The sequence below is a fragment of the Dermacentor andersoni genome, chromosome 8 (genome assembly GCF_023375885.2).
Source record: "Dermacentor andersoni chromosome 8, qqDerAnde1_hic_scaffold, whole genome shotgun sequence".
Taxonomy (NCBI): Eukaryota; Metazoa; Arthropoda; class Arachnida; order Ixodida; family Ixodidae; genus Dermacentor; species Dermacentor andersoni.
In genome coordinates, this window is record NC_092821.1 from 134,033,322 (window position 1) to 134,104,485 (window position 71,164).

A 71,164-nucleotide genomic window follows, 5' to 3' on the forward strand; every position below is an offset into this window, starting at 1 on the left:
ATATGAATTTAAATGAAACTATATATAACATGCAGTAAAACACCTTTGTGCGCTCGTTGTCACGTCGTCAAAACATATAGACAGCGGCACAAGCGCCTGCATGAAAATACCAGATTAAATCAACGTTATGAGTAAAAAAAAAAAAAGAAAAGAAACAAAACTGAAATTAGGGCCTCCGAGCTTTGGCGGCGTGTGCGACCATCTTGGAGGCTGGTGCGTTTTGCCGATTCCGCTAGGTGCGCTGAGAGCCAAAGTCGGCCGCAGGCGCCTGTGGGAGTGTCCACTCTTCACGTTTACTATGTTATTCTATGGTTTTACTGCCGCGAATAGCAGATGGAAGTAAAATATCGAAACCTAGCCAGAAGTAGACCGGACCAGCAGTTTGCGTACCATCTACTGTTGCGTCTTGTGACGCGCTTCTACACTACGATTCCCAATTACCTTGGCCGGTCATAAGTACAAAGGACTAAGCCTACATTATTTTTTACGTGACAAAACCACGATCTCATGAGGCACGCCGTAGTGACTCACCAGTTTTCAGCCACCTGGTATACTGCGAGGCGGACTTAAACGTAAGTGGACAAGCGTTCTTTTTTTCTTCCTTTCATTTCACCCATGTGAAAGAGCCCGGTAATGGACCACTATTGTCATGCACACGTGCTAACAGTAGGCAGCATAGGTGTCGCCGAGACAATGCGACTTGCGCTGTTCACGAAAGCGAATGACGCGGCTGACTCGATTCGTGGCCCATTAGACGACGTTTGATGTTAGTAGAGGAGTGTGCGAGAGGTATATGTGCCAGGCACGGGGGCGTTGGCAGATGGTCTTACGAGGACGTCTAGGCGTGAACGGTGGCGCTGGGACCGACAACTACTAACGCTTGACGGCGCCACGTGAAGGAGGACGACGACGATGACGGTACGATGAGAGCACGATGAGAGCACGATGGCCACGGCGACAGCCTTTTATCGTCGCACTTCAGCGGACGAGTCTTGGTTGGTAACCTTTCGGGGTGACTTCGGCCAACGATGAAACGGAAGCTTCGTTTGCCTTCATAACACAGCAGCAGCTGCACGTTTTCGGCGTAAGCACGTCGTCTGCTTTCTTTGTAATCCTGTGCCTTGTTTCACCAACTAGCCAGCGTTGCAGCATTACCGCGTGGACTCAGCACGAGTGGATCGATTGAAAAAGTCGAGCTGCAGCCCTGCCCGATATGGCGTTGTTTATACGCATGAGGCCAAGACGGTCGGGCGACTCAATCTCCTTGCAGGCGGGCTTGTAGGCCTAATTTCGATGCTCGCTCGACTAAGCAAACCTTACGTGCGCGATTTCGTTCCCGCAGGCTGACTTTAGCCGACTTTATCGGGTTCATGCAAGGGCAGCTATATATTTCCGCCAAGGAGGGGCACTAAAATTGACTGAATTACCCTTAACAATATTATACGAGTTGTGTGAGTTAGTGGGCCTTCAATGAACGAGAGAGACATATCCAAAAGAAAGGAAAGGCAGGGAGGTTAACCAACTGCACTATGACAGCACAGGCTCCGCCTTATGACGTCGTGCTGCTAAGGCCGACAGCCATAGAATCTAGTGGGAATGATGCCCAGTGAGCCAGGGCGATTTTGATGTCCTTGCTTTCGTCCCGCCGAGCCTGGCAATGGAAATTTTGGCCATAGTAGCATGACGTCATAAAGCAGAGCGCGCAGGTCTTTTGATATTTAGATAGCGCTGGTTTAATCCGGTTGCAGCTGGTTTGTTACTACACACTGGCGGAGGGGGAGGCCCGCGGAAAAGGAAGGGTAATGAACCTGTTCATAGTGTACCGGCGCTGCTTGGACGAAATTTTGATGTAATGCCACTGGTTGAAGATGAACGCATTTTGTGCCTCGTTAACACATTAAAAATTTCGAGTGCTCCAGGACCTGACAATATTCCTTCGAAGTTTCTTAAAGGTACTAAGGACGCGTCGAGTTGCATCTTGCGGATAATTTTTGCGCAGTCCCTTTCAGAAGGTGCAATTCTGCATGACTGGAAGGCTGCGAAAGTAACCCTGGTTGTCAAAAAAAGATAACCGCTCAGACTTGTCAAATTATTGGCATACTTCACTGATATACATTGCATGCAAACTAATGGGACACAAACACAATTATTCGAGTTCCCTGCCGACTTTAACTATACTTGGTTTGTTCAGTCATCTACATCGATTTTTTAAAGGAATTCGATCACGTAGCTCATCATCGTCTCATGGCTAAACTCAGTTGTTTTAACCTTGACCCGCTTACCTTATCACGGATAAAAAGCTTCTTAACAGCACGATCGCGATTCACAATCATCTGCGGTAAGCTTTCAACAGCAACACAAGTAATATACGGTGTCCCTCAGTGATGATGATGATGAAGCCTGAATTAATGGCACAAACCCACTATGGGGGATAGGCAACGAATCGGGTAGTAATATGATGGCCCGCTTCTCTTCCTTTTCTTCATAAACTACTCACCATCGGCAATAACGTCATCTATTCGCCTTTTTGCGGGCGATTTCATTGTCTACCGTCGAATCTCTGACAGGAGTGATCAATCATTACACCATGACTGTTCACCAAACGCACGCTTGAGAGCAGCACGACACCACTGCGCAAGCGCTCCGTCACGTGGCTTTTTTTCATATTTCGCGGACTTTCTGCCCGGAAAAAAGGACTACGTGAGACGTATCTTAAAGAAACAACTCGATCGGGCGTTTCTGAAGGTGCTCCACAAATCTGCGTATCATACTTTGGGTCCTCAGTCAATAATTGAAAAGTTGAGTAACGAAACTTAGTGAATTATGGGCAAAACAACAAATTAGACAATTTTTTGTTTTCCCCTTAACTGAGTTACTATAGGCTATTGCGAATAGTATGCGTTCGGTTCAATTCGCTTCCAACGTAGCTTTCATTTTTAAATTCTTGGCTCAAGTTATGTGGGACACCCTCTATAGTAGTAACGCACAGCACCCAAGATGCTAACGTCACTCTCTCACGCACATTTAGTAACAATTATTTGCGGTGCAAAACAACAACAACAAAAAAGGAATAAGGTAAGGTAAAAATCACGCGCTTTAATTGCACAAAACGCGTCTTATGAAATAGCCGCTTGAATGAGCGAGAACAAGATAGACGGCGTTCAGTGGCCCTCAGTCGTGGCCTCCGTGGGAGGTTTCTCGGGCGCCTCCGTCTTGGAAGAGTCTTGAGGCGCCTCGGGAGGCTTAGCGGGCTCGGTCGCTGACGCAGCAGCCTGCGGCGGGCTTTGGATTGGGTTGGATGGCGGTGACTCTGCCATCGACGAGTGCTCCCTGGAGAAGATGTCCAGGGGCGGCGGAACCTGCCGAGAAAGAGAAGGGGGTGAACAATGAGCGTATCTTTAGGAAGCCGTGGCTGCCATTCCGGACATTGTTGAATTCAGCCATATTTATTTATTTATTTATTTATTTATTTATTTAAGCATACCGCGGTCCAACATTCTGGTCCAAGCAGGAGGGGCGAAAGAAACATCAAGTAAATCGTAACAGCAAGAACAAGAAAACATGCATTCGTTGCTTCAAACACTCATCAATGCGCTAAAAGGAACAGTCTGTTTGTGAAACAACAATAAGAGAACAATACGTTTGAACAGTAAACACCAAACACATAATTTTCCAGTGTCGTAGCAAAATTCTCAGCTGCGAAAATCTCCTGAGGCAGGGAGTTCCAGTTTTGCCCAATATTGTCAAATGTAAAACCCGGTCGGTTCTGATTGGCCCAAAAGACTGCTACGGCCTCTCTGATTGGAATAAATTGCCGCATAACAGAGTTTGATTAACATGGCCGAGTTTGACGAATGTCAGGAATAGCACACAGTGCCAGAATTGTTGCCCTGTGACCGCGGTCTGTAATCGATAGGGTGTTTATTATGTTTCTGCAGTATATGCAAGACATGTAGTATATATCAATATATTTCTTGTGGTCGACTCGTAATCTATAAGCTGTTTGCAGACCGAAGTCAGCAAAGGTGGCGAAGTCCTCAGTCAATGGATTCCATAAGCCAGTACATGTGCATGCCTATAAACAATCTCTTAAAATTTTAGACGAATGACTAGACTAGCTATGCTGCACTGTCTAAAGAGACTTTCGTGAGAGTTATGTGCAAGCTATGCACTGAAACATCGTTCAGTAAAGCAGACGCTTAGGCTACTTGCGAATATTCATCATTAATTGGCAACAGACGACGCTAGAGCAAGAACAGGTAAAAAAGGACGGGAACAGACAAGCGCTGCACCTCTTTTTCATAGAGAAGTAATTTTTCTCACGGCCAAGTCAGCACATTAGAATCCAAATCAATCAAATAACAATCCAATTAAGCAGTAAATGAAAAGAGACCAATGAATCAATCAACCATTATGTTAATGAATTACTCTATCCATTTTCTTGTAGAGAAGCGACTTTTTTCCTCGCCAAGAGAGGTACCATAAGGCTCAGCCAATCAATGATCAATGAATAGATGAATCAATTCATCTACCAGTCTTGTTTTTCCTCATAAAACACGCACTTTTGTCGTAGCCGAAATAGCACATCTTGAGCATAGCCGATGATTCGATGAACGAAGTGAATGAATGATTCAATCAATCAATCAATCAATCAATCAATCAATCAATCAATCAATCAATCAATCAATCAATCAATCAATCAATCAATAGGTCGATCAATCAACCAATCAGTCGGCCGATCAACCATCCAATCAATTGGTCGATCAACCAACCAATCAGCTGGTCGATCGCTCGCTCGCTCACTCACTCACTCACTCACTCACTCACTCACTCACTCACTCACTCACTCACTCACTCACTCACTCACTCACTCACTCACTCACTCACTCACTCACTCACTCACTCACTCACTCACTCAATCAATCAATCAATCAATCAATCAATCAATCAATCAATCAATCAATCAATCAATCACCTTGGGCGTTTCGCGCACGTAGCGCGTCGAGCGGTTCGAGCGTTGCGAGCTCTTGGAGCTGGAGGACGGCCGCCGGATCAAGAGCGCAGCAATCGCGGGCACCGACGCGCTCTTGTCCACCGCGCCCGCTTTGCCGCTGGCCGACGTTTGCGAACGCTGCACCGAGCCACGCCTCGACGACGGCTTCGAGCCGGCTTTCGAGCCGGTCTTTGAAGCGGCGCTGCTCCTCCCTCCCTTGCCTTCCTCTTTCTCAGCCTTGCCGCTCTCCGGCGACTTTTTCGACTCGGAGTGGCGGTGCTTCTTGGACTTGCCCGTGAGAACGCTCGTCTGCCTGCGTGCAAACGAACCGCTTCTGTTCTAACTTCGTTGAAAGGAAGAAGTTCCTGGCAGAAATGGCACAAGACAAGACACGTAAGAGTCGACGACGACGCAGACACCGGTGTTGTGGCCCACTTTTGTGAGCCATCGTGTTGTGTACCGTTACCAAGATTAACAAGAACTGCCATATTCATGAAGAATTCTGCTTTTGTTTTGCGGCACCGCATGAAAGATTCTCAAGCGTTCGAATTGTCGTGGTGGCGCATACTTAATGGGGCACATATGTACTGTATATTAGCAGAAAAAAATTCCGTGGCAGCGAAGGGAAAGCTACGGAGGGCAAGGCTTGCAACGCTAGTGAATATAGTCCCTAATTCACATTCGCGTTTAACCTGGGCAATATGAAGCTAACACCTTACTTGCTACACCAGTTACAGACGTAACTCCTTCTCCCTCCCGCCTCTCTTCGCTAGGTGTTCAATTTATACGTGACTATCGGTTTCTTCTCCGGCGTTCTGGCTAAAGTGAAGCAGTCGCGCGTAGCAACCTACCCTGCGACACGAATGCGAAGGAAAACTGTTTCCTACAAAAAATTTACTACAGCAAATACTGGCTCTGGCCATCGTTCCGGTGCCATACAGATGATGGTTTGTGCATGGATGCACGTGATCTTCGCGCTTGTGGCTTTAAACGTTCCCGTGACGTTAAGTGTTGGGCTTTATCGTTGTGAATTTTTCAAGCATTCGTTGCTTCACAAATACAGAAGGTCAACTAGCTCCCGGCCACATGCGTAGTCACTGCGTGCTGGGGCACTTATAGAGCAATATGTAGTTTTGAAAATGAGTAATTTGCAACGCCACAAAGTTGTATGATGACCAAAAGACTGATTTTAGGCAAATCCATGCAGTGCAAATTATTGCCATGGTGATTGAAACATAAAACTTGGTGCTTCCGTAGAGACTAGAGCCGTAGTTAGCAATTCTAGGGACATACGAGGCACCGCTGGCGCGGCAGCGCCGTTCCGGTATTGGCGATGCAAGCACAGCTCGGCCACACCATCCTTACGCTCGACAATGTACACGCACACCCTGAAAAGGCCAAACTACAGCCACGCTTGTCGGCGCGCGTGAAGCTCACACCGGCGTGACTACGCATGCGCAGTAGAGGCGGCACAGATGATACGCATCCAAGCGCGGCGCAAGAACGGCTATATCTAATCTAGATAGATATCGGTGCGTGGCTTCCTCGCATTTCCACGCACCTGGTTACGCAGCTACGGCGTGGCACAATCAACACTCAGTCCGGCAGATTTATGTCATGCAATAATGTTTTTTTTTCACGTGTCGCGCTGATTTGACGTCTCTAAAAATAAAGCAACCTTTTTTATCAATGTTTCAGCATTTCACAGCACTGCCAATAACAAAGTGAAACGTAAGTCAACTTCCTGAGTTACGTAACTACTATTATCCAGTCATGTTCCCACTAATGGATGATACATGTGGTGTTGCTAAACTTATTAATAAACTCGACTACAATTCTTCACCTGGCTTCAACTGAATTATCGCTAGGTTCTTAAAAAAACACTTCTGCGTACAGTTCCATTATACTAACCAAAATTTTTCAACAGTCACTCAACATAAACGCTTTAGCGCATCAGTGGAAGGTTAGGAAGATAGTTCCGCTCCGCAAATCTGGTAACAAAAGCTTGGCAACTATCACCTCATCTCACTTACCAGCACTTGCTGCAAACTGCTGGAACACATTGTATTAAAAAACTCGTTGACTTTCTTGAAAATAATGCATCTTTTCGCCTGCACAAAATGGCTTTAAGAAATTATACTCGTGTGAGACTCAACTCGTATCTTTCACTGATCGATTGCATCGAATTATTGATCATTCACCATACGCCGACTGCATTTTTTTAGACTTCTCAAAAGCATTCAATGAAGTCGGTCAGAAACTTTTAATCCACAAGTTAACCTACTTGATTATTGCATGATGCTAATCTTTTAAAATTGATCGAATGTTTTCTTGTTAATCGCTCACAGCACGCTACTGTTAACGGCTACACTTCACCGATGTGCTCTGTTGCCTCCGGGGTGCCCTAAGAATCGGTTCTCGGTCCTTTGTTGTTCTTAATATATATTAACGACTTTCCTTCTGAAGCAACTTCTAACATTCAGCTCTCCACTGACGATTGTGTTATATTTAGAGTAAGTACTACAGGTTGCGATACTAATCGTCCTCAATCTGACCTAGACATAATATCTAACGGGCGCAGTATATGGCTAATGGAATTAAATGATAACAAGTGTAATATCTAACTGGTGCAGTATATGGCTAATGGAATTAAATGTTAACAAGTGTAAGGTTATGCATGTATCTAGGACATCTAACTCCTCTCAGGTATTCGATTTCAATAACCTTCCTTTTGAACAGCTAAACTCGTAAAAGTACTTAGGAATTCATATCACATTGAACCTTACTTGGGCAACCCACATTAATAATATAGTGAACAATGCTAACCGCGCTCTCCGTTATTTAAGGCGAAACTTTTTTTATGGCTCCATACTCTTTGAAATCGTCGCTTCATAAAATAATAATTCGCCTGAAGTTAGAATATGCTACATCAGTCTGGAACCCAATTAACATAACCTTAACACATTATAATTAGTTCAGAATAACGTTGCTCGTTTAATTTCTTCGGATATAAATAGAACTGCCAGCTAACAGCCAAGAAATCTAGGCTTTCTCTTCCATCTCTTGCAGCTTGATGTAAAAGTTCCCGTTTATCATTATTTCCCAAGATTTTGCACCAAAGAACGCTGCATGAAGCATTCATTCGTACTCCACAATAGGCATCCCGTAGCATCGATCGTTCTTACAAGGTTCAACACCCTTCTTGAAGCACAAATAGATTTGCCCATTCATTTGTATCTCGGACGTCACTAGAGTGGAACCACCTGCCCGCAAACATTGTATCCATCAGCGATAATTCCTTGCTTCGTGATGCCTTCGACAACATTACTTTCTAGAATGCGGTTTCATGTACTTGAATATCTTTTATTTTTTTGTAATAGCTTAACTTTTTCCCCTACTCATTGTATTCCTTGCGAATTATTTGTCAAATTGTACATTTTCTGTTGTATTTTGTTCTCATGTAGTACTGCTGATATTATCTGTAACCCACTTCCCTCTTTGAAGACTTGACAGACCTTCTGGGTAGAATAAATGAAATGAAAACAATGCCTGTCAAAATGAGTAGGACGAGCCAGATGAGTGCGCGCTGGCGCGCGTCTCTTCTACGTTCCAACCGCCACACCTCAGCAGGCACGGCTAACGCAAGGGGCACTGGCGCGACTTTTCGCGCGCCGGCAAGCGTGCGTGTAGTTTGACCATAATAGCTTCCAAGGCGCTTGCTTCCGCTGCACAGAAAAAGTTGATCCGCAAGCTGTGTCGTGCCAACATTTCGCCCCGACGTAGTCAACACCGTCTGAAGAGGTTCAAGGCAGCGCCCGACCTTGCTATTGCTTTCAATGCTTGGCAGTTGGCGTGAAATCGCCCCATTTGTTTTGTAGGAATCTACGAAACAATAAACGGCTGTCAAACAGTGCCGGGCTACATGGCATGGCGCAGTACGGCATGCAGAGAATCTTCCCTTGCAGAGTCACCTTCGCTGACACAGAAACAGTCGTGAAGACGGGATTTCGGGTTAGTTGACTTTGATAATTTTGAACATTTTGCAGCGCGAAGAAACGGCAGACGAACCAAGAAGGTGGCGCACACTGCTGCTGAACTAAGGTTGCTCATGCGTCTTCTGCGTGATTGTTTATTTTTCTATATCCGTTATATACTGGCTGTTTTTTTGGGACTACACCGAATCTTTAAAAAATCACCTGTGGCAGATGCGCAATGCTAGTCCCTGAGCTGGATTAAACAAGAGGCCGAAATTACTTGCACCAGAAATTTAAATGCATAAACCTTTTTAACTAATTAGATTACGGCATATACGGCCATTTACGAATTGTAGCCGTCGAGTTCGCAAGGCGTATCCGCTTGAAACACGTTGCGAGGTATTCATTCCCCAAAGTCTGCGATGAGATGCATTGGAAGTCCAGTTACATTTGAGCTTCAGGGCATCAACGGTGTTTTGTTTAAAAAAGTAAGCGGGACAACATTGCATTTTTACAGATAGTTTCAGGATGCACATCTTGAAAGCGGTGCCAATCTCAAAATTAGTTGCAAGTGAATATGCCTTGGAAACACAACGGCTACAGTTCGTAAATTTTGATGTGTGCCTTAAAGAAGTGCTGAAAACTTTGATTCGGGATTTTTCCTAATTTATTTATGCATTTCGATTTATTGTGCAAGTAATGTCTTCTTTTTGTAGCAATCCTGTTCAAGGATAAGTATTGTACTGTCTGCCAAAGGCAGCTTCCTATAATTCTGTGTATTTACCAAAAAAAGAATCTAGTATATCGTGTACTTGCAAAAAAAAAAGAAATTGGAGGGCCCTTAAGCTTTCCCTTTCAGTGTGGAACGCGATAACATTCAGAGATCCCTGGCTGCTCCTCACGCTTTCCGGCAAATGCAGCTTATGTAACCCTAAGGTTTACCGGAAAACGCTCGCGGCGAAAGCTATGCACGAAGGCGTGCTTTCTGGCAGAAACGCGGCCTCTTGCGCGGGCCGATCCCGGAGGTTGTACACAGGCGTGCCAAAAACACAACATTGTTTTCTGGTTTTTGTTAGTTTCGCACTTTTAAGTCTGAAAAGATTTACATAAAAGCATGCGCTGTCGATGTTTTCTTTTACGACATTTGCTTGTGAGCTGTCACTCTCAAAGTTTCGAGGAATAACTTTGATAAGAATGAACGAAACGAGAACGAGGTAAAAGCTGGAGCGAACATTTCGACAAGTGGACTCGTCTTCTTCAAGGCCACGTATGCTCTCCTCGGCACAGTATATGCAGTTGCGGTTCTATCTCAAGGAGACATGGTAAAGTCGCGTGGATGAGGCAACGACCGAGTGTTTGTTAGCAGCGAGGGTGTAGAATTGAAAAGAAAGGTGTGCTGCTCAACATCGGTGGAGGAATGTAAGACAAGAGCAACTTTAGTGATGGAATGGTGTGGAAATATAACCTGAATATATCGCGTGTTCTGTAGCAAGGCTCGGCATATACATATACCTAAATATATACGTAAATTTTCTCTAATAGACAACGCCGCCGACGCGACAGCGGATTTTCTGCGACACGGCGCCCTTAACACTATCGCACCAAAACCTAGTTGAAAGTTCAGTGCGAGGGTGTGCCGCCTTCTTGTCTTGTCCGTGATTGTTTGGCGCTGCAAGAAGTTCAAAATAGAACAGAAAGTAGTCTGAGATTATAGTGCCGTGCGGAGATACGGCATCGTGTGCCACAACGCGAAATGTGCAGGGCCATACAAGAATTTACCTGGAATCGCCGGGTGAAGATGCACAGGGTGCGGCCGACTGCTCCTTTGATTCGGATTTGGCTTCGGGGTTTCGTTCCGCCCCGCCTGGTGGTGAGGACAGGGTGGTTTCTGCGGCAGCCTTCGAGAAACACAAATTCGGTAGCACGACAACGGTTAGAATCCCGTTGAATGGAATTTTAACACTGCTCGCGATTTCTCTCGTTGAGCTCTTGAAGAGCTCGGCACACAGGGCACGGGAATTCGACGTCAGCTTTTCTCCACTTGTGGGCCTTCTAACTGTGCAGGCTCCTTTGCACGAAAGCGGGTTTAGAATGAACAACGCTTTTCTGAGGTATATATACACTGTCAAAACCTGATGCGCCAAATTCGACGGGTCAGAGCTGCATAAAGTATGCTGTGCTTGTAGATCTGACACCCACACCCTTGTCTTGAAAAGGCTGATTGTAAGTCAACGGCATGACAATTTCTAACCTAAACGCTTTGTTTTCAAGAGTGATTTAACAATACCTGCGAAGACGTGCCGTATACAAGACATTAAGCCTTAACGTGACAAAAAGAAAGGCAAACTCAACAAAGTGCACAAGCAGTAACAAGGACAAGCCGTAAAGTTCAGCAACTGTGCACTACGTGGTATTCTTCAAACTATGCATATGCGATGACGTTGGTCGTAGTTGTGCGGTGAGTACCTTGAAGAAAGAAATATGCCTGTCTTTATTTGAGAGCAGAGTACTATAGAAACATATTGAAATATTTTCAGCAAAGATTCGTGCATATTTGGGTGGCAGGAAACGCTTTCGATCTACGCGATTGCCACAACAGACAACTAGTCGCGACTGCTGATTCACAAATGGCACTCATGTCAGTTTCTTTGGGAGTTCAAGATGTTACCGAATATTATGCCGTGTTACGTTAGTCGCGCGCGTCAAATTAACGCGTCATTGTTGCATTTAATTGCACATGGTAGCATTAACTAAGGCAGTATATGTGCTTGAGTAAAGTGTATCGACATGTTGTGGAAGAAATTGCAAGACCGGGTCAGCTTGGCTTTACACCGATTCCTTTAGAGTGCGGCATGCAATACGCGATGCAGATCTTCAAGACAAAGCATGTGCTACAATTTTGGCCAGCACAGAATGAAATATTATTTGATAGCTATAAGAAGACAACTTCGAGCCCATGTAATGGATGACATTGTGAAAACGTCTCTGCGACTTGATGCCTCCTCGCTTCGAGAAGAAAAAAAGCTAAGAAAAGCGCATATCATTGTGTCTTAGTACTTCTCATGCGAAAAAAATTATGAAAAAAAGCAATGTACCTGGCATTAAACACTTAAGTAATCCTGGCTACGTTTTCCTGTGCGCAGACGACTTTCTTTACGAGTGTCCAAGCATTATGCTCAGTCGCCATCTACGTCACATTGTAATTCAATGCTGTTCTCATGAAGCGGGAGATTTAGGTGCACGTTAAAGAACCCCAGGTGGTCAAAATTTCCGGAGTCCTCCACTACGGCGTGCCTCATAATCAGAAAGTGGTTTTGGCACGTAAAACCCCATAATTATACATGAAGCGGGCTCTTTTGCCGGCTTCATCATAACTGCAACCAAAATTAACATAGCTGATATGCGCTGAGCTGTCTGTTTAGCCATCTGCGGCAAGTATTGGAACACATACAATGCGTTCAACGCAGTTGAAGTGATCAGCAGTGAGCGAACTAGCGAAGCTACAGCTTGCAGCCAATGGCTTGGCAAGGGGACTTGCATTCGCCAAGCCATGAGGTACCGAAGTCCTCTTGTGGCAATTGTACCTGCAGGCTGTGGCTTCCTTGTTCGCCAACTGTTTATCAAGGCGCAGATGTATTCTACGTCTCGCATGTTTATTGGGAACTAAAATGATCGAAAGGGCAATGATACTCGGATGCGCAGAAGCTAAACGTTTTCGCTTAACAGTGCACTGAGATTGCATCGCCTGATTGGTTTTATTTTTCGTATTGAACGTAAGCGCTGCTTTAGCTGAAAAGGCTCTGCTGAAACGTTTTTACAACGAATGCCTATCTATTTCACGATTACTCATGTTTTGAGGAGTATGGCTGCGTGTATTGAATCATACTCAAAGGAAAAAAAAAAGCTCGCGTTTACCAGCATTGTAACGCTAGCTTGAATACGCTGAAATTGACATTTTACCACAAAGCTAATCCCATAGCTTGCAAAGACCGGCACATATTGGTAAACCTGGCGACGAAATCACCTCTGAGATCGGCGGCGCGGCGTGTTGCCTCAGGTTAGAGATCTCGGACACCCATTATGCGTATTGAGTCTTACTGCTCTCACTGGGCGCCATTGCAACGTTACACGCTAGTTAGCCGAGCAGGAAGGTGTTCATCCCACAGCCTGCCGTAGTCGCAGTCACATTAAAGAATTCGCAACAAAGCGTGATCGAGCAAAGGAAAGAAGGTCGGGCAACTTTTGAAATACTTATATGACTTATCGACTGACGTTTTCGGGTTTTCAACCTTGTACTACAGTCTAAGAGCAGAGACAGCGTTGGCAGTTTGTTCGCCGATGTGCACCTGCTCACCCCGTATTTAGGTACCTGTCGTGATTTCGTGTATCCGCACTCTAAAGATAGTAGCATTTAGTGAAGTGCACATTTTGACACCTACATAAACATGTGCAAGCGGTGCGATTCAGCGTAAAAAACAGCAAAGGCTACGTAACTTGAAGGCTCGTATTGGCATTATTTAGAGGAAATTATTATTTATTGGAAAGATTGTACATTACACATGAAATTGGCGCTGTTTCACCAAAACGGCGAGCAAGTGACATCAATAGCAAAGTATTTTCTGACAAAATATTATGTATTGCACTATCGCACTTCAACAGAAAGTCGATTGAAGTCTATAAAACTCAATGGATTCAAGAAAACTTCTATAACGACTTTTCTGAGAGTTGGGATATACAGGAAGCGAGTCTCGTAATCTTATGAGCCGTATAGATTACAGAAAACGTTTCTTCGCTTGCTAACTAAATAAGCGTGGTGTCAACGTTCTAAACAACCCGTGAACAGAGTTCACTCGAGGACTGCGAACACTTGCGGTCATAACGCTGGGAGAGATCAAGGGTTTCGGCACCGGGGAGGCATGCGTGCATGTCGCAACGCGGACGTTACGTATTGCGGCTCCCTTCCCATCCTCAACTATGTCGCGCCTCCAAAACTTTGTAAGATCCCGCAACCTGCAACACTGGGCACGTGGCGACGCAGCCCCCACGAAGCCACCAGCCTTCTCGGCCCGCTCTTGCATGTTCCCACTACGCCCCGGTACCCCACGTTACCGGCTCCAGGTCACGTGATCTGAAAGGCACGGCGGGCAAGGCGCGCAAGCGCCGTCGCACCCGGGACAACATGGCAGCCCTGACTGCAATGGCACTAACGTAGCTCGTGTGTCAGCATAATAGCTCTGAACAAAAGCGTGAGAAGGAACGTTATTAAAAATTATAGTGTTTCTTGGGGCATGCAGAGTGAATGCATCGGAATGCGCAGCACGCGAACTCTAACATAAAGTTAAATATTTAAAATGCCGTTACTTTCAACTTCTTTGTCACAAGAGAACTAGGTGGCACTGTATTTGTCATTAAGGGCTTCACAAACGCGTTCGCACAGTCTGACTTACAGTCGTGGTCGGCGCTTGGGAATCGGCCAGCCGCGGCCCTTCTCCGACGCTCGACCCTTGGTGGCCCTTGATGGGGTCGTGCGCGTCCGTGCCGGGCACCTGCAGCACGCTTTCCTTGCGGCTGGCGCCTGTGCCCGACACCGAGTCGGCCATGCTGCCCGGCTTGGCGCTCGGATCGACCGTCATGGTCTCCTGGTCGCGCATCTGTCGTTCGCGACGCAACCGGCGCAGCAGCACCCACACGAGCACGGCGACGAGCGCGACGCAGAGGGTGAACAGCGCGAAGGAGAGGACGTTGTGGAAAGTGTCGTCGTCCCAGACCGTCATGGTGGCAACCAGGCTCAGTGCGCGTTTCAAACGACCGTCTCGCAGAAGGCCCACGATGCGCAGATGACCCGGCTAACAGTAGTCTTCAACGCTCGGCGGAAGAGCAAGCTTCGCAGTGCCACGCGCACGGCTCGTGCACTTCTTCTTTCGTAGGCCTAAAGGGGTAGGAGCCACACGCATCACAGGCTACAAAAACATACGCACCCGCGCCCCTCCTATGCGGCGCCCTTCGAATGCGGCTGATAACAACGACGACGATTCCTAGACTGTGGCACATACCAGCAACGGGTGATTTAACAACGACCGAACTTTACTTTTAAAATAAAATTTAACGTATTAGGCAGAAATCCATTTCGCGATGACTGTCCACGGTGATGCGATTAGCACTGAAGCTGAATAGCGACACAATGTATTGACCCCGTCGAAGCGCCTCACGTAGAGGCGTCAGCTGCAGCGGGGCTCCTCCTTCCGGCTTCTCTGCGAACACTCTAGCGCCATCTAGCAGTAGCGCCGCAAAGCCTGCGCGGGGACTCCGAAATGCATGGCGCCTCGGCGCATGTGCTGAGAAACTCGTCGTGCGGCAGCTGGGCTCCTCCCTCGCGGCTTTTGGGAACGCTGCGCTAACTAGTGGCGCAGCCGAAAAATCCGCGCGTGGCCTCCGCAAACGATATTCGCGGCGCGTCGGTGCGTACGAGTGCTGACAATTGCTCCCTTTTTGCCCATAAACGCAGCTGCAAATCGTAAGTGACCGAAGTTGGCGAGATGCGCCAATTTAGGTCAAAATCAAAATTAGGCCAAAATAAACATTTATATACATCAAAATAAAATTTTATTTTTATTCGTTCGTTACTAAAATGTTTGCTGCATTCGTGCAACAATATTACTTATAACCGACAATTTAAAGGTGGTATAAGGTTGATGACTGTTGAGTATCCGCTGTATTAAGACTGGGAGAGGCACGAGCCTAAAGAGGTTAAAGAGCGGGCTGATGTCCAAGAAAATTGAAGTTCCACGTCGATGAGCCACCGGTTTAAGACGGGAGGGAATCGCTACAGTACTACCTATAAAGAAACCTGACGCCACCATCCATGGAAGTTTTGCAGCGGACGCTGTGACTTGAATACATCTTGAATAATGGTTTGCTTCTGTATATTAGAAGTAAACGAACATGACGAACATGTGATTCTCACGAAGAATTGTTGCACATACACTAGTCATTTCTCCAAATTTAGTTGCTAACTAGTGACGCTCCTAACATTTTTATGTACTGACACAAAACTCTGTTGAGTCTAATTATGCTTCAATAACAAACCCTTTGAATGCCTTTCAATGACAATTAATGCCCTACAAACTGTTGCATTATACGGAATAGGTAACTGTGACAGGCTGAACAATTTTTCCAGGCGGGTGTTCGGGTTGCTTTGGTTTTCCGGATAAGGTCCCAACCAAAAGCCTCCACTTCCCGGCCTTCCTGCGTACACAGCAGCGTCGCAGCACCATCTACTGAGTGTTTCGCAAATAGCAAAATAGACTGATGCTTCAGAGTGACTCATACAGTCGTCTGGTCGGTATCGAGAAGACCCTATCGGATAAAACGTACAGTTGATGCATCATAGCGTTCTCTGCTCAATCTAACGCAGATTATAGTAGATGGCATATAAAATTTATCCGTCGGAGCATTGTCTGTTCAATCTAGAGCAGAGCGTAGCTGATGACACAGGAGATTGATGGGTCAAAGTGTTGTCGGCTCCATCTCAAGCGGGGCCTAACAGACAGCATATAAAACTGATGCGTCAGTGTTGTCTGCTGAATCTCGAGCAGACTACAGCAGATGACATATAAAATTGATGCGTCCGAGCATTGTCTGCTCAATCTCAAGCGAAGTCTAGCACATGGCGCATAAACTGATGCGCCAGAGCGTCGTTTGCTCACTGCCTAGCTTAACCGCGCAATAGATTGCTTTGAAGGAACACCGAAGGTCTTCCGGATTCATCCCGCAATGCAAAGCCTTGGTGAAAAGCTAATACGAGACTTCAAATATTTTAAATTTTACGCGCACAAATGCTTCGATTTTGCTGAGATCTCACAGCAAGATCGCAGTTTATGGCACTGATCGTTCAATGTAAGAGATTCGCACTGCTATTTGCACGGTTCGGAGAAGAAAAAGTACAAAACTGCCTTCGTTCCCTTGTGCCTCCTGTGGTGTTCACGCCGCATTCCTTGGATCCCCCCCCCCCCCCTCCCCACAATATTTGTGTCGTTTTAAAATCAGTATTAAAGGCATTTTTCTACTTGCATGCGAATCTTGACCGATCCACCACAAAGGGTAGGAACAATCACAAGAGACAAAACTGTTAAACAAAGAAGCATCGCCGCTGGGGTAGAAGCTCGATGACGAGGGACTGCATTGGGGCCGATGGTGCTCAATGTTTAGTTTTACTTCGTCGGTTTGTTATGGCGAAGCTGATGATGGAGAAGTGGTCTGGTGACTGCAACGGGTATAAATTAAAGTATGGAGGGACCCGGCAAGCCAATTAGCTAGCAGTATTGCTCTCTCGCACTGCATTTGTATGTGGTGATGTGAGAGGAGATTATGCAAAAAAAAACAAAAACAAATAAAGCTGCCGAAAAAGGCTGCAGCCTTTTCGCGCAATTGCGCAGTAGCGTTCATACAGTGGGCTTCAGTTTCTGGCCGATCGGTTACCAGCCGTCGTCGAAACAAAGAATCGTTGTACGTCGGTTGCAAGAGCACCTGCAACAATGCGCAAGGAACGGCGTCTCGCAAGTATTTAAAAATGACAACGTAATAATAATGAAAAAAGAAAACGCATACCTATAATTCAGCAGGCTACTGCTTAGGGACAGGTTTCGAAACTATCGTTTTCTCATAATATATTTAAAGTCGGGCCCGCGTTGTGATAGCTTAAATGATACTGCATATTAAAAGCGTAGCTTTAAAGGCACCTGTTGTCTGGTTCGAGTTGACCCTGGATTTTATTTTTTCTCGAAATAGGTGTGGTAGGACGTTTTTCTTTTCATTTTATTTGCGTAGCAACGAATGCACATGTTCAGAAACTAGAAACAATGGAAAAAATCATATCAAAAATTTTGTGCGAAATGCCTCGAATCACAAGAAACTGTGGTGCGTATCATGTTACGAATGGTAAAGTAAATTGAAATTGAAATTTAACGTATATATATGTATATTTAGGCATGAAATATCTACAGAAGGAGGTCTCATGGCCAAAGACTATGAGGGTGAGACCTCCTGTTATTATTATAATTGGAAACTAAGACATGCTATTGCAGAAAACAGGAAATTTGCACATGCATGATTAAAGTAATATTACTAATACGTAATATTACGTGATAACAGGATGTGAAAAAAAGTCGTACATATACAAGTAAAGGCACAAGAGTACAGTCGGCTTTGCCAGCCTGCATAATGCGGGTTTTACAGAAAGATATTCTAAACTTCCTCGCAGCTTAAGCGTATAGATGTAGTACAAATGTTTACTGTTGTGTTGATGGTACATACTAGTACAAATGATGAAAATAAATTTTAAACTATGTGTCCATATTTCAAGCAAATTCAGTTTTTTTCAAGGAACACTGAATGATGGATATCTTGAAGGTCAGTGTAGAGTGAAAATGAATACGAAGAAAGCATTCTTTTTTCAAAAATGCACCGCGAACGTAAAACTATATGCCAATCTCTATTAAAAGAGTGACTGATGTTTGCTCACAAGATACTGTCTGCAATTGAAGCGATTATAGCTGTTAAGGTTTTGTTAAAGAAACATCCAAGATTTTACGCTTTTACTTGCATATTGTTTACAATGCTGGTGAATTTACTAACGATAATATTGCTGCGCTTGTTCCTGGGCGTGTTGCAATTACCATCTTCATGTTTCTCTAAGAGTCAGATTGAAATTCTGTGAATTCGTACATTTCGCCGATACTATTCCTGCCTGCATCTGACAGTCTTATGCACAAATACGGCCAATCTCGATTTCGTTTGAACTATGCTGTGTGACTATAGAAGAAGGTTCCTTTTAAAATGTGCGCTGGGCGCAAGTACCAATCACAGAAGACCTTCGGCTCCTCTGGACCCAGTTCTTTCAACTGTGAAATCTAACTACGACAGACAGAATACAAGAAGTTTCGAATAAATCGACATTTATTTACATAATTGAAATTGAAGCATGAATTTTTCTGAAGTGTATATGCAAACGTCTCCCTCCTCAGTTTCACACCACAGTGGCAGCAGAAAAGGCGTTGCTTTATTCAGAAATATAGTTATTTGAACATGTTGGCGGGAACGTTAGAGGCTGGAAAATGAAGTTCCTTTTTTTCAATTGTTGTTGAACACTGACACCTTATTGCCGTCCACTTTTAAAGGGAATGCTCTTATGCATACTCTCACTGTGCGGGCACTCTAGCTTCAAGGGGCGACTGAAGCGTTGCCAACGCACTGCACAGATGAGTAGAAAAAGAAATGCTAGCGCTACCATTCAGCGATTCATCTGTTGCTAAGTTGGGTGATTGTGCACTGACCCGAGCGAAAAATTTCAGGAGACCAAGGTTCTGTTTCGGTGTAGAAACCAAATAACTCGCGAACCAGTCCAAGCATACAATATTATAAAGACTCTGCCTTGTGAGTAAGACAAACATCTGTCACCTTGCACAACCCACAAGTTTAATTCATGAGTGGCATGATTAGATCTTGCATCCTCCATGTGCCCTTGTGTGTGTGTATATATTGTCGTCGGTGTAATAAAATATTAAGTGGGGAGAGAGCCCCAGAATTCCCCGAGTCTTTGTCCTTCGTTCTTTTCACCTCGACAGATTTCGACGAGGGGCAAAATTCACCCGCGCACTACAGTGAAGGGTTCAATTTAACGGTGGACAGCAAAGTACAAAGTTTGCTTTAATTCATAGCATCAGACATTTTAGCGCGTCTCCAGGATGCTGCGCGGTAGCTTTAAATACGAAAGTACGGGTTCTGCGCAACAAACCGCTGCGCGTGGAACGGATTCTGGTAGTACGGGTTCGCGAGGTAGGGGTCAAAGGTGGTCGGATGCTCCTGGCCGGAAAACTGGTGCGTCCATCTTGGATAGGCCAGGCTGTCGTGGAGCTCCGCGTAGCCCGAGACGCCAAAAGAGTGAGCGAAAGGCCTACGATAGTGGTGTCCCCTCAAGCTATGCAGGCGTGCGTCATAGTCTCCGTAGTCGATTCCGTATCGGCTCATGCGGGACTGACCGCCGTAGCGTGGGAACCCATAGTCGCCGCCAAACTGGGCACCATGCAGAACGCTGTCCGTGGTTGTAGGCGTGCCTGATCGGGCGTGGTCCATTCCTGGAGAAATTTGTGAAAACAAACGCGTGGTGAGGTATTATTGGAAAAAATTGTCAGGCAAGTTGGAAATGTGCCATATTATAGATACTATTAAGCGCTTTTTAAGGAAAGAAGTTCAGAGTGGGAACAGGGGGGGGGGGGGGGGGGGGGAGGAACACTGGTCGTTGAATGACTTCACTTGAAATGAAACTTATAAAAGGTGTGTCTACATGGTGATAGCGATCAGATACGTATTGTCAATTATATGTAAAGTGTATTTATTGTTGGGAAAGTCTCTGTTACATTATTAAGAAAACATTACGCAGTTTCAACTTTATAGGAAGATACATTGAAAGCGATGAAAGCTTAAGCGTCTCGCTTAAGCTCCTCAGGTAGTGTTCCAACAATACTTCAGATTACATGTTAGCTCGACGCAGCACGTGAAGCGACTGCTGCTGTGCAGCACAAACAGCGCCCCGGCAGCTTCCAGGCGTCTCAGAATACTGGAACGATGAGGACACTGCTGCCACTAATGCTGTGATCGCAGCAGGCACCCGATGGTGCGCAGGACGGGACTGAAGGAAAACCGTCGGCGTTTGTAACTTCGAGTCTGCTGTCCGTTCCGCTCAGGCCAGCGTACGGTAAGACGTGGTGTGCACTGGGGTGCACGTTCCTTGATGCACCACGGTGTGGTTCCCACGCAGCTGCGCATCAGGAACGATAGTTTGTTTGTGCGCACAACACCCGTGGCATGCGGCGGAAGACAGAGCGCTGTCCTGGCTGTCCTGGTGGAACGCTGACTGTCCTGGTGTAACGAAGACGGAGGGACAACGCTGTCCTGGTGTGGAAGCCAAAGGCACTGCGCACCTGCTGCCCCCTGTGGAGATAACCTGATCCTCCATGGAGGAGCGGCGCATTGATCTGGGCAGCAACAGGACAACGGTGACTGCGTCGTCGAGAACGCGTCTCGAGCGTCCCTGTAGGTGCTATCGCAATAGAAGAATGCCTGCGGAACTTCGTCGTCTCTGGCGGAACGATTGCCGGCAACTTTTTCAAACCTCGGTCCTACTGCAACAGACGATGCCTCGTACTATTTCTCCTGCTCTTCTGCGTTTCGCACTAAAGACCTCACAGCTTGTATGTCAGTGCCAAATGACAGTATTGATGCAATGTTCTCGTATTTCTTTTTCGTGCAATGTAACTTTCACGCCGTATAAATCAGTGTTCTATCTAGTAAACACTCCAAGATAATAAAGTAACGCGCCATTTGCGCAAAATGTCCACTGGACAATACAAAACCTACCCGTTTATTTAGGGAGACAGGCAGAATTTCATCTAGCTGACGGTGAAAATTGGGGTTGCTTTATCAAAATCAGGAACGTCCACGCTAATCACAAAAGATTACATCGTTCAACTGAGCATATTTAGCTCTTCCTTTAAAAAAAGAAAAAAAAAACATTTATTACGTCAAGCTTGGGTTTCGTGCAAGCTTTTGAGTAAATATTGTTTATTTTCGCAAGAAAATAAAATATCGTTGTTCCAAAACCGCATCTGAAGCACGTTGCTATGTTTACGTAATGTCTGACAAGAAAAAATAGAGTACTGCAACCAATGTCTGCCTGTAGGCCTTATTCTGTCCTCACGCTGGTCGTGCATCAGCGTATTTGGGTGGCAACGAACAAGAGGACAATTGTTCAACAATGAGGAATGAATTAAGAGTACGTGACAGCAAGTGACAGGGGAGGGGGGGTGCTGTTAGTTTTACGTAGAAGATGGTTTTTGTAGTTTTAGAATACGCTTTTTGTTGCCTTCAGGATAATAGACAGCTGAAATTATTAGTTACAGTCGGAGTGGTGTTTAGAAGTGTTTGACCCTGTAAGACGTCGCGTTTAGCCATGAGCATTATTGCAGAAAAGCTACACGTTCAGCTTCCCGACCGTCTTGACCAACGGTGATATCTGTTGTGGAACATTCCTTCCCGCAGAGCTTCAGGTCTGCGCAGCCTCATTGGAACCATCAAACGTTCGCATGTATGATCACTGCTTTCATTTGTGTCAGTCAGTTGTGAAAGGAGCCTCAGAGCGAGAATTGGCAGCACAACAGCGGCCCGTAAAGCAGACGCAAACTGATACCAAACAGTGACAGCGCACATGCACTGTTTACATTGGCATAGTCACAAATATATACTTTTATTAAAGTATAGCTTCAGGAAAACTAAAGGCTAAATTCATATTTTACTCGTCACTTATACTTACTTGATTTAGTAGGCAATATAGATTGTAGGCTGCTGAAACATTCCTGATATATCCCGAGTCAAATTCCATATATAGATAGCCGGTGGACCATTCGAATGACAGAATGGGGGCCAAGGGGAGGGAAGCGCAGTCGAGGACGACATAAAACTAGGTGGAGTGATAAAATTAGGAAACTTTCATGGAGCAAGTTTGAATCAGCTGGCGCAAGAGGGGAGTAATTGGAGATCACAGTGACAGACCTTTGTCCTGCAGTGGACATACAGATAGGCTCATGATAATGATAATAATGGCAAAACCACTGCAGTGCAGCCATTGATGACGCACGGTAGCTTAAGAAGTATATATTGGAACATGAAAGATACGTAATACGCACACATGACGGGAAGCATACCAGTAGGACGTTAAAAACAATAGGAAACAACGAGAAAAATTTACACATTTCCAACATTCGACAAGCAATGTTAATATATACTTTTATTAAAATATAGCGTAAGATAATTAGAGGCTAAATTTATATATTGTGGGTGACATTATACTTATTTGAATTAGTAGGCAGTATAGATTGCAGGCTGCTGAAACATTCCTGACATATCACGAGTCAAATTCCATACGTGTAAGTCTTGCAGGAATTTATTATGTATTTGCAGGGATGGTGCTAGATTTGCGCAGAATTGATGGGTTATTCATGCGACGACTCTTTTCCACAGTATTCGTCTGTTGGCCTAGCCGGAACTGAGGGTCCCAACCGAGTCTAGATCTGACACGCCTCACGCTCGTCCGGTTTTGAGGCGTAATCAGGTGACGTGATTGATGGGGGTCTGCTGAGGGATTGGCAGTGAAGCCCCCCGGCAGTTTAATCTCAGTTCTCTGGCCGAAACTGGCCGAAATTCAGTACGCTGAAGTTTAACAGCGCCAGATTTCTACATGTCTGCAGTATCTTATGGAGTCATAGGATGGCGTGCTTCAAGTCTTGCATGCGCTCAATACTCTTGTGCGGTTAAAAATTAACTGGTATCAGTGTCATAATTACTCATCTAACTGCTATCTCAAGTCACTTAAAGAAATAAATTGGCCTTTGTGGTAAGAGCGAAACTGGTGAAAGTAGTTAATTGTGGCATCCTTCCTAATTTTAATGAACGAGAAGAAAGGGGGTTAACCGAGGGGCCCGATTTTTATTAATCATATCATAACAACCCAACAAACAGACACCAAGGACAACATAGGGGAAATTACTTGTACTTACTAACTGAATTAAAGAAATGATAAACTAAAGACAATGGAAGTGGATGGAAAAATAACCGCAGGTGGGGAACGATCCCACGTCTTCGCATTACGCGTGCGATGCTCTAATTTCTTTAATTCAATTAGTAAGTACAAGTGATTTCCCCTATGTTGTCATTGGTGTCTGTTTATTGGCTCCTTATGATATGGTTCCTAAATTTAAGGAATTTGGAACACTTTTCCTGAAACTTCCCCACATGCATTTTGTCTGATGTCTTAATTAAATAAAATTTTACAAAGATTAGACTGCTGTTGCAAAGTTTGCGGCTTATTTGTTTTTGTATAGGATATATTAATGATGTGGTACCTATTAATGGTAGTGCGAAGTTTAAAATGCACCGATGACACCAGCACTTTTTTTCTGGAAATAACATACATAACCTTATATATATCTGTAATGACACAGTACAAAAATTAGCAGCATGATCATTATCTAATCGCATGAAAATGAATGAGAGCAAAACAAATGCGATAACTTTTAGATCAATGAACAAAGACATCTCTCCACACGCAGACATTGTCTTAAACGGCGGAAGCACTGAACTTGTGGATCATTTGAAATGTGTAGGCGTGGTGTTTTCCGCAAATATGTACTGGGATAGCCATGTAAGTCTTCCAATCAAAACGATTGCTCGCACAACAGATCACCTCAAACATCTTCTCTCCACATAGGAGAGAACTGCCATTACCGGAAATTAAAACAGCCTCATCCCAACAAACACCCAACAAACACATATACAAAGGGCAGCATCAAAAATATTTCTCGGGTGAACTTTCTCACCGTCATCTTGATAGAGGCTCTCCTGATCGTCGCCCGTGTTTTTCTGGGGCAAAAAACTCCAGCGACGGTTGAGTACCACAGACCGCAACCAATCGCGGAAGCTGTGCGTGGCCCACGGGTTGACGGAAGGAAGCGAGCTGCGTGAGTTCCACGCTGCTTGTGCCAGTCCTGCCGCCAACAGCAGCAACAACAAAAAGTGTGATGCTCCCATGACCGCCCACCGTTAATGCCAACGTCGACTGCTTCAAGGATCAGGAGCTTGTGCAGCGCGTACCCTCTATAAAGGTACCCAGAGCTTACGCGAGTAGCGAGGATTCTCAGCGTCTCGATAATATGTATCACGTATTAACCTACCTCTCTCTCTGCAGTCGAGCAGCTGCTTCGATTCTCGAGGTGGTCGCGCGAGCATACACAATAGTTCGAGTTGTCTGCGCCGTAAAGGACAATGACAACCCATTCTTCAAGGTCCGGTGCCTCTATGACACCGCTTACCGGTCGCTTCAGTTGCGTTGAAAGCCCTTAGCTTGCGGACAGCGGAAGGGGCGAGTTGGCGAAGAACACGTGCAAGGAAAAGCGGGTTTTGTGATTGACAATGGGTGCCGGGTTTTCGACGAGGACGTTACGTTCCACGAGAAGTGACATGGCTATGATTCATGTGCGCTGGGTGGAACTATGGACTTCACGACGTAGGAGGAAGAAAAGCGCCTATCCTGCAGGCTGTTGAGCATGATTCAGGGCACATCCAGGTTACATTAGGGAATTTCGCCGCACTAAGGAAGTTGGATCACTATGTACAAACCATAAGATGAGTAGGAGCCTCTGAAGCGATAGTCCCATCTGCCGACGCTTTGGCCGGCTTTTGTGATGCATTTTCATTGGGTTTAATCAAAGCAATTTTGTTTTCCATTCTGTGTAAGGGCGCCAACGTTCTTGCTCGCGCGGAAGTAGTAAAGTTCACGTGTGGGTGGGTGAATCAACTTGTAGGTGAATCGAGAGTTCACGTGTACTGCGCGATGTTGCTTTGCGCACTGGCACTTGACATTTCCCAATCATTAATTGCGCTCACTGTAGTTTGCCTTGCGTAGTTTATATACAAGTTTTACTGCGATAGCAATTATATGGACACTCCAGGCGCATTTCTGCCGTAGGCGTCGCCGTGAGGTTCGGTATGAGTGCAAGCTTGTGAGGGTGAGCCGGCGAACGCGGTTCTATCTCGAGTGCGCGAGCGAGGAACGCGCCCAGGATGCGTACCCTTTCTTGTCGCGTGCGAGACAGGGGGGCTAGGAGAGGGAAGAGGCTCGTTCTTCTCCGACGGCTGCTACGGTGCCTCGGTGTCCTCCCCGCCCGCTGCTCCATACAGAGTGGAGACAACCGCGGTGTCAACTACGACGTTGGCCACGCGAATCCCGGACGCCGTGGTAGACGCTTTTGGTCGTCGCCGTAGGCATAGAGTTTCATACAATGGCCGTAGGGAGGCGTTGACGGCGCTCGTGTGTCTTGAAAGCCATCTGCAACGTGGCCGCCTAAGTGCGCGCCCGCGCGGGCCTCATCTTCAAAGCGATCTACGATGTTTCCAGAGTGCGCGTGGTGCCGGTAGCTTCGTATGCGCTGTGCTTTCGTCAGTTCGCGTTGAAGCGACAGATGCATGAAGGTCAATTCACTTGCTGCTGCGGCGATTCCTCACTCCAGAATTTTGACAGCGAGTTTCCGCGCTCATTGAGCGAGATGTGTTCCTGTTAACCTGTGCGTGCGAGACACCGTGCTGGTTAATTTAGTTAAAACTATGTTGACGGGATAGTCGGTTTGAAAAAAATTAAATTATGGGGTTTTACGTGCCAAAACCACTTTCTGATTATGAGGCACGCCGTAGTGGAGGACTCCGGAAATTTCGACCACCTGGTGTTCTTTAACGTGCACCTAAATCTAAGTACACGGGTGTTTTCACATTTCGCCCCCATCGTAAATGCGGCCGCCGTGGCCGGAATTCGATCCCGTGACCTCGTGCTCAGCAGCCTAACACCACAGCCACTGAGCAACCACGGCGGGTATACTCGGTTTGAATACACGATATAATGTGTAGGCGCGACTGAACAAGGACGTAGAAAGAAGCAGACACGCAAAGAAAGCGCTGTCTCTCTGTGTTTATTTTTTTCTACGCCCTCGTTGAGTCCCGCTTACACATTTTATCATTGTTAATTTGGTTAGCAAGCGAATGTTTACAAGTTTATGAGGCCGATAAAACTGCTGTCGTTACTTCGTACATCTATCTTCTTATTTGCTATTGCAATCAGTGCTTCGCGTTTCAGGCGGAACTGTGAATTTTTTTGCTAATAAATTTAATTGGGACGCTTGGAAAAGATGCTCGTAGCATCTCTTCCAAGCGTTTTCCGGTTGTGAGTGCACTGAGAGAATGGCGCGGGTGCCATTTCAAAGGCACCAGGCGTTTTCTCGTATTGAACGTAAAGAAATGAAAAGAGGGGCTCAGATTTTTCTCCTCTGCAATTCTACAAATGCTGTAGCGGTGCTTTGACCGACATCCCGCAAGTTTCTCTTTTCCCGTGCAGTGCTTCCACAAGTTGGTAAAGCTGTTATTACACAGTTGGCATGTGCGAATCCATCCGGGATCTACGGATGCAGCTAGAATTCTGGATTGTTGAACGTAGGTTGAGTGCCGGTGTACTTCGTTCTTTTCGGGCCCACTCTCCGATTGCTGTATTCTGCCTCGTACCGACTGAGTGGGTTGGAATCACCGTATCGAGGAGCATCGTTGAGATCCACCTGGCCAGGGCCGGCCTTGTCGTTTGCTTCCTTCCTGGCGTGTCCGCCTGATTCATGACCAAGAGAGCAAAATAAAAGGAACAAACGAAACACAAGGACATAATTAATGAGCCTACAAAAGAACTAGTGCTTCAACAGATCCGCTTCAGTGAGAAATTATCAGAGACTACCGGGAAGTGCACCAAACAATGTTACATCGCATGGCATAATAGGCTCCAATGAAAATGCTTTATACGTATTGTAGTCAGAACTTATATTTCGAGAGTAACAAAATCTTTACTTGGTGCACTATCACTCATGTCTTGCTTTTTGACGAAAAGGACTTTCGGGCTTTTGACATACAAACAAACGTGTCATTCAGTTACTGGAGGCGTTACATGAAGTGAAAAACGATTGTTTCGCCATCGCTAACGAAACGCAGCACATGGAACACCGCTTTGACATGGTAGTGGCCCTTACTAAAGTGGTCATGTGTAAAACCACTCTATTCGCTGAGATAAAACGAAACCACGTTGAGTGTGGAGGGTTCAATGCAGCACAACGTGAAAAACGTTTTTTTTCCTAGCTACTATTTAGTATAAGCGGAAAACTAAATTAGCATGCCTAAATGTGTATACTTTCACTGGAGAGGCTGTTGCACTTCTGGACAGGTATCTTCGCTGAGAAATATAAGCAAGCCGAAGGTTCGCAGGCAGGTGAAAGCTAGCAGTGCTGTAGACCGGTCGAGAAGGGAAAGTCTCATCCGCACATCGGCGTTGAACAAGGGGACGTTCGTTTGGGAGTGCACCTGTGAAAGTCAAGTTCCCTTCTCGAAACAATGGGTCTACCCTGAAACATAGTCATGACCGTTACTGACGGCAATGGCAAAAAAATAAGAATATTGTAACTTATGTCCGGAGTGCGAATAAATGACAAGGATAACCATTGTAGCGAAAGTTACGATAACATTAGATATTACGGAGAGTAAAGCTGGCAACGCATGATTTTGTGCAGTGCAATGGACTTGGTGAAAAATCAACGGGCAGTTTCTGGGGCATTTTTTTTTTTACTTCGACGGCACCTGTGCTACTTCGCAGTTTGGTTTCACTTCAGTAGTCTTGCAAAACTGCGCAGTGTTACGGAATCTGGAGCAGCGTCGTAGTAAAACAGGAGCTCGTGAAGCGGAGCAGCAAAACCGCTGCGAAATATTTCAGTTAGGATGCTGACGGGAATACCTGGATAGCTCTTGCATCCTTTCCTTAGGCTGCCGAGAATGGTCTATGACCCAAGCACATTCGGATCATGGATCCCGTGATTACATCCTGGGGGATCAGCGTTGTCTTGCTGTAGGAACAATAAATTTCGGCGCTTCAAGACATTCTTTTTTTACCTTACGGGAAAGTAGATTAACGAACGCACATATATGAGGAAGATGAGCAAAACGAGAACAAGGTGAAATCAGGAGCCAACGTTTCGACAACTCCACTCGTCGAACGTTGTCTCCTGCTTTCACCTTGTTCTCGTTTGGCTCATCGTCTTGAATTTCCATGTCGCCTTCCTCGTGTTTCCCCATATATGAGGAAGAGCTTTTCCAATGCTGAAAGTGTTCAGTACTTCTGCGGAAGCTTGAGAAAATGTCCTGAAACGCACACAGATGCGGATTCATAAGCACGGGTGCGAGTGCGATATTGCACGCAGAAAATTCGTAGGTAGCCACGCAACGGGCGCTTATGCGACAACTGTGCAACTTAGTAATACTCATGCCCGCTATATCTTATCTTTTCTTCCACTTACATAGTCAAAGCCAAAGGCAATCTCATGAAAAATGCACACAACCATTTGAACAAAGTAACAGCAGCACTGTCAAGTTCACACTGGTGACTCAATGACTCAATCGGAAGCGCTCGCCCTGAACACAAAGCGTTTCAAGTGCGCGAAAGGATTTTTAACGACGTGAATACATTGATACAACTTGCAAAGATTGCGCCAGTTAGCTGTTGGAACATCGGGTGAGACAATCGCAAAGATACGATCGAAGACCAGCAGCGGAAACTTGAAAACAAAGAACAAGAACCGTTTGCGAAGACAGATAGGGCGCCGTAAAGGTGTGCATTCTATGAGATGGCGGCGTTGTTTTCACCGAAGGAATATTACGTGTATCCTTTTACGGATACTGCATGTGTTTCTCGCAGCTGGTCTTGTGAGATTTCTTAATCTTCTTGCGTCTATCCACACATACAGCCGACTTATAGCGACCGTCTGCAAGAAGGGACACGAAAACAATGAAACACAGAACGTTCTTGAAAATAAGAAATGGAAGTTCAGTGAACGCTCCGAGAATTGCACGTGTAACAAACAATCATTTATCACAAAACAGTGAAAACAGCTTCGTATATCAGGTGTTACACAATTAGTGCATCATTGCAATACGCAGCCATTTAGTTGCATATCGGGCACTTCAGTGGTGAATCGGCGGCGTGGTAATGGACTTTTCGGGAGGACGACACGCTCCAGGAAATAGACAGGCAATCATTGAAACATAAGGCGTTGTTGACAATGACAAAGTTTAAGTGAATCCCCGTATTATTGCACATAGCATAAGAAAATTGGTATTTGTTGACCAAATCACCGAATCAACAGACTTCACAGGTCTCAAGTATTTTATATTTGAGCATAGTCAGGCATTGTGACGTTATTTAAGTTACATTTATTAGTGGAAAGTTTGCACTGCGGCACTGATGCTGCACTTTAGTGCCGAATATGGCGTTGCCATCGTGGGGCGCTCGGCCTTTTATGATGGCGACCCCTTTCCCCAGGCCCTCTGTAACTTAGTATCCTAAATGCTGAGACTACGCTTAAACACCTGACAGTTCCCAAGGAATAACTGACAAAGCATACTTCTTTTTGATTCGATGAAGTGACAGAGAATGGACACAGCGACGGTCGGTTTCAAAAGTTTCGTATTGGTTTGAGGCTCACTGTGTGTGTAGCGAAGGGGTTAGAGCTAATATAATTAATAATTAGATGATATAATTGTGTACTGTCAGTTGCAAAGGTACGAAGACGCTACATGAACACGAACACATGGAGTCAGAATATTAGATAAAATAAGTTAGTGACAGGTCAGAGATTTGCAATGTTTCCATTCGCTGTTAGGCTTTGAGTTTTTCTCCCCTGTCTGAAGCGTTGCTTTCCAGATGCAAACTACCTAGCGCGCCCGTTTCTTGTTCACCCTTTGTGATACAGTGTAGCCTTCTGTGTGCAATATTTTCCTAGATACACTGCACTAAAGTAAGATTGATTATGTAGTATAGCTCTGTACCTACAGTTAGCCGACTGACATTGCGCCACTAAACTCTGTCCAGTCCCGTGGTCTGAGCCTATCTTTTCACTCGTACCGCATTTTTCGGACAAAGGCATGCCGTAAGGTTTGCCTTGCAGAGAGCTAGAACAGGAGGCTGATTATGGTATGTCATTGCTTGCGAAAGCATGACGTCGGATGCGTCTGTGATATCGAAGCATTACCGTGACCTTGATATGCACAAGAAGAGTTTCACACTAAAGAAAACTAGAGAGAGAGAGAGAGATACGAAACTTTATTTGAGGGAAAGCCCAGTGGTCGGCTCGAAGTCATAACAGAATTAGGCAAATTCCCATCCACCCAATCGCAGCAAGAACTAACCATGAAAAACCATACGAGTGTCTCTGAAAGAAAGCTTCGGACTGGAAGATCTACTACCGGGGATTGAAACCGGGATTAATGCCTTTCCGGAGCAATCGCTCGGCCATTTCAGCTAACCAGAAGGATTGTAGTGTGAAGGCGAATTAATCGACAGCTCGAAGTGCAGGCACATTGAATATGCCAGATCAGTTCTGCGTAAACCTACAGAACGTATATTTCTGTTTGTGAATCATCCTTCATCTTGCAGGCTTACGATGAACAGATTAGCCAGGCAATAGTCCTTTAGCCTAGGAGTCTGAGTTGCAATGAAGAGGACAGACAGTAGGATGCGTTTATATGTATACCAAGCTTGCAATGCAAAACATGGGCAATGTTTTAGTGAACAGAAACACATAAACGCGAAATGTCACAAGACGGGCCCAGTCGTTTTTGTGTGTGCTGATGTTACGGCGTTTCATGATGGCAGCTACAGAGTAGCTGAGCTTCCAGCAATGGTAAACGCTTTCAATGACCTTGGCGTGAGGTCGTTTTTTTCCTGCGGCTAAAGAGCTTGTAGACATTCCCGAAGAAATACGTATTACTGCGCTTTTTCTTTTACGCGTAGCGGTTGTCTCTTGTGATCGATGGATGCGCGGTCTCGCAGAAGACGAACGAGACATTGTGTGTCTCGTATGCTGAAGGCATGAAAATAAGATTGAACAGGCACCACCAGGTAGACGGTGGTGGGTCAGCCCTTCATCACGAGTTATCACTCACCACCTGTGACACGGTGCCTCTTTTTCCGCAGGTGGTTTATTGCGAGGAGTTTGCGAGGTTTTATACTACAAATGACATTGTAGTGCGATTGCTCGTGTTGCACAGCTCGAGCGAACTGCGCGACGACTTTAAAATGTATTCGGAGAATGCATACACAGACAGTTTGGTCACAACTACCATGCCTGTAATAATCAATGCAGCTGACAGGACCGATGGTACCGTCTGCGTAGATAAGGTAATAATACTACCACCACTGCAAAGAAGATATGATGATGATTGCAGACACTGTGACGTGTGGCCGCTGTGGTTGATTGGCCAATAATCGGGTGGTCGTGAGGAAAGTATAATTAAATTAAATCTGTGAAACTTTTAGAGAATGAGAGCAAAATTAATCTCAAAGCAGCCAGAGTAGTACAAGCAGTATGGGAGAGAGAGAGAGAGAGAGAGAGAACAACAAGTATGTGTCGGTCATTTTTCCAAACTATTGGAGCGTCGAGACAACATTATTGCAGTAAATTCATTAAATAGCTGAATACCAAGCCACAAGGCACAGGGAGAAAACATATACGTGTGTCCGTTAGCAAACCTGTTAAATAAAAAGAAATCTGTGTCAGCCAAAGCCGATGCGAAAGAAGACAAAGTTGACATACATGGTAAGTATAAAAAAAGAAATTGATAAGTTTCTTCATCGCCATATTCATGTCCGATCCCTCAGAGTAGGTTGCACCATTTTACTAGGGAACAAGAACAAGTATCGGTATGTACTGAAATTGCGGCATTAAATGTGATGCACCATTATATGATATTTTTGTATTATATGCCCTACTTTCTTCGTTCCCTTGTCAGGCCTTCCATTCGTTTGCGGAATCTCTATTTCCTTTGCTCATGTCGAAATTTCCTTAATCACCTTTTTTACGCGCATGTAAGTCGCCTTCGCCTTCTTTGGCATCGACTTTGAAAGCTAAGGCTTTCCTCTTTTCTTGTCCAAGAGGTCAGGTGGGCCAATCTCGGAGATAGGGTAGTCTATGGTCAATGTGGTTAATTTTCAACTGTATTGATGCTAATTGTGCTCATGCTGTTATTTGTAGTTACTCTGCGACTAACCTTTGTTTCTTGCGCGGCTGAGACCTACACTCTGAAACATGTGGCGGCTCACTACGACATTCCAAAGCAACGAAACAATGCTTTGAGAAGTTACAAACATATATAACCAGATGTCAGATACGCCAAACCAGTATGAAGTCAGGAAAGAAAACTTTCTCTTCACGTAATAGTTCTGCCTAAAGCCGCCAGGGGGAGAGAAGTTTTTCTTCAACTGCAAGGCTTTTCTTTTGAGGAACCCGTATGAGTTTCCTTTGCAGCAATTGCTACGATTGGGCGGATGTATCATTTTCCTTTAATTAAAGACTTTTTCTTAAATAAAATTGTTGAATGTGCAATTAACAGACAAAAAGTGTTCCGAAATTGGCGTGCTTTAACCGCCAGGACGACATTTGTGTGCTAATAAATGCCAGATTAATAGAGAACATCATTAAAACTGTGTTTTCAGTTTCTAGGTTTAATGCACGTTTTCTAATGAGAAAGCTGTGAATGCATCCCAAAACATCTCACTGAACATGCTTCCATCTCAATAATTACATTTTCCGGGCTTTACTTGTAGCACGCGTAATACGAAACTCGCCATGTGATTCCACGACGAACCAGGACACCAGTGGCTCCATGTGAAGAGGAAAGAAAGCGTGAAAAAAAAAAAGATAATTGAGCAGAACCCAGCGTGATCAAAACGACTTAGTAGGATGTTCTAGGGCGTATTTTAATGGCGTTCCCACCAAAAGACACGCCTTTTATGAAGAAATTACAAACTGGTTTAAATAATCTCGAATTAATCAGGTAATTAAGTACACACAAGTTATCCTGGTGGCGAAAGAGAGCTCATGAAGGAACACCATTGGCTCTGTAACCATATATGTTATTGGTTTAAAAGAACCTTGCGTAACTTTAACTGGGAGAGTGCAATACATACATACATACATACATACATACATACATACATACATACATACATACATACATACATACATACATAATAAAGGGAAAATGAGACATCCACCCGTTCGCAGCAATTGCTACAAAGGAAACGGTTACTCGAAAGAAAAGCCTTAGAGTTGAAGATTTTCCTTTGTTTCCCTTTCCCTGCTTTTCCCTTTAAGATTACTTCTCTCCACCTTGGGGGTTTCCGCAGAACTACTACGTCATACATACATACATACATACATACATACATACATACATACATACATACATACATACATACATACATACATACATACATACATACATACATACATACATACATACATACATACATACATACAGTATGTGTACAAGTTTCGTTTATGAGAAACTATTTAGGAATGCCCCTGTTGCCTTTGCTGAAGTGCTACGAGGCTAGGCGGACATTTCGAGCAAGAAAATTTGCAACAATAACTTCAGTGGCTACCTAAAATATGCGAAGTGACTTTTGAAACGTAATTTTAAGGCAAGTTGTGATTGCGAAATTCAAGTCGGTGAGTAGCAAAGTCATGCCTGCTGAGCTCGAGTTCTAAGAGTAGCACCATTTTCAAGGTATATACCATATGCCACCGTAACATGTGCTACGAAATACATTGGCATGCCAGTTAGCAGCGTTCCAAAAGCGTGCGTCTAACAGTAGAAGGCGATCTTAACGGGAACATCTCTGCAATTTACAGCAGGTTTTGGGGATTGATATACCAAACCTGGTGCTAGTCTCATGATTTCTGATATGCAGACATGACGTAGCTACCCATTAGCTTAGATTTCGCAATTACACCAAGAGATATAGAGATAGTGATACAGATAAAAAGTCGCAGTTTCGCCCGAAAGGCAGATAATCGATTGGGGTAGTAAATTATTATTAGACAGCTATACGATGCAAGGACAGCAGGCTCATCGGCCGTATAAACGTGTAAACATCCGCTTACTAATTAACAAGTACGCTGTAACGCGCGCACAGGTAAACATGAACGCACCTCGCGGTCAACGGAAACTCGCTATCAAAACGCTGGAGCGAAGAAGTGCGGCAGCAGCAGCGAGCGAATTGATCTTCATGCTGCCTCTGGCTTCAACGCGTCCTAAGCGGCGAGAACACAGCGCATACGAAGCTATCATCCCTCGGTGCACTTTGTCCCCGTCGTAGATAGCGTTTAAAATATGGCCCACACGGCCGCGACCGGCCGTGTCACACACAGCCGCCGACTGAGCACCGATGTCCAGAACAAGCTCAACAAGGCGCTCTGCGTGACAGACTGCCTTTGCAGGGATTCAATGTTCTCGACGTAACAGCAGATTTAGACGTCCCACACCGGTGATTGAGAAATGTGGTTGCGAGCGGCCTTGCACAGTCTCGACGGCAACGTTGCGAAAGTAAATTTGCAACCTGTCGTTCTATCAGCGGCAGCTGCTTGGAAGTGGTCTCTTGCCTATGGAGCGAAAGACAGAATGATGGAAGTCATTCCGCAACCGGGCACAATTGGTTGGCCGCGCGAATTGAGCGCTTGGCAGAGAAATTCTACATTCATGAGACTATGAAGGGAATAAAAACTATCTGTAAGCTAGCGGATTGGTTTTCGGATTCGCTATTTCGTAGAACCAAACGAGAAAGGAAAAGTAAAAATAAAAATGGCTTTTTCTGCCGTTGAACTGCGCTAAACAAGCTGGTTTGCAAATAAAATGATGCTAAGCTCGAGCGAACGCCGTCCTGTCCCACAAACTCAAGATGCCTAATATGGAATTGATGGGCCAAAAATGAAAGAAACAAAAAGTCGCAGTTTCGCTCGGAAGGAGAAGCATCGATTGCGATAGCAAATTAGTAGACAGCTTACGAAGTGAGGAAATTGGTTACATCGACCGTGTAAACTGGCAAACGTTTGCTTACTAATCATATTAACAAGCATGGGGTCACGCGCGCACAGGTAAACATGAACACATCTTGCTCGATGACCGTGGAAACTCGCTGTCAGAATGTTGGAGTGAAGAAGTGCGGCAGTAGCAGCGAGCGAATTGACCTTCGTGCTGTCTCTCACTGCAACAGGAACAACACGTCGAAGCGCAGCGTATACGAAGCTACTGGCACTCCGCGTGCTTTGCCTACATCGCAGATCGCTTGGACGATATGGCGGCCGCGTGGTCGCGCCGAAAGCAGTAGCCGCTGAAGTGGAACGCCCCCACTCCCTTACTTCCACCCCGTGCCTCGCGCGCGACAAACGACGGCGCGCGCGCGAGAGAGATTGAGCTGTGATCATCGGCTTATCCTCGCAAGCTTTCAGTCACACACACAGCGCAGGGCGCGAGGCGACGATGTTATCGTGTTCGGAATTTATACGGAACAGGGCTACGGCGATGGCGTCCGCGAAAGTGACGGCAGAAATGCACTTGGAGTGTGCAACTACTACCGCAATGGGAGGCGAACAAGACTTTTCATGCAGTTTAAGCGAACACGAAGGAATACCAGTCTGGGAGTGTGACAACGTGTGTGTTTCTTGCCTGAAATTTTTTCGGTTTTGCTACTGTATGGTCCAAACGTATTCCAGCGGCGAAGATGACAACGGGCCGGGAATAATAGAATAATTCTTTGAATGACAGAAATGCATAATTGGGATAAATATACATGATTATCACAAGACACTGCGCGACAGCTCTCATAACGGTTCGTGCGGTTCAGCCGCGTTCAATGAGCGCAAGTCAGCAAGTCAGAGTGACGAAGCCAACTTGCGATACAAAGAAATTGAGTGAAGTAAAATTCCCCCCATACTTACTTCGCGACAGCCATCTGGTTGAGATACTACTAGTCATTACGCCGCCTTCTCCATTAGTCTAGTTTATCCCGAGCAATAACTTTGGGTTCGGCCTGTAAAACAAAAGAGGTCGTAGCGCTTCTTCGTCTGAGCACAACGTATAAATCGTCATGCCATAGCTTTTCCGTTGTTATTCAACATCCCCCCCACACACACATACACACTTATCTGTTCAACGCCACACACGGAATCGCCAGCCTTAGAAGAGATTTTTTCCCCATCTGGAAAAACTTCTTGGAACGCCTAAAGAGCCTACAAAATGCTCCGACAGATTCTTAAATTGCCTGACATACGCCTAGTTTTTTTCAAGTTTGGTTGTTTGTTGAAACGTAACTACTTGGAAGCCAGTCACAAGGATGTGATGTGTATCACGAAAATTAGGGGAGAACAATCGAAGCAATTGAAGTCGTATGTTGACCTTTCATTTTATGCAGAAAAGTGCTAGTAACCTCACATGCTCTTTATTACAAACATAGGGAAGTTGCTTGAGTTGTTATTAGTGTTAAGTCACGCAGCTGGTCTTAGTACCAAGGAAGCCAGTAATAACCAGTGGGTATTTCACATTATGATTCTTTAAGCTTGAGGGAAAAATAAGCTAAAAAATTAAAATATGGGTTTTTGCGTGCCACGAAGCTTTAAAGGCTCATGAAACAGAGCGGCACTACACATTATTATTTTTTAGAGCGCAGCTCTTAGGCGGCCGTTCTTGCGGTGAGCGTCGGCGTTGTCCCACGTCGTAACTGAGCGAACGAGCGAAGAATGAGAGTGAGACGAAAGACGCGAGGAGGAAAACGGAGAAGAGGGTATAGCGGGGCCATGAGGCGGAAATCGGAGGAGTGTATGGCGAAAGCGTGAGAAGAGCGTAGTGCGGTGACGATGGGGCCAGAGTACCGCGCGTCGTCTGAAAGATCTGTCTGCGGCGGCTGTTGTGGATCGCGCCCACGCGTCACCCAAGCACTGCCTCTCGCGATCTCCAGATTAGCGAGGCAGTCGCACTCCACTTCGCTCCGTTTGAATATCGTGTTTTTTGTGTAAAAACAAATATATACTTTAAAGAGAGAAGTAGGAAAGCAAGAGGTCGGCTGACAACGGCCGCCAGAAGGGGCACAAACCCTGCCTTCTCTTTGGAAGAAAGTGCCAGGAACATAGAAACGCGACACGGACATTACGCAAACGTATTGAACTTAAGAGACAATATATATACAAGCACAGTACACAAGATCGAAAGAATTACGTCTTATAGAAGCGTTGAACGGTGCGGTATTTATTGGAAGAATATTCAAGCTGTGCGCAAAAAATATGGGGGGCGAAAAAGAAAAGGAGACAAATGAGCGCAATAATAGGGCCGCAAACAGAAAAAGAAAGCTGTCATCAGTCGCAAATTATTACTCAGTGCTTATGGTAAAGTCAACGTTGGAGCAGTTTGCTCTTCAGTTTATAATTTTACTAATACTGATTATTTCTGCTCGATATTCTGTGTGAGCGTCAAGCATTACCTTGTATAATATTATAATTCCTTACTACCAGTCAACCTTCTCACTGAAAAAGTCCAATGTCTTTGCAATGCGTACGCTCATGTCTGATTGCAAGCAAATACCCAGTGAAGGGTGTTGATTCAGCCATTAGCCCATATTCCTATGTGTTCTAGAAGAACAACCGTGAATTTAATTGAATTGTGAACCTTCAAACATGCTAATGCACCAAATTTCAACTGTGTGCTAAACTAGTGGGAGTTTGTCTTAGTTATTTCGTATCTCTGTGACAGTCTGACGCACAAGACGAATTGCAGCAGGCGTCACTAAGACGTCGTCAAAGGAAGGGAAGCATGTTGTTCAAGAAGCTTTCGAAGTGCCATAAGTACGTTGACAAGTGTGTCCCGCGTGTTACGAATCTTTATGCAGTCAAGGCGTTCGTCCAATGGAACTATTGCCAGCGCTGGATGCTACCACAAGGCAGGTTCTGTGGTCGTCGCCGGTGTGTCTTCTGCCAGAGCACCGACGGTTCATGTAGCGGACGGCAGCACTTGCACATACAGGCAGTTAAAAAATTAAAACAAGCACTACTCCCGAACGTTTGCTGGAGATCAGACGGGGAAATCAAGCGTGAACAAATCACATAGAAAAGCGAAATTCGCGAGCAGACGGCTGTATTTGAAAAGTCTCAAATCTATAACGTTCATGCGGAAATGCTTTGTTGAAAGCCACTCGCTGGTGACGCGCATAATTCGGACGATGTCACGGCGATCACGCCGGCAAGCGGACCTTCAGAGGTCTTGCTTTGGCTTGACCTTGGAATTCGTCCCAGGTGCTGTTGCCTCAGACTTGTCCAGTGCTGAGGGTTCCACTGAAAAGGTGTCTAACTTGGCTGGGACCTGCAATAGAGCAGCGAAAGCACTTTTAGATGACATGAAGACAGAAATGAAGATCTGCGATACCTTAGTCTCTGAATACATTCATCACGACCTGAATCACTTCTTAGACAACCACAAATGCCCGGGAGTTGACCTAAAGCTGCTGTAATCATGTTAAATGTTATGCTCTGAGTGATCACATGCCAATTTTCATATCTGTCAATCTCACTCCGAATTCCCAACGATAACCGGACCAAACGTCATTTTATCGAGTTATAAATGATCAGACGTTATGCGAGTTCAAGGAACGCTTATCTATTCTTAACTGGGAACATGTTTTTGAGGAAACCGACCCTGATGAAGCATACGAAAAATTTTTAGAGATATTTACTGACATTTATAATGCTTCCTTTCGACTGAAGAAATTCTCCCAATCAAAGAAAAGTAGAAAACCATGGGTCGACAAAGATATGTTGCAATTGATAAGAAAACGAGATAAACTTTACAGACTGTTTTTAAAAAGTAGGTGTCCTGAAGCGCTGAAAACGTTCAAAAAATTTAAGAACTTTGTTACAAAGCAACTTCGCATCGCTAAAAAGCAATATATTTATAACCGATTCAATTCAACTGGTGGACAGTCCGAAAAAGTTTGGAAGGTTTTAAAATCTATCTTTGGTAATTCTTCCGAACCGACCACAAAAATTATTCATGAAGGGATTGAATTAAAGGGTGCTGACCTAGCAGATGCCTTTAATGACTACTTTCTTTCTTTTGCGGACACATCAAACAGCGATGTAAATCTGTCTAATATGAGTGCCCGAAATAGCGAAACAATATTTCTAATGCCGGTTACAGTAAATGAAGTAATTACAGAATTTTTATCACTCAATAATAGTAAAGCTACAGATGCGTCAGGTTTCCAGATACAGCCCATAAAATTTACTATCGACATTCTTGCACCTTGCCTTGCCCATATCTTCAACTTATCTTTAGTTTCCGGCGTTTTCCCGCGTCTTATGCAAAGGGCAAAAGGTATAGTAATATATAAAAAAGGGAACAAAAATGTAGTGGGAAACTATCGCCCGATATCCATCTTACCTGTGTTTTCTAAAGGCCTCGAAAAAGTTGTTCTTAAACGGCTATCTTGTTTTAGTGAAAGATACAACATTATCACTTCAGCTCAATATGGCTTTCGTAAAAACAGATCTACTGAGTTAGCTCTCTTTGCTCAAAAAGAATTCATACTAGAAAATTTTGAATAAAAAAACATGGTACTAGGATTATTTCTAGATTTTTCAAAGGCGTTCGACCTTGTTAATCACTCTGTGCTGCTTAAAAAATTGGATCATTACGGTATTAGAGGCATAGCCCATACGCTGATTGCCTCATACTTGCGACATAGGTCTCAGTTTGTTAGTATTGCCGGTGAATGCTCCCAGTTGAAAGCGGTAGCTTCCGGCGTTCCGCAAGGGAGCATTTTGGGTCCGTTTCTTTTTGTTCTTTATGTCAATGATATTGTCCACACCGACAGCACTGCTAAGTACATAATTTACGCAGATGACACCAGCTTGCTTTTTTCGGGTACTTCAACTGCTGATCTCGCAAATCGAGCTAATAAAACCTTAAAAGAAATAAATACTTGGGCGGCTGATAATCACTTAAGAATTAACGTTAGCAAAACTGCAGCAGTCATGTTTCACCCACGTCACAAACACTTTGAACCTCCTCTAATTGAATTAAACAATACCAGAATAGAATTTGTGCAGTCTGTGAAAACTCTGGGCGTTTACTTTGCAGCAGATATGTCGTGGAATGATGATATTAATTACGTAGTTCAGAAACTTTCCAGAACAGTTGGTATCATGCGCCGCAATTGCTTTAATTTTCCTACATCAGTTAACTTGTTACTTTACCACTCTTTGTTCTCTTCCATAGCCAACTACGGATGTATGGTGTGGGCAACAACAACAGCTGGAAACATTAACAAACTCACTGTCTTACAAAAACGTATTATACGCATTGCATGTAAAGTGCCGTATTTCTTACACACTGCAGGCCTTTTCCATCAACACAACATTATACAGATGAAGTCCATGTATAACTACAGACTGTGCTATAAATATAAACTCGCCATGATGAAAAATGATGACTCCTTGCTTAGACTTGCTGGGTTAGAGCAGAGCAGAACTGTGTATGATACCCGCACAACAGAACCTTGGAATGTTAAGAAATGCCGCACAAACTATGGCAAACAAATGTTGCAGCATACCTTACCGACACTTCTGAACCATTTGTACTGCTACGAGAATATTGATTTATCTAATATTTCTCTGAAAGAATTGCCCCAAATGTTCGTGTAGTTTTGTACTGTACAAGTACAATGTACTGCGTACTGAACGTGCATGTCTCATTCTCTGTACCGAACGTACGTGTTTTTTTTTGTTTTTTTTTTGTTTTTCTCCTCACGTTTTGTTTGTTGTTGTACTCCGCCGCCGTCAATGCTGCACTGTAAGAGGAAGCCAGGACCTCTCAAGCTGTCTATACAGCTTTTTCCCTGGCTGTCCTCGCAACACCAGTTGCGGAAATAAACCTTCAACCTAAATGTCCCCCAGCTGTTTGCAACAATGGTGACGGTGCCATTATGACAAACGACGACGTCGGTATGATATTGGCGATACCAAAGATGACAATGACAGCCAATTCCGGGTTCGGGCTTCTGGTTCGCCTCGAGGGGTCGTTTGAGCTGCCCTCTCGTTGTCAAATGTTGACGTCTTGGTAGCAAGGAGTAATGGATGCATCGTGCAATCGTCTGCTTCTGCTCGAACTATTGTTTGCCTTTGTCTACGCACTTTACGGTATAGGTAGGCTACAGTCTCGCCTCTTTTGATATCTCGTAAAACAAAGAAAAAAAGATCCTTTCGCATATATACGTCTACATGACCAACTGATGCATCAAAGACAGCTAGGCTGTATAAGCGACTTCTCACAACCGTCAGAAGTACTATATGTATATTCGTCTGTTTGCTGGCGGTTCTTAGTGAATCATCACGGACGCCCTGGTCAAAGGGCCGCCTCAGGACTCCCCCACGAAGGCTGCGTTACCAGACGACAGCGTCAGCTGCGACCACCACGACCGTACAAACGCCTGGCTGACCTCCAACGTAGAGCAGGTGAAATGTGACGTAAGAAACAAGAATTAAGGATTACTTACCGAAAGAAAAAGCAATAATAAGAAGAAAAGAAAAAGTGCGAAGAAGTTTTTCATTCCTGATAGGCATATCCACGTAACTCTAACTTTAAAATCATTTATAATTACTTGTAAAGTAACAATTAATTTGGGACGCTACCTCGTCATAACAGGGAAAAAAAAGCAAGAAAGGCACAACTTGAGGCAAAGAGCAAAATAGCATGTAGTACAACAGAAGGGAACCTACGTGCAACAAAAGTTGTCCTACTTGCTATTTTGCGCTTTTCCTGAAGTTATGCAGTACCAACTAGCCTACCAGTCTGTTCTCAAGAAAGGCACGTTATTCGTTGTCTCGTGCTATAAAGAGCGTCGAAAACGTATACTAAACATTCTGTTGCTAGTCCAGTGAATGCCGTCATCCCTTCTTGTCCTTGTCAGTGCTTTCGGCTGGAAACCCATTATACCATATACTCTCAATGCCCGTCACGCCAGCTGCCGCCACTGACGGCGTGACTCTACCGCACCACTATAGCGCTCTTGGCGAGGAATGCGATGAGAGCTGTAAACTCCGCCTCCCTGCCTTGGGCTAGCAGGACCTTGGGTGCTTTCATCGAGTGGCCGTGGTAAATGCTAATGCACTGAGAAATAGAAAAAAATCGGAATGAAAAAGCGAGGACGCACCTGGGCTCTGTCGGGGCTGTCGTGCTTCGGCAGAGAAGTGCGGTCGGACGTCCGGCGCGCGTCCGGCTCGTGGGCGTCGTCGGACTCGCCTTGTGGCAGAAGAACCTCAGCCGAAGACCCTCGGCTGATGGCTGCTTCGGACGTTGCAGCAGCTGCCGGCGGCGCAACATTACCGCCGCGGGTCGTCGCTGCGGTTTCTGCGGCTGCGCCATCTGACGGCAACGACGACACTTCAGCGGATTCGCTGCCTTCGTGTTGGGCGCTCTGTTGCCTGCCCATGGGCACTCCGCTGTCAGCCGCGACCGAGATGATGTCGAGCTCTGTTGGTACCTGCGCATATGTTGTGATGGCTGCTCGTCACTTGTACGGGTTCGCTCTTTAACGTTGCATGTGAAATAGTGTTCTACCGTGCAGTTTGCCAATGAGCATGAAACGAAGGTTAGCCTCTGTTCTTGGATGCCTCACAATGGCGGCTTAATGTGACCTCTGGTACTTATTTGATTTGGATGCTTTGTTTGTTAGGCAGACGCGCACAAGGGTAGTGACCCCGTATAGCCGGCTATAAACCAATATGCGAAAGAAATTGAAAAGATAATTTTGAACACATAACGCCAAATATTCTGAGCTCCACTTTTATTTTTACTGAATAACAATAAATAGGTCCAATTCCTTTCTTGAAATGCCTGACAGATCGCTTGCCCACTCTTTTTTTATGTTCTTGCGCTGTCATAACCATAAAGGAGGTTAAGTCCTGGTTCTAGTCCTCTTGTAAGCCTTAATCTTCGCATTCCCCTACCTCACATTACCTGTATAGGAAGCCGAACTAGTAAGGCAACTATACTGTACCTCTATTAGTGGAAATCGCGACACGATTGGAAGAACAAGAAAATTGTTCACCTTTGTTGCACCTACAGAACAGTGACTCGTGGCACTGACAGGGTCGGTTACCGCCTGCCTCCTCACCCCTCCCGCTCCCCTGTCGCCCCCTGTCCCGATTTCGTCCACTCGAGAGTCGGCAACCCTAATTTGACCCCGTATTCACAGAAAAAAGTCTAACGCTAGAAATACTTTTAAGAGAACATTCCAGGCAATCCTGATGCTGGACAATGGACATAGTCATTTTTATGTTGCTGCGTGCACAAAAGACGAATGACACATGCAAGTTAACAACGAACTGTCGTGCCTTGCTTGTGTCCTATATTTTTTTTGTTCGCTGCAGTTTAATAGGGAATTATCACCTGCTCCCCCAAACTTTCAGGTTTTTTGCTGAACATATTACAAGGTGGCTGGTCAATCGCAAGAGACACTTACCAACGAATACCTTTGTGAATTCGGCCCCGGTTCGTGGAATCAAGAATTCTAGCACTTATTTACTTATGTGCGATGCTTGCGAAGCATTTTCCCAACACTAAGAAACTTTGACGCTTATTTAACGTAATAAATGGACAAGCCGAAAATCTTCTAATGCTATAAATTTATTACATTTCTGACCTTTCATGAGAATGAGGCGATTCAAGAAAAAGTTGTCTAATTCTGTCTTAATTTTTTTATTGGATTTCAGATGCTCAATCTCAATTCTAGAATACAGACAAGCCCGTGAACGCCCTGAATTGTTTACTGTGATATCTCTTCTTCAAACCGGGGCCGCATTCGAAAAGCTTTTCGTTCGTAAGTGCTGCTTGACCTGCACCGGTTGCCTTAGCTGATGATATGTCCAACACCAGAGCTTGGTGTCATCTGCTGTTATGAAATATTCTAGCGCAAGAACGTTTTGGGAATACAGGCCCAGAGTTTGTGTCTGCTTTCCATGAAGTGTACCTGTCATGGCATGGTGACGCAAAAAGGGGTGAAGCGGGAGCAGAACGTCTAGAAGTTTCGGCACTGGATCTGGCCCAGTCGGTGCCCTACCATACCGCTACTGGTTTTATATGACCCAACGTAGCATCTTAGCAAGCGACCGAGCTAGTCGGCGCCACCGCCAAACAGCACGATCTCCTTGTACCCTTTCTGTGTGCCCAAAGCAAAACTGGCTTTCATGGCAGCTGTTGTAATAAATTGTTTAGGTGACCATTAGCCTGGTTAGTATTTATGATAAGATTTCGGAGTCGAGGAACTTTTTTAACGCCAAAATAAAAAGAAAGTCGAGAATGTCGTCCCAGTACACCTTTAATCTTGCCTTTCATCGATAGCTTGGACGTGACGTCAGTGGCGCTGCTTTTCACCGTGCTCTGCTTTTCCAACATGGTGGCTAAAATTACATCAGTGCATCACATTCTCTGTTGCGGGTAACCTGCTTCAACTTCCCAGAGACGCGGTCCGGTAGAGCGCTGTTGGCGCCTGTGCTAAAAAGCGCTGCAGGACCGGCTGAACCATGGCGCCACATGCCACAGGACGCATGAACTCTTCACCGTATACACTGTTCATCCAACGTGGCGGATAATCGTGAGGAAATTGTGAGGAGAGAGCATACCGGGTTCGTGTCGCCCTGGTGACGCGGTAGTGGCAAGGCGCACTGAGTGTTGTCAGGCGCTCGTGGGGCGGAGGCCTCGCGGAGCTCCCGGAAGGCCGGGTCATTCGCGTCGTCGTGAGGCCCGGCGCCTTGCGATGGATTCGCACCTGAGCGCGAAGTGCGGTCACTTTCGGCCAGCGCTGTTTGTGCTGGTGGTCCCGTGATTGCCGCACTCGTTGCGCGTGTCGCTGGCAACGTCGCCGTTGGGACCATGCCGGTAGGCTTACGCTTTGACTTCCGCTTCACGGCGCCTGCGTCAGCGCATAGTTTGTTCGCTATACTACGTGCATCGCGTACGAACTTGTGCCAGAAGTTGTCATATCCTCCTCGGATCATTATTATTGAGATGGCAATTATTTGGTTACAGCTTACATGGAAATCGCTATTATACAGACACGACGCCGTCGCCATCGCCGTGATGTTCTGCACAAAGTCCTAGGGCGATGGCATGGTCGCCGCGCAAGGTAGGCTTTATGTGCGAGTGTGAGCCGACGATGGTGACTCAATTTCGCGCGCGCAAGGAACTCGTGCTTGCCCTGCTAAGCACGAGTTTGCGGGATCAAATCCGGGCCGCGGCGGCCGCATTTCGATGGGGGCGAAATGCAAAAGCGCCTGTGTCCGGTGCATTAGAGGCATGTTAAAGATCCCCTGGTGGTGAAAATTACTCCGGAGTCCCTCACTACGGCGTGCTTCATAACCAAATTGTGGTTTTGGCACGTACAAACCCAGCATTCATTTCGAGGTGGGCGGGAGGGGGCGGGGCGTTCTACTCCGGCGGCTGCAGCGTACGGCGCGGCCCGCGGTTTGCGGGCCCTATTATGAAAGCGATCTGCGATGGGACAGAGTGCGCGCCGGGTGCTTATAGCTTCATTTGCGCAGTGTTTTCTTCGCTTAGTTCGCGTTGAAGCGAGAGGCAGCACGAAGGTTACTTCGCTCACTTCTTCTGCCGCGCTCCCTCGCTCCAGCGCTTTGACAGCAAGCTTCCGCGGTGATGAAGTGAGATGTGTTCATGTTTCCCTGTGCGCTTGTAACACCGTGCTTGGTAATTTTGTCAATAAGCGAATATTAACAAGTTTATGCGGCAGATAAAACTACTGTCCTTACTTCCTAATGTACAGTGTCTCCATGAAACTCCCTTTAAACTCAAATTTTAGCTAAAGCAAATTATTAGTCCTAGAGATTATGGTTCTGCGATATGTCAAGCGCAGCAACAATTTTTTTTTTTCAGCGTAAGTGGCCTTTAGTGCTGGCAGTCGCGACAAACTAGCGATATACATTTTCCTGCTTTTAGCGAACGCCTCCTTGATCACGTGCGTTGTTTCCTCAAACATGCGTTTCTAGCCCTCGCCGGACCATCGGTTAAAGCTTCCCCTGGCTAACAACTTATTAAGCCACGCCTTAACTGTTTTTAGGTTGGCTGATTTTCGTTCACACGTTCATTCGAAGTTTCCTTAGAGCGACCGGTCAACTTTTAAGGCACAATGTGTTTCCACTACTGCTTTTCAACCCAGTAGTTTGGTAGGAATCTGTGCATTACAACGTACTGAGCAGTAAAAGCCTCCGCTAGTTCAACAACTTACTGCTGTCGGTGGTGTTGAGCTGGGCCGCGGCAGACTTCTTTGTCTTGCGCTTGCTTTGCCTTGTCAGCTGCGGCGACTCGCGGGTTTCACGCATCTGGTTCCTTCCAGCGGTGCCACCGCGCTTGGTGCTTCCCTGCACTTGCTTGCCCTCCGCTTGAGGCTTCTCGGACTGTTGGGCTGCCTCGCTAGGAGAGACCTTGAAGGCGTCCTCTGGTAACGAAGGCTTTGACGGCACCGAACAACGGAATTGAACAACGAGGAATGCCCATCGCGAACACTTGTTGCAGAGTAGCAGCTCCAGCAGGGCGCCGATACACAAACTTATTGTTGTCTTATGAATAAATGTTGTCCAGCAGAAGAGTTAGAGACAGAAAGAAAGAAGATGCAATGGCTAGGTGTTCAGCATAAAGCGCAATGAGGGTATGTGCCTCATGTGTGTGTGTGCATCGTCAATGAGGGTACACACACGCACGCATGCACACTATCAATAAAGTCAGTTGGGAAATGAAAGAAAACAAACATTGATGTAAAACGTACAAATAGCGCATCTCGTGTATAACATGGCCAGCTTCTTCTTAAGCTCAAATAGTGTGAGAGCATTGCGCCAGCCTTCATCGATTTCACCATTACATCACCTTTGAGCCGGAATGCGTTGAAGAGTGACGCATTTTATTCTTACTTTCATATTTAATTGGTTGGGAGGGATATTGCATTCTGCTTACTGTACACGTGATTTCCTGGATATTTACATTCGCGACGCTTCAGAAAGAAAATTGTTAGCGAGTCAGTGCTTGTTGCGTCAGCTTTGATGCTGGTGCTTTATCACCGTTTGGTCTGTTTTATTACATTCCTACGTCTGGCAACGTCTTTTTTTTTACGAGCAGACCTCCAATGGTCATGGCACTAATGGCAGGTCGAGGGCTGACCGATGGTTCCCCACAGCCTACCTAGGAAGAACGCTTTCAGTGTGCGCGCCTGAACCAATTTTTTTTCGCACTTGTTCTAGTGCCATTTTAGGAGCCATGCATTGCTTAGGTAGGACGATTTAGATTTTGTTGTAAAAGCAGACACCAAACGATGTCGCGAAACAAGCCAAGCGTACAAGGCGGCGATTGACATTTGCTCTGATTGACATTACGACCACCGGCCGCATTGACGACAGGGGCAGCGTGCTTAAGCAATAGCGCTAAAATTGATCGACTGAACGTTGATGTGCACAATTGCTTTTGCTTCTCCGTGTAAATAAATATACGCAGCGTTTCACAAAAATGCCTACATGACACGTGTCCTTGCTTTGCTTCGCAGTTGAGTTGATGAAGGTTGGAGGCGGTTCAGCCATTTGGAGCATCTGAAGCGTGCTACAGCGGCGCTACCGTTATTTTTCGCATGCTTGAGGGAAAGCATTGGTTACATTGTGTACACTGTTATCTGATGAATGGAAGTTATGATGTGATGACTCAGTAGAAGCTGAATAACACGACTGAAATGAGGAGACAAGGAAAATTAGGCACCAAGTGACAAGCTGCGACGGTCATCTCAAATTTTATTTAAAAAACGCCAATCTTTTATGGTCGGCCTAGAACAAACACCCGAACGCTAGTACAAGACACGATGAGAAAATCTCATGGAAAAAGGGCATGTATTTTTCTGGAACTGCAGGGAAAGGCGTACTACCTCGCATTACTTGCCCACTTGTATTAACAGCCAGGCGCACATATCATTCGTGCATGAGAATTTTTTGTTGTGCTAGGGCACTACGTTTGTTTGTCCTGGGCAAACTATAGAAGGATGGCGTTCTTACAATGAAAATTCAGACGGTATATGTCGGCATTTGTAGTGCGGTGTTTATTTATCTTTGTGTCCTCGCTTCAGTCGAGCTGATTCAGCCAACATTGAAGATGTACCAACGAGTCTTCGCCAAGATGTTATTACTAGAGATCGATGACTAAGTAACCGCTACGCCACTGTAGCACAACTCTGACGCTGGCGAATTGAAATTAAATTATAGAGTTTTACGTGTTAAAACTACGATCTGATTATGAGGCACGGCGTAGTGGGGGACTCCGGAAATTATGTCCACCTGGGCTTCTTTAACGTGCACCCAAATCCTAGTACGTGGGTGTTTTCACGTTTCGCCCCCATCGAAATGCGGCCGCCGTGGCCCGGATTCGATCCAGCGACTTCGTGCTTAGGAGCCCAACGTCATAGCCAATAAGCAGCCACGGTGGGCGACGCTGGCGAATCGGGCATGTCTTCGTTAAACTTCGCAGTTTAGCAAAAGCTCGACCATGAAATTACGTATAGACCGTCTTTTCGGTTAAGGGAAAAAGGAACGCATCTCTGAGCCAGCACGCCGCTCTCGTCCCCGCACTGGTATGTGCCCTGCGCCGTTTCTTTCAGCGACAGCTTGGAACAGTAGCGGTGTCATTGCGAACGAGCTTGATCCTGACGTGTTCCGTCCGCGATTGCTACAGTGTCACATGACTCAATGTAAACGGGCTACCACTGTGCTCTATTCGGCTGCAAAAAATAACTTGAGCAAGCGAATGTGAAGTTCATCTTCAGCGGCGGCGACTCCGTGAACTCCGCCGCTGCAGTTGAAGACAAACGCCGGCTTTGTATTGCCAGCATAAACAGAAAGGACTTGAAGCCACCAGCTTCGTCGCGTTTGTGTTCAGAAGGACATCGTTCCCGGTGAGCGCATGGCGACAAACTCGGCGCCCGTAATCAAACTGGGATGTGAACGAAAGGTGCGTATCCGAGTCGCTGAACTAGCGACAAGACGAAGAGACGAAGTCCACAATGTCTTCATGCGCGCAGATTGAAGTCATTCAGATACGTTCGAAGGTCATCACGCTCGGCAACGAACGTTTTGGTAGAAGTTAACTGGGGAGAAATTATGCAAACAGTACGTGCCGATAAAGAAAATGACGGTTCGTTCGTTTTCGTTGTATAACTAACGTCACGCCTGTCGTGTGCCGGCCGCCCCTATTCGACATGAGTTCTCCCGTGATCCCGAATCTCCGAGGCAAGCTGTCCGGCCGACGCCGCACTTCGCATGCTGTATAACTTCAGAAAATAAAGTTGCTGTGGCAGAGAGCAGTTCGTTTTCCCGCACTCTCGAGTCGGCGGGGTGCCCTTGCACAGGAACCGTTCCGGACCTAAAAGTGGGCATATTATTTCAACGCGTTGCGTGCGGCCGGTTGATAGGGGTATATCCGCGGCCACTGTTACATATGTCACCGTGTGATGTCTCCCGTCACACGGTGACGGGAGACGTCACCGGGGGCTCCTTGGGCGACGTGGGCGCGGGTTCTGCGCCATGGGCAGTAGCGTCGCCCTGGTTTCGCTGACACCGGAAAACAAAGAAGCCTTATCGACGTAATTTTATCGAGTACTCCATTTTACCTGCCCTTGCGGTCGAGTAACCTTACAGTCCACTGCTCTTTAAAGCTTGATGCACGGTTGCTAGGTAAACAATGCTGAGAAAATAGTGCTGCGAAAATTTTAGAGCACGATAACTAGCAAAACGTGTTTGCCTCCGAGCATCGCTAGCTATATTTATTGGAGTGTGCGGCACACCGCATGGCGCACGGAGACACCTATGACTGGTGTCACCTGAGTGGAAGCCTCATACAGAGTTCGAGGCTACACATATAATAATAACTCATTGCACGTACGTTGCATGTCGACAATCACTCGACTTGCCTCGTATTTCAATCATGGGCAGCACTATGGCAGCGCCTCTAGGTCCATTGCTTTTCGATATTGCGGCTATATTGAAGCTCAACGCTCAGTCTATGACACGTTAAGAAGTCCCTCAACCGCAAAACCTTACGACCTTTCAGAAAAACACGAAAACCTACTTCTCGTCGTCAACAGCACATTCGCTGTGCAACTTCCAGCATGATCTCACACACCAGCATGGCACTTGATGATAGACGGCGCTGTGGTTGCAAAATGGCGTTGCCCTCAATAAAACCATGGAGGAAGGAAAAAAAGGAGACCATTACGCCACGCAACCAGCCTTGGCAAGCGAACGTGCGGAGAAGCCCTTTAGTGAAGCAAAGGGCTGGTGAAACCACCGCTTGGCTCAGTGGTGGCCCAGCACGTGACCTCTTGAGTTGAGATCACGAAGCAAGAATCGAGATTTGCTGTGAGGTTAGGTTCCCAGTAGCTCCGCCAGTACTTTTTATTCGGTGCACGCTTGATCGGCTGCCCTGCCATGGCTCTGCCTGTAGAGCGGGAAGACTAAAACCAACCGCGCATTTTGACGTGCGGTCACGTGTTGAGCCGAAAGGTTTGGCTTCAATCGCGTTGCCCGGTGCTCCCTCCTAGCTTTTTCCTTCCTCCATGAATACAACGGTCCATAGAAGCCGTCGTTCTACGGCATTGATAACATCCGGCTCCTCACCGATAGTACTTCTTCGCCAGTCGACACGGTGACGGGAGACGTCACCGGGGGCTCCTTGGGCGACGTGGGCACGGGTTCTGCGCCATGGGCAGTAGCGTCGCCCTGGTTTCGCCGACACCGAAAAACAAAGAAGCCTTATCGATAAATACGCCGTGTCTCGGCCTCTTAGGTCGCTGCCACTGAGGGCAGCATGATAGTCAGTTCTTCACCAATAAAGCCTTCTCAGTGGTCCTGCCAAATCTGTCAACATATTTTATGATTCTTGCAGTTTATATGTAACATGAATGACAATATTACGTTGTTTTCTATCAATGCTCACAGCACCCTGTCTCACTGCTTTCGGCCGCTGTCACACTAGGCAACGTGCCAATGAACTCTGTCTACAAAAAATGCATTTCAACGGTCATGTCAGATCGAAGCATCAGAAATTGCATTTATGCCGCCTGGGAGTAGGAGAAGCGCCAACAGTACGGTGACGGAGGACTGAGTTCGTCTACTTGTGGCTCGGTGTGACAGACCCCTTAGACTGAACCCCTTCAGGCTCAAGTTATAGTTCTCGGTAGTCGTGACTAAAGAAGCAGTGAACCCGGGGGCGTGGCTTTCCAGTGGCACCAATGGGATACCATATAGAAATCGTCTTAGAATAATGTAGGGAACGTCTCCGGCAAAAATGAACGTTGCGTCGATGTCATGAGCGTACCTTTTAATACATTGGTGTGGATGACGTCAGTGATCTCATTACACGCATTTCTGCTTTTCTTCTGCGTTTATTATGAATTATAAGATAACCGCATCTTTTGTTGCAAAAAGTCATGAACTAATAAAGTATCCTATCGCTCGTGATGACATAGAGTGTACACTTCGTTCAGTGGTCTTGATTGTCACAGCTGTAATACTAACGTGACCGCGTTCCTTTTCTTTGGCTTTGAGATGACGCCCCTTGTCAATGGCACGCTGGTAAATCATAACGTTTGTGTCATTCTGTGACCGCGCCGAAGAGCAGCTTTTCTCTACCTATCACTCGCCACGGTAGCATTCAGAGTATGACCTCATGCTATGAGTGCGAAGTCACGACGATGTACAGCACGAAGGCCTCCACGAAGGCACCTCTGCCAGCTGAAGCAGTTTTATACGGGGGCTCACATTAGGGAATGGCACTGAACGACGTCAATGCCACACCAGCGTGCCGGCTGCTCAGTCTTCCCGATAAGCCGAAGTGACGCCATTGAAGTGATTTTTTTTGTAAACACCTGAATGCGTGCCTGTACACTAAGCGTGCAATACAGGTAGCATCCTTGTCTTGCATACCAGCTTCCATTCCTTCACAGTTTGTCGGGTTGGGTTTGCGCGACCAAGCAACTGAGGCCATTCAAAATGAAAGTAATCCAGCCATGTGCTATACACGGCTATCTGTTAATATTATCAATAGTTACTTAAGTAATATTTTCTTCTCTTTATGTTTACCCCCGATGTGTATTTTAGAGAGAAAGTGTTCAATGAACAGGCACTTTCTTTGACCGAATGTGATGTTTCAATACGAACATTGCTTTACCGGTGAGTCGGAGATGGGAGCTGCATCAGGCTACACTTATGTGATATTTTTTCCTCCCCTCTAACTATGTCACTTGTTGGCAAGAGTAATCCTCCATATGAAATCAAACTTATCCTGCGTGTCAAACACGTGTTGTGTGGTAGCCAGAGCTGACGATGATGTTATTGCTGCAGTTGTCCGGCTCTTATTGTCATATGATGTCCCTTTTGGGCACGGCAGTAGAGAAATTCCGAAGACATTAGAGAACAGATGTGGCACGTTTCGGTTATCATCGTGCGATAGAGTTACACACATGGATTTGCATGATGTTGTGGACTGACCTTCGCGTCGCTCTTGGCCTCTCCGAGTCCATGCGAATAAACACGAAGAGCCACCGCATATGTTTGCATCGGGTGGTCCCATGCGGATTTCCCGATTCGCACTTCGTACTAACTAAGCGACGTCCGGCACCGCTGCTCAAATGATCCGAATAAAATGCATGCAGTGCTGTGGACTCCAGATGATTTCGACTAAAGAGACTTTTCGGATCAAACGGCTTTGCCAAAAGAAGGGTTTAGTGTGTAGTTGAGCAAAGAAGTCTACTAGAAGAGATATAAGGGATAAGGCGACTGTGGTATGACGAGAGTTTACAGTATATCTGAACGGACAAGTCACTACAATAAAGATGTCGCTTAAGGGTACTCCTAAAGACCGTTAGTTTGAGCCTTAATAAGAAAGTACCCTTCTACATCACCAAAAAAGTCCCTTTTACCGTAAGAGGAGCTTTGTTAAGCCATAAAAGACACAAAATGAACAGACAATCCGGGACATCGTCTTGAAATTCCCGCACCAGTCCACCGTGACGTCATTGATTTAATCACGTCTGTTTGCGCATATCTAACTTTTTATCTGTAATGACGGGCTACATTGTATTCGAAAGAAATCAAAGAACTTAGCAAGTTTCAGTGATCTACTATGCAACAGGAGCCCCTATACTTTGATGTCTGTGGGTCAGTGTGTCGTTGCGGACTTCAAAGTTCCAGCTAGACAAATATAAGGACACTTAACCTTCATTTTCTGTTCTAGATCTGACTCTTCTACCGCGAAATCTACGGAAAAGATATGGGGTTTTTAAAAAAGGCGAATAATCAAGCCAAATTAATCCACTGTTTCTCTTTAGTGTTTCGGCAACCCGTCCATCGAGCGAGATAAGTCTTTACAAGGGCGCGCGACCAGCTACGACTCACCTGCGTTGGTTCTTCGTCCGAGAGCGGGGTGACGGGACACATCCGGAGTTCGTCCGCGGGTTGCGCCGCTTCGAGGGGTCCTACCTTGGCGGCAGCCTCGCGACCTTGCACCGGGCTCACGGGCGTCGCGTTCTCACGCGAAGGCGGCGACCGGCCCGTGTCGGCCTTGCGACACGACGCCCCGCCGATACCGTGGTCGCGGTCGTACTTGCGCATCAGCAGCCAGATGAGCAGGCCCGTCAGCAGTGCTCCGACGACGACCAGGACCATGGCCAGCGTGTCACCGAACACGGTCATCGTGCTGGAGGATAACGGTAGAGCAACGGCGAAAAGAATGCGCATTGAGTGCTCAACAGTAGACGTGAATCTCCACGTGATTGAACGACTGAAATTAAATTATGGGCTTTTACGTGCCAATACCACTTTGTGATAGTGAGGCACGCCGTAGTGGAGGACTCCGGAAATTTCGACCACTTGGGGTTTTTTAACGTACACGCAAATCAAAGTACCACGGGTGTTTTCGCATTTCGCCCCCATCGAAATGCGGCCGCCATGGCCGGGATTCAATCTCGCGACCTCGTGCTCAGCCGCCCAACACCATAGCCACTGAGCAACCATGGCGGGTATTGAATGACAATCCAGTTGTGGAAGATATGCAATAACTTGTATAGGTAGGTGCACTGAAAGTATATGCTGGGTCAGTCCAATAAGTATCCTGTGTTTTAAGTGCATTATATGCAGCAATAATATGAAATCAAGTCTGGTTCCGCGAGAATCATGCGCAAAGCGAGTTGAATAGTTAGATTGCATATTAAACCATTTTCGCCGGAAGGCCAGAAGAGGCCAATCCATTACATTAAAATTATTTTCGGAAGAAGAGTACAAATGGGATCATATGAAGAAGGCCCTGTCGAAAAATTGAGCTCACTTCAACTGAGTTCAGTCAGGAAACGCTAAGTCTTGCCGTGATAAGACGTCAGGCCTCTACAAAAGTTAGCTTTGTTAGTATAGAAGTGCGACACAGTGATTTGACACTTGCACAGTGCGCAACATGCTTAACACCACGCGTATCAATTTTCATGTTCTTTCGCAGGTGAAAGGGCGTCAGCGAATGTCATTGATTTTTGAAATCATTGCAGGTTTACTACGAAAATGCATGGCGACATAAAAAGCACGAATAAGGTGCCCTCGCCTCGTTCTGTGGATGTGCACCGACCAGGTCGATCTACCGGTGCGGCGCCATTCCCTGCCTTTTTATATATTGATCTCAACTCATTATAGTTTAAATATTATGTAGCTCGCGCTACTATCGCTGTATTTGCATTGTTAACTGACTTGGATTTCGCGCATTGATCCACAATTATTATTCTGCAGGCGTCTGGCGACGTCGATGGCAACATCCAACAGAACCGCTTCTAGCAAGCGCAAAAGGCGGACAACTGGCACTATAAAACCATTACGACTCGCAGGTGGTGTGATTGGGCGGCCACAAAAAAAAAAAAAAAAGAACACCGATGGCGCGCCATAAGAATTGGAAGCTCACCGGCTGCTCCAGTGTGAAAACGCTGCGTCCGGCCGCTCGAAGGGTCTTTCTTCTTCTAGCTCGTGATGTTCATGATGAAGATGATGATCATCACAAGCACGGACGCATACAAAAGAAGCGGATGGTCGAGGTAAAAAGAAATGAAGGGGGAAACGATAACAGAGATAGAACTTCGAAGTAGCATCAATAGTTAATACATCACTTCATGCAAAGAAAAAGAAAGAAAAAGCAGGCCTTACAGCATCCGCAAAATGCACGCCAAATATTACGTCTTAAGCAAGTCTGCATCACACATAAGAAGTTGTAATGGAAGAAGAATAAGGACGCGCTAGTTGAGCAATAAACGCGTAGACGGGGAACCAAGGGGCCTTCATTTTCTCTTCTTCCCGTTCATTGCTTAGTGAGAGCTTCGACTCAGGCAAGTTTGATGCCGTCAAGTTGCATACGAGGGTTTATTGGTCAGCTGCATGCTCTGAAAGAAGTGCACGTGCTACCTGACGCCATCAGTCGCAACGATGTTCCACATTCGCCGCCATGCCCCCGCGTGACGCTGGCTAACACTCTCAGGTTTCTACCTCGTACATAGCAATACCGAAGAATGTGGACTTGGGGAAAGGCACCGCCACAGCACAATTCGTAGTGCAACGCACGCCTAATGGGGAGGTCGTGGGCCAGCAAGAAGTTCTTCTTTCCGTCCATTTTCCTTTCCCTTTGACTTGTATCATTTCTACACTTCGATTAAGAACTATAAGTAATTTCTCCTGTGCTTTCCTTGGATTCATTGTGTGCCGGCTTCATATGGAGGGAGTTGGGCAGTTCACTTGCGACATGTAAATAAATCAAATCCCGTGACATTATGAGCCCGAACCACAGTATAATGATGATGCATGCCGCGTAGTGGGGCACTCCGGAATTAATTTCGACCACCCGGGGTTCTTTAGCGTGCACTCAACGCACGGTACGCGGGCGTTCTTGCGATTTTCCTGGCCCCCCCAGTTTTCCCTCTTCAACTAAAGTATGAGGAAATGCACAACTTGACAACAGTGCGAAAACGCATTGATCACGATGGAAGACAAAAAAAAAATTACCGACGATTACGTTACTTCCTAATGCGAAATTTGAGCGCAGCAAATCAGCTGTTTCACCTTTTCGATAGATTGAGGCAAAGAAATCGAGCAACACATTCACAATTCCACGTCAACGCAAACGTTCACAACTGGACCCTTAATGCCATATTGGCCTCCGCCGTGCATCAGTCGTCGCACTTGCATGAATGGGATTCGCGGAGATACGAGTCTTACACTCACCGCATTAAGTTGTGGAAGGTGCGCTGGCCTCGAGGGATATTTGTAACCGCTTGTTGTCGAAAAATGAGGAATGTCACCTTTCCGCACAGATTGCATGCATGAAGAACACAGTCTGAATTGACACAAGTCCGAGTTGGGAAACGCACACCGGAGATTCTCACGGCACGTATCCGGAAGCGGTTTCACGTCATTTTGGAACCAGAGCCGATCACACACTGAACACACACTTCCAAACGGATTGTCTGTAAACTGTCGCCGGAAAGCATTTGTTGCACCCTGACTGTTTGCGAGCCTTTGTTTGCGTTTGGCCTCGGCCTCGGCCGCGCGAACGGTAGAGTCTTCTCTGCGACGGCGATGAGCTTCTGCTTCAGCCTCGCTTACTGCTGGTTGCTCTCGACGGCGGCGATGAGCCTCCGCTTCGGCGGTGCGAACGGCAGGGTCTTCTCGGCGGCGGCGATGAGCTTCTGCTTCAGCCTCGCTTACTGCTGGTTGCTCTCGACGGCGGCGATGAGCCTCCGCTTCGGCGGCGCGAACTGCAGGGTCTTCTCGGCGGCGGCGATGAGCTTCTGCTTCAGCCTCGCTTACTGCTGGTTGCTCTCGACGGCGGCGATGAGCCTCCGCTTCGGCGGCGCGAACGGCAGGGTCTTCTCGGCGGCGGCGCTTAGCCTCTGCTTCGGCGACGCGTACTCCTGGATCATCTCGACGGCGGCGACGGTAAGCTTCTGCTTCGGCGGCACGCACCTCTGGATTCTGACGGCGACGGCGCTGGGCCTCTGCTCTGGCAGCTCGTTTAGCAGCAGCAGCAGCAGCAGCAGACGGAGGACTTCCATCGGTCGTCTCGCTCATGGCTCAGAAAGAACTGGCAGATAATTTCGCAGTGGCGCACGGCAGCGGCAATTTCGGCTCGGGCGGTGCACATATACAGATCCGCCGCCACCGATCTGGCTCTCTGATTGCCACCGCACAGGGGTTGCATTGGAGGAGGAGCGAAGAAAGGAATTAAGTTCGAGCCGGCGCTTTGACAACCGGAGACTCGCAGGAAGAGGGGGGAGGGGGGCAGCGTGTACACCCAGCGGCAAACGATGGGGGCAGAAGCGCGCGCAGCAAGCGGACAACACGATAAAGGGAGGAGGGAAGAGATAGCAGCGACTGACTGATGCCGCTGACGCCGATAGTGAGTCAACCCCAGCTGCGGAGTTGGTTTCAGGGACAACGCCGCCGATGCCGACACAAACAATATGATACCCTCGCTTCCGCAGCGCTAAGAACCAGGTCTAGCCGTGGGAAGGTGGTCGCGTATTCGTCGACGTGCCGGGGCCTACGTGAAATAACCGGCGCGTCGGCAACTGAAGAGCACCCTATCCGCCACACAAGAACAGGGGGGGGGGGCGGACCCTTTCCTCCTCTTTCTGCATGGCGGCGACGGTGTTCTATGCAGTTACGTTATCTTGACTCTCTAGCGGCGTCAGCGGCATCCAGCGGTATCAGTCGGTCGCTGCTAGCGCTGGGGGGATGAAAGGGGGGCGGAGCTGGTTACGAGGCCGACGACAACGCCGACGACGACGCGAAACCCAGGAACGGACGCCAAAGAGCTGCGCTCTAAAAGGAAAATCCCGCTATACATACACGTTATACTGCTAGCTTCGCGGAACTGAGAGTAGTGCTTGCCGGTTGGTGGAATAAACGCCTTTTTATTGGCGGACACACTACAAACAAGCCGTTGCTCCTGCTAAGCAAACACCAGGAAAACGGTAAATCACGTATTACCGTTGTCTATTTTCGCAATTTTTCGATCAGTGTCGCGACTTTCGCATGCAGTCAAACTGCACAGTCAAGCAAATCAGCATAGACATTAGAATCCTAAGACGCATGCAGCTTTGGCAATGGTGTAGATGGTAATCTGCCCATTCTTTCATTTATTAACCAGTAACCCATTACCCACGTACATATCAACAAAATCAAAATGAGGCTCTGAATAAAGCCTCCTACGCCACAGACAACCCATAAGGCGTCGGTGGAATTCACAGGAAAGTACCAAATGTCTGTGAGGCTTGGACGCAGCGTATGGATTTGGCAGACGGGAGTGAGTTCTGCATCGCCATTGCGTCCTTCTTAGTGCTGCGCTCGTGTTACCGTGTAGGCATGCGCATATTATCGACAAACTGAAGGTCTTCTCTAAACAAAGCTTGTTTCAATGGAGAATGTCCTCAAGATTTCCCTGTTGGCTTGTTCATGGATAAGTTACCACACCTCGCCGTATTCGAAAAAAAAAAAGTTGCGGTGGCCTATTAGCTGGTGGTTGCTTCGATCGCCGCATATAGGTTAGGATGTTGTGCGTTCCACCTAGGGCTTTTTGGGCACCGATTCGCTGGTGGCTTGTAGGGTCGCCGTGATGAGATTATGTGGTGCCTGCGGTCGAAGAGCAGAGAGAACTGTCAGTTTGGTGCTCAGGGAGTATTTCAATCTAGAAACTACGGCTAATACTAAGCTACACTAATGATTTGTATTGGGGGAGCTTCGCCCACGATTGATGAAACTTAAACGCAAGGTCTAATTAGATAATTCAGTACATCGCAAGGCAGGTCAGATTGGCGTGCGAAGTTGTTTCATCGTTGCCTGCCAGTGGAGGTACCAGTTGAACCAAAAGAAAAATAGTGAATAGTAAACATTATCACGAGGATGTTAGAGACAATTATAAAATGAGGACTGATACGACGATGCTGCTTTTATGGTTATCTACATGTTAGCTGTGGCCAAGGTCCCGAAGACATGTCGCAGTCCCCCTGGTGCAACAAGGCAAGATAGGGTGCAAGGTAATGATAAAAAGTAGCAGTGTGCGAATAGTACTTTTTGATACCCAATCAAATATGGATATAATAGTGCCAGAAGCGAATCGAATCGAATATCGAAAGCTTCTTGAATAATCTTCGAATAAGGAACAGCCGCTATCTTAGTTGATGTAAAATGTTGTTCACAACGCAGTATTCATAACATTAGCAAGTTTCTGTCATTACATAGTACGTTATGTAGTGTCGTTTATCAAAAGCACAAATGCAAAAATATTAAATTATGGGGCTTTACGTCGAGAACCCCGATCTTAGTATGGCGCACGCCATGGTGGGTGACTCCGGAATAAGTCGGACCACCTGGCGATCTTTAATGTGCACCTAAATCCAAGTACACGGGTGTAATGGAGCCTTAGAAGCAAACAAGTAGTTTCTTCGCCTGCACAGGGCTCGGCGCAGCTCTGCGCACCTTGTAAAGTATGGCTACCTAAGTGATGTGGCCTGCTGCACTACGGCAGTTCTCATGTCCTATGTCTGTACTATGCGCGCAGGGGGAGGGGGGATTTACCGTACTTTTGCTGCAATTTTATGTTTGGTTGGGCGCAGTTGACGTTTTAAATTGATCAAGACGTATACGAAAAATACTTGCATTTACGAATAGTGAATACTCGATTCGAAGACCGACTGGAATCGGTATTTATTTATAGGTATTTACACTATGGGGGGGGGGGGTATTTGTTATCCGAAACTTTCGAATCGCATCCCTGCTAAATAGAGCACGGAAAGCGAATGAACTTTAAAAAAAGCGCATGTTTGCTGGCTTCGCAAAGCTTAGGGGAGTATGGGCATGTGCCGAAATAATGTTGCGATGTACAGTCTGCCAAAAATGTTTACGGACCATGGAATTGGAGAAAAACTCAAAACCTGCGCAGCCTCCCAACGCAGCCTCGTCTTCGTATTTCCAGTCTCTACTAGTATACTGTTCACACATGACAATGCGAACAGCATTGTGATGTGCGGATTTACTGGCTACTGTTACAGGCTTCTTGGAAATTAAAAGCTTTTTTGAAATCCCGCGGCCTCTAAAAGTTCGTGGTCGACTATACGTGTACGTGCCAGGAGAGAAACCCTTGCAAACAAGAAAGCTCACAGAAGTCAATTCCTACGCATGGTGGCCTGGAGCATGCAGGCTGCACCTAGAAGGTGTTTTTTGGTTGACTTATACTGGAGTGCCGAAGTCGCGCTTCTTTCGGATGGTTCTGTGCTGATATGTACGCTGCATAGGTACGCTAAAGTCAGGCCTGCATACGCAGTTGCTATGACGATGCGACCGCAAGTTTGTTAGTGCCACACGTGCGATTATCTTTATGAGCGCTCCAGTACTATCCGATGAAGAAAACGCACATACACGTGCAAGATAACTTTTGCAATTGTGTCTTGCTCGTTTGACTTCTTTCTTTTTTTTTTGGGGGGGGTGGATATCTTGAGGTATAGGATGGTCGATACACCATTAGATCTCTCCCAACATACCTCATGCAACGTATACATGCAGAATCGCACTCTAATCGGGACGTTTCGTCCACAACGCGTCGGCGTGTCGACGCTTTCTTACTCTTGGCTTGTCCGAATTTCGGCGCTGCGATGGGAGGCTGCATCGGGACGCGCTCGACGCCCTGCGAACGAACATCGCTCGCAGCTCCTGGACATTTAGGTCGTCCGAGCTCTTGGACCGGCTCCCCGACGACTGATCCGCCGCTGAGGGCGGAACGCTTTTGGATGTGTCAGACGCTGGCGCTGCTGACGGCGGTGCAGTACAGCCAACAGAAGTCGAAGCCGTAGCCCCCGAAACGGTGCCGCCCGCAGGCGACTTCGCAATCTGTCTGTGTTGGTTGTTGTGTTTGGCTTCCGACATCTCTGCTTGCAGCCCTTTTGCGGCCGTGTCGATAGTCGAGCGTCCATCCGAGACGACACCGAGGAGTGGGTTCTGCACGTATAAAAACAAAGCTATCAGGTTTAATCTTCCATAGCAACAGAAGGACTATGAGAGACTCCGGATAATTTCCGCACAGTGATATTGAAGGTGGATTCGAAGCACGGTGCACGAATGATTTTGCAACCCGTGACCTCGCACTCCCCAGCAATGAGCAATGGCTACGGAGTTACTATTACAGGTCTGCAGGTGCATAGAGCGGAGGCCTGCCTTACCTAGGTAAGCCCGTCTGCATTTTCCATACCCGGAAATAATCGAAATAATGAAGTCCTCCATTGCGTCTTTCTATGAAGAGGCTTTCAGCAATAAACAAGATTTAGGACGCCAAGAGTAAAGGCACTGGACACTGCTGTATCGAGTGTCATGTTATTGTTATAGTGTTTTATTAAGCTAGAAATGGTTTAGCAATGCGGCAAGCGATTACCAAAGACAGAAATTATTCAAAATTTTTAGCAAAGATGCGTAAACACAGATGTTACGCACAAGCCGGCACCGCGGCCCGTTAAAATTGTGCCTTGCCTACAGCTAGACAGCTTTAATAGAATGGTTCCGGTACGGCATAGCATACCGGAACCGTGGCATAGCATTGCATAGCATAGCTTAGCGTAGCATGGCGGTTGACGTCGAAAAATCACTAACTTCTTTGGCGTGTTAGTACGCCATATGGGTTGTGGTTTCGACCGCATTGCTTCGGGATGGGCCCACATTTTTAGATTGAGTTATTTTTGGGTTCTGCTGATATATCTCGTTGAGCAAAGTAACAAACAGTTCTGGTGCCGGTTTTAGGCCCGCGCAGTTTGAGCAAGCACACCTATGTTTAATTTTGGCATTTTCGCGCTAACTACGCATTATTACTACTCCGTACATATATCTACGCTTAGTGCTTCTTTTTCGACCTAATCGTGCTTTTGACACCATTTTTGTCGTACTACGCGCAGTAGAAGGCCCATGTTGCCTTATGTCTACTAAAGTGGTCAGAAAGCCGCAGTCAGATGCCCAGATAACAAACCCCACATTAATCGGAAGTCTCCAACGAACACCTTGTTTTCAACAAGTCAGAGATAACAGCGGGCGTGATGCTTTCAATAATTTTGCAATAAAGTGTCACTTAGTGTCATTGTCACAGTGACACAAATTAAAATAGGGTCTGGGATCGCACCTGCCTGTTATCAGCATTGTGCCGCTGCGACTGGAAGGTGGACTGGGACGCGAGCGATGCCCGACGCACGAACATCGCTCTGAGTTCTTGTACACTTAAGTCGTCCGAGTCGCGGGACTTCCCTGCTGACACGTGACCTGCAGCTAAAGGGCGTCCGGTTTTGGCGGCGTCGCATACTGCGGCTGAGTTTGCAGATCGTGTCGCAGTTCCACCAAAAGGCTCAGCAACAGTCCCTGTGGTGGCAGCATCCAGTTGCGGCTTTGCAATCTCCGTGTGTTTGTCATCGTACTTGTGTTCGACTGTCCCTCTGGAAGCCACATCTATAGCTGCAGGTTCCTCCAAGAAGATGTCTAGCTCTGGCGGTACCTGCAGTTTCGTGAGGGAGAGAGAGAAATAAATATTTTCCACAAGACATAGGTCGGAATGCGTGAGCGCGTATACTATCTTGCTACTCTAGACTGAGGAATTGTAATCTGGCGAATAAAGCCGTAATAGATCATGATTACGATGACAATGACCAAGAAAAAGTAACTTATGCAGGCACAAAACCTTGAACTGCTGTTGGACGTGGGTGTTGCACACAAGTACTTTTCTGAATTCTAAACTTCATCATCTAAATAATGTACTCTGCGGCATATCCAGTTTGGATGTCAACTGTTGCAACAAGCAGTTCAGTCAAATCCAACAACGGGCTGCTACGCGGACGATGTGGATTGAACAGCCCAAAGTGTAGGGTCCGCCAAAACTGTTGCCACTGCGAAATGCTCAAACTGGGACCTAGATGCCACATAAAGCTGTATAATTCATCAAATAGGCAACAGCAGTTCGAGGTGAACATTTGACATATCAGAAGTGCGTACGACTATATAGCAGCCGTTCTTTGTGGGGTTTCCACGTCTGCAGCCTTTTCGAATCATGAATTTATGGTGGAAAGTAAATCTTTTGTGCATAACTGCAATAAACACGTTGCTTTAGTGAATAAGGCTCTGTAATAAGCAGTCTGCATATTCAGTGTGTTCCAGCTTACGTTAGCCGAGCTTTTCAAGACAAAATATAGAATACACGAGGTTGCAACCAATGGAACTAAGTCAGCAGTGACGTACCGAAACAGGAGGGCTTTTTTGTAATTGTACTAAGAATTACTAGATGATGTTATTTAACGAACTTCCTATTTACTGAACTTAAGGCGCGAAATTTGATATAAAAGTATTATTTGTGTTCTAAAACAGCTGTTTTCAGTGTGCTATGTCTTCCGCGCTATAAGGAAAACGCGCGAAATGTGAAAATAGCCACATGATTACACATATGCACTTCTCGGCACCAGCGTTCCCAGGCGGGAGAATTCGCTCGCTGCTGCTGCCGCTGTTTGTTACGGCAGCGTTTTGACAGCGAATGTCCGCACTCATCGAGTGAAATGTTTTTGCTTGCGTGTGCGCACGTGACAGCAGGCTTGTTAATTTAGCTAGTAAGCGAATGTTCACAAGTTTATACGGCCGATAACACTGCTATCATTACTTCGTATAGATTAATAAAAGTTTGCTATCGCAATTGATGCTTCGACTTTCGGGTGATACCTCGACGTTTTATTGCGACAGCAATTATGTGGACGCTGTAGGCGCATTTCTACTGTCGCCGACAGAGTCGCTGTGAGGTTCCGTATAAAATAAAATCGCCGCCGCGCACTGTCTGCTGTATGTGCGAATGAAAGCGCGCGAGGGTGAGCCGGCGATCGCGGCTAAATCTCGTGCACGCTAGCGAGGGAAGCGGAGACGAAGCGCGCCGTCTTCCGTCGCGCGCAAGGATCCGGCGGGAGGGTAGGGAAGGGAGGCGCGTTCTACTCCGGGCGGCCCGCGCGCCCACCTAGGCTGCTGTATCTTGAAAGCCATCTGCAACGGGGACAGAGTCCGGCCGCGCGCTGCGTTTTGATACAGCGTCTCGTATCACATTGATACGAGACGCCGCACGAAGGTCAATTCACTCGCTGATGCTGCCGTACTTCCTGGCTCCAGCGTTCTACAGCGAGTTTCCGTGGTCATCGAGTGAGATGTGTTCATGATTGCTTGTGCGCGCGTGACACCATGCTTGTTAATTCAGTTAGTGTGCCTGTGTTTACAAGTTTACACAACCGATAAAACCCTTACGCTTACATCGTATAGCTAAATGTGTACCATTTAGCTATCGCAATCGATGCTTTGCCTTTCGGGTGAAACTGCGACTTTTGGTCGTCTACTTTCATTCCCCTTTAGCTTATCATTTCTACGCTTCAATTAAAAGCAAGTAATTCGTCTGTTTTCCTTGGCTTTATTACCTGTTGGCTTGGCGTGATTGTATATTTCTTGTGCTATATATTACCGAGTGCAGTGGTCTGCAGCTGTAGCACCTGGTGTATGTGAGGCCATTTGTTCCCTCAGAACTGCTAAAGCGTACTGTGCAGCAATGGCGAATATAAATTGTATGTGCATTCTAATAAATCGAAAATTCTGATATACGAGAGTTACGCTCGGAGTTTTTTCGTATATTAACGCTATGAACACATATGTAATGATTATAGAAGTGATGTGAAGAAATGAATGCACAACTCCCTCAGCAATTTTGACCGTCGAGTAAAAGCTGCATGCCTTCAGGGTCTCGACGAATCGTAGACACACCGGTGAGCATGTAGAAGTGCGTAGAAATGTGTCATACCGAAGGTTTGTCAGGGACGAGGCGCCGTGGATGGGAAGCGCACGGCGATGCGCGCGAAGCCTGGCTTGCTCCTCGACGGTCCTCCTCGACGGCCGGGTCGTGCGCTTCGTGGTTCTTTTTCGATGGTGGGCTTACAGCCACAGGACCTGCGCCTTCACTGCCACGATCTAGTGGCGCAGATTCTACAGCCGCTTCTCCGCGGTGAGCCGCAGATGTGGGCGAAGAACGGGCTTCGACGGGCGAGCTTACAACTCCCGGTGACGTATTCTCTCCGCTTGCTTCGCCAGACAGGGTGACGGGCCGTCTCCCTTTCGGTACATCGGCGTTGCGGTGCTTGAGCTTAGACTTGCTTCTCGCGGTGGCTGCGTTGACGTAGACATTTCCTCTAATAAGAACAACTTTCAACAGACTACTTATTGAGTGATTGAATAGTCTCGGCCTATTGGTTCAAGTGATGCCTGATGATAGAAAACCAGCCATGGTAGCCCGGGTAGCCCAAGCGTGCTGCTGTATCGAGTGAAAAATCCCTAGTTCAATCGCTTTAAATCCTCAATAATAAGCATGCCTACTGCAAGTGGCACATTCCTACTGAGATCCTCGGGTGTTAAGATAAGTCTAATTCGGGTTCAACCGAAGCTTCTGGATCTGTTTTCTTTTAAGACCGGCTTTAGATTTGAACTTACAGAAATGAAGCGAGCAATTGATAAGTTATGCATTTAGGCAAAGCAGTGCTTGTCGCATGAGCTTGCGCGCCTGAAGTGATACACGAATTTACCCAACAAGCACTGCTTGGCACTACGTGGGATACCTGCGAACTGTGTTTATGAACTGTTTTCCCAGATAACTGGGAACTGTGTTTATGTGAAACTCTGCCGGTGCGTGTTTCCAACTTTGCTTTTAGCCGACGCATTGATTCGCCGGTGAACAAAATTTATGTTGCTACTTTCGCGCATTCCCCGAAATGTGTATAGGTCACAATTGTCTAATCGCTGCCTTTGTGCCACGTGAAAATGAACTCGGACGACAATGAGAATCTGAGCTTTCTCCTAAGCTTCAGCAACGTGACAGTCTGGGAACTTTGGTATTACATTTTTGAAAACTGTAATTCTGTATTTCTGTATTTCTCACAAGGACCCGCAAGCTTCACAGAAGGGTTGCATCACGCTTACACCGTCCCCTCTTGGTTATTTGAGGCACTCACTAGCAAAATAGTGACAGGCAATGTCTGTGATACGAATTCTGGCCTTTCAAAATGTACGTTGCGCATTTTCACCAGTAAATGGCTTTGTGGTATCAGTTGGCGGTTTCAAATACAAATACTCTGAAAATCACGGAATGAGGCTCGCTTCGGGGCCCCTACGAAAGACAGCCTTTAAGAAATCTGTCATAAACATGCGAATCACACAAGTTGGTATAGGAAGTTGGCTATATTTAATGGCACCGGGAACATGGAACCAAAATACTTAAAAGCAATGAGGTTCTACTTACAATTTGTGACGTCCGTGGTTCGTGAGTTCCGCTCGTGCTTCCTGTGTTTGTGCTTGCGTTTATGGCGACCGGAATTCCGGGTATCCGATTCGGGCGACACACCTGCCGATAATGGACTTTCGGGCGATTTCTCGCTGTCCTTCGCCACGTGGTTTGGCTTGCGCACTGGGGGCTCGTCATCAATAGGACCCTCGACGTTGAGCAGTTCCTGCGTGATTATTTTAGGCATGGTGCTTTCCAGATGTGAGCCATTTAGTAACCTATCTGCACATTTATTCATCAAACAATCCAACTGCCAATATTGGTGGTCACCCAGCTGGCCAATGAAGCAGGCTAATAAAGCCAGTCATACCACACCAAATAGGTAAAAGCTGAAAAAAACCCACCGAGCAAAATCAAAACGATCACCAAGCCGACATGCCTCCAGGCTGGTTCGCTGGCTGTATATTATTTTGTCGCGAGCTATGCAGCAGCTATGCTGACATGGCCTAATTGCACTAACACTTGTAGGAGGCCGGATATTCTAATACTGGCATCTATATCAACCAATATTTTCTAGAGCGCGTTGTGTAAAAACCCGAACTTGCGTACAATAAATAAATAAATAAATAACTAAATAAATAAATAAACCATTGTTTGACTAAATGAAAACTATAAACATCACTTACTATGATATCCAAACCAACTCGTACATATGAGCACAATAGGCCCTATACTGTAAAACTATTCCAATCTACTGACGTCAAATGTACGTAACCGCCAACGCAAGCACCGGGTGGTGACCCGCAGCGTAGTCTGAACGGCCCAATCAAACACTCTGCTTGTTTATAGGAGGCCACATTTGTTTGATTTCAAAACGAATTTCCTACATCAAGTAGTTTTTCTTATCGAATGGGCTGACAAGAGGCGAGCACGCTCAAGTGGAGAGGTTTTCGATCGAGCCGAGCCAGCGCAGTTAAAATAGATACCCGGATGAGGAGGGTGGTGCCGGCGTCTGTGGCTGGTTCGCTTCCCCTTACTTAGCGTATCATGACTCGTCAAAAATCGCGGCAGCGTTCAATGGAGGGTTAAGAATGCCGCTAAAACGAATTCTCAGCTAAGAAGAGTTGGCAGAGCGATGTCGTTTACCTACCGAAAAAGCTCGATGACATTATACTGCCACGCATAATCTTTTGTTATACGCAAATAAATACATGCTTTCCGGCAGGTGCGAGTAGCCAGTGCCTGAGCGATCGGCGGGCATCCATCTTGTGTTACTTTTGAAATGGGGCAGTCTCCGGCTACTAAAAAATATTAGTATTGTTCGGCGTAACAATGTATCTTCAACACGTACCCGCTACTTTGACACGCTGAGCTTTCGTGGTTTTGTGATGTCGCCTGACAGACAGGTGAAGGGAGAGCAGCTCAAAAACTATTCACCAATAGTAGATGGGTAATGACGAAAAGCGCCGAGTCAGAAATAATTATTTTTCTTTTGTTCGGTCTAATAATGCCGTATCAGTGTGTACACGTCACATCAAATGGGGAGCTATCGCAGTTTTCGTGACGCGTGTCAGACAAGTGAAGCGGGGGTGGCACGAAATGTTTTTTTTACCAACCCGCGAAGGCTGATTGGAATTGCAATAGACGTGTTTGAAATAGCTTTACCTTATAGCACCCAAAGTCTTCCTCCAGTAGCTTATGCTACGCATGGTCTATCGTTGCCTCTAAATATCTCTAAACAAAATCCCAAAATGTGTCTGCCTTGTAATTTCTCGCGATGTCTCGTGCGACTCCCAGTGTCTCGGGTGACACATGACTGACAAGGTTCGCTCGAACGTGCATTCCACCTACTCGCTTACCTGAGCCGGTGGCAAAGTGACCGGGGCCGCTGCCTGGCATGCGCTGGAAGCCGGCTTGGCGTCAGCGGCGTCAGGCAGCCCTTCGGCCTCGCCCACTTGAAGCTTGATGTCGAACGACGTCAACGGCGTGGAGAAGCGCATGGCGAAGCGCATGGCAAATCGCTTGGCGAGGTGGACACCTCGCTGACGCAGGTTGCTGACGCGCTCTCTGCCGTTGAACTTTCGCATCAGCAGCACCACGAGGAGCACCAACAGCAGTGCGCCCAAGGCCACGACGATCGTAGTCAGTGAGTCTCCCAACACGGTCATTCAGGGTCGGTCACTGATCACTGTGACGAGCATACACTACCTTGGCCCCAGTTCATACTGTCACCTAGAACCAAGAGACTTGATTGCGGCACACAACGCGCACACAAGATTAGCGAAGCAAATAGGCTGACATTGCCCCAAAATTTATACGAGTGTCACTGAATGTAAGAAGGCAATGACAGGTCCGTTTCGGAAAAAATAAACTATGTTTTCACGTCAACATATTCTTCCAGCGTTGCCAACAATAGTCTTGTGGTCTACTCAGCTTCTTGGGTCCCTGGTTGTGGATTTGTTTGCATCAGGCTGCTTTCGTTGAATTACCATGACCTAAAGATATAAGCGACTTTATGATGGCATGCAGGCAAAAGAATAACGATTCGCCTTAAACAGCGGCTGAACGTGGAATGATACTGTTACGGTCCTTATCAAATAGAATATAAGTCGGCGAAAAAGGCAAATGTGAAAAGTAAAACAGACAAACAAACAATCGTAGTTTCGTTCGAAAGGCAAAGCATCGATTGTGATCGCAAGTTAGTGAACAGCTATACGAAGTAAGGATAGTAGTTTTTCGCGTGCGCGAGCAAACATGAACACGTCTCATTCGATGGCTGCGCAAACACCCTGTCAACACGCTGCAGTGAAGAAACGCGGCAGCAGCAGCGAGTGAATTGACCTTCGTGCTTCCGCTCGCATCAACGCGAACTAAGTCGAGAAAACGCAGCGTTGTGCGGAATCTACCCGTCGCAGATGGCTTTCAAGGTTGCGCGGCGGGGCCGCCCAGGCCGCACGGAGTAGAAGCTCCTCCTCCCTACCCTCTCCCCGAAGCCTTGCGCGCGACCTCCGTTGCGTGCGCGAGATTGAATCACGATCGCCGGCTCACCCTCGCAAGCCTTCCCTCGCACATACAGCACACGGTGCGAGGAGTCGGTTTTATCGCCTTTGTACTTTATACGGAACCTCACGGCGACGGCGACGGCAGTAATGCGCCTAGAGTGTCCATGTAATTGCTGTCGCAATAACAGAACATTACGTTAGTAATATACTCGGACTATCAGGAATCCTTGATGCACAACTTCGTTATGAGCCTTGAAACGTCGAAGTACTTAACTGCGTATTTTCGGTTTGAATCTATTGGAAGTTCAAGTTTTCTTGTTTGTTTAATTTAGCAGCGCTATGACAAAAACCTATGTTGATATTAATAATGCGCTATTTTAGAGCTTCAGGGCTTGGCGCGAGCGCAATCTATAAGACATAAGCGGTTTGTGCACGCTATGTGATACTGTTCTCAACTTTGGAAGACAGACAAAAGCAAATGTTTGTCATGTTTTCCACACACGTACGTTCTTGTTTGCGGGCAAGATGCATAGCCCTGTTGAGAAACACTGATCGTCGTTTGATGCAGAAAGAATGACGTTACCGTGTCCGTCAGGGCCTTCGTACGCACACCGTTGACGACGGTGAAGAGGCTGTTGGACAACTCAACGTTGTTGAAGCACAATCTTAGCGTCGTACTAACTTGAAAGCTAGCGCTTGGATTCCGTGCAGTTGGATTACCAGCTTCCACAGGGTTGAGCTTCTTCTTCTTCTAGTTAAGACGCATTGAACAGGTTCACTAGGGTGATTATAACATATCTTACAAGTTCGAAAGCTCACAGAGGGAAGAAAGGAATGGAGCATTTTATTTCAGAAAGGGTGCCTCGTCCCTAACTGGAAAATTGGCAGATGGTTTAAGGAGCTGTCAGACGCCCTGTGCCAAGCCTCTTCTCCCATGAGTCACTGAGTATAGCGGAATGCAGTGCGCACGTTTATTAGCCAATTACTTCAATGTGTTGCCAAAAAGAGAATACCCATTAAACGAACGCAGGCCACAGATCGGTGCACGCAGCACAATATTCCACATATTCTAGGCAGCCGCCAAATTGTGGTTGTCATCTTCATCATCAGCCTATTTTATGTCCACTGAAGGACGAAGGCCTCTCCCTGAGACCTAATAATAATAATAATAATAATAATAATAATAATTAATAATAATAATAATCACTACCACCACCACTAATTACCCCTGTCCGACGCCAATCGATTCCAACTTGCAC

At 46.3% G+C, this 71,164-nt stretch overlaps 4 protein-coding genes across 4 annotated transcripts; all 4 read right to left on the reverse strand.

The window, feature by feature from the left end:
* Positions 1–3,083: 3,083 nt before the first annotated feature.
* LOC126525735 (uncharacterized) lies at positions 3,084–15,154 on the reverse strand. Its single transcript, XM_055067654.2, has 4 exons — positions 14,415–15,154; positions 10,747–10,865; positions 4,976–5,306; positions 3,084–3,359 (listed from the first exon to the last, which is right to left on the reverse strand). The coding sequence occupies exons 1-4, from the start codon at positions 14,739–14,741 to the stop codon at positions 3,162–3,164; spliced, it is 975 nt and encodes a 324-aa protein (XP_054923629.1). The 5' UTR covers positions 14,742–15,154; the 3' UTR covers positions 3,084–3,161.
* Positions 15,155–19,658: 4,504 nt separating this feature from the next.
* On the reverse strand, positions 19,659–24,772 carry LOC126525742 (uncharacterized). The gene is made up of 2 exons (XM_050173666.3): positions 24,396–24,772; positions 19,659–20,099 (listed from the first exon to the last, which is right to left on the reverse strand). Exons 1-2 carry the CDS (start codon positions 24,604–24,606, stop codon positions 19,726–19,728), a joined length of 585 nt encoding a protein of 194 aa, XP_050029623.1. The 5' UTR covers positions 24,607–24,772; the 3' UTR covers positions 19,659–19,725.
* A 13,001-nt stretch (positions 24,773–37,773) lies between these two features.
* LOC126526036 (uncharacterized) lies at positions 37,774–54,328 on the reverse strand. The gene is made up of 6 exons (XM_055067655.1): positions 53,964–54,328; positions 51,186–51,287; positions 46,772–46,994; positions 45,153–45,442; positions 42,683–43,012; positions 37,774–38,835 (listed from the first exon to the last, which is right to left on the reverse strand). Exons 1-6 carry the CDS (start codon positions 54,303–54,305, stop codon positions 38,728–38,730), a joined length of 1,395 nt encoding a protein of 464 aa, XP_054923630.1. The 5' UTR covers positions 54,306–54,328; the 3' UTR covers positions 37,774–38,727.
* Positions 54,329–58,490: 4,162 nt separating this feature from the next.
* LOC129383355 (uncharacterized) lies at positions 58,491–69,131 on the reverse strand. The gene is made up of 6 exons (XM_055067816.2): positions 68,763–69,131; positions 66,922–67,129; positions 65,434–65,795; positions 62,749–63,114; positions 61,212–61,583; positions 58,491–59,222 (listed from the first exon to the last, which is right to left on the reverse strand). Exons 1-6 carry the CDS (start codon positions 69,069–69,071, stop codon positions 59,157–59,159), a joined length of 1,683 nt encoding a protein of 560 aa, XP_054923791.1. The 5' UTR covers positions 69,072–69,131; the 3' UTR covers positions 58,491–59,156.
* Between the last annotated feature and the right edge of the window lie 2,033 nt (positions 69,132–71,164).

What these genes read in the sequence shown, in the direction of transcription:
- LOC126525735 (XM_055067654.2), bottom strand. Translation starts at nt 14,741, where the DNA reads ATGACGGTCTGGGACGACGACACTTTCCACAACGTCCTCTCCTTCGCG. An exon ending in CCCAAGCGCCGACCACGACT is followed by an intron (nt 10,866 to 14,414) that starts GTAAGTCAGACT and finishes TGTTTCTCGAAG; the next exon opens with GCTGCCGCAGAAACCACCCT. An exon ending in ACGTGCGCGAAACGCCCAAG is followed by an intron (nt 3,360 to 4,975) that starts GTGATTGATTGA and finishes CTTTCTCGGCAG; the next exon opens with GTTCCGCCGCCCCTGGACAT.
- LOC126525742 (XM_050173666.3), bottom strand. Translation starts at nt 24,606, where the DNA reads ATGGGAGCATCACACTTTTTGTTGTTGCTGCTGTTGGCGGCAGGACTG. An exon ending in GAGCCTCTATCAAGATGACG is followed by an intron (nt 20,100 to 24,395) that starts GTGAGAAAGTTC and finishes AAATTTCTCCAG; the next exon opens with GAATGGACCACGCCCGATCA.
- LOC129383355 (XM_055067816.2), bottom strand. Translation starts at nt 69,071, where the DNA reads ATGACCGTGTTGGGAGACTCACTGACTACGATCGTCGTGGCCTTGGGC. An exon ending in TCACTTTGCCACCGGCTCAG is followed by an intron (nt 67,130 to 68,762) that starts GTAAGCGAGTAG and finishes ATAATCACGCAG; the next exon opens with GAACTGCTCAACGTCGAGGG. An exon ending in ACAATGCTGATAACAGGCAG is followed by an intron (nt 61,584 to 62,748) that starts GTGCGATCCCAG and finishes TTATACGTGCAG; the next exon opens with AACCCACTCCTCGGTGTCGT.
- LOC126526036 (XM_055067655.1), bottom strand. Translation starts at nt 54,305, where the DNA reads ATGCGCATTCTTTTCGCCGTTGCTCTACCGTTATCCTCCAGCACGATG. An exon ending in GCTCAACACCACCGACAGCA is followed by an intron (nt 45,443 to 46,771) that starts GTAAGTTGTTGA and finishes GCGCTGACGCAG; the next exon opens with GCGCCGTGAAGCGGAAGTCA. An exon ending in ACCAGGGCGACACGAACCCG is followed by an intron (nt 43,013 to 45,152) that starts GTATGCTCTCTC and finishes ACATATGCGCAG; the next exon opens with GTACCAACAGAGCTCGACAT.